The sequence below is a fragment of the Pipra filicauda genome, unplaced genomic scaffold (genome assembly GCF_003945595.2).
Source record: "Pipra filicauda isolate LSUMZ 115617 unplaced genomic scaffold, ASM394559v2 scaffold81_size6448238_pilon, whole genome shotgun sequence".
In the NCBI taxonomy this organism is placed as follows: domain Eukaryota; kingdom Metazoa; phylum Chordata; class Aves; order Passeriformes; family Pipridae; genus Pipra; species Pipra filicauda.
The window spans coordinates 6,232,195-6,302,823 of NW_024104998.1; the positions used below are offsets into that span (position 1 = coordinate 6,232,195).

The 70,629-nt window shown below is 47.4% G+C and overlaps 1 protein-coding gene across 1 annotated transcript; it reads left to right on the top strand.

The window, feature by feature from the left end:
• The first annotated feature begins 6,750 nt into the window (after window positions 1–6,750).
• On the top strand, window positions 6,751–52,856 carry HUNK (hormonally up-regulated Neu-associated kinase). The gene is made up of 10 exons (XM_027715403.2): window positions 6,751–7,248; window positions 23,691–23,983; window positions 30,363–30,418; window positions 34,601–34,736; window positions 34,971–35,098; window positions 38,869–39,004; window positions 42,676–42,844; window positions 43,612–43,695; window positions 47,894–47,957; window positions 50,220–52,856. The coding sequence occupies exons 1-10, from the start codon at window positions 7,000–7,002 to the stop codon at window positions 50,867–50,869; spliced, it is 1,965 nt and encodes a 654-aa protein (XP_027571204.1). The 5' UTR covers window positions 6,751–6,999; the 3' UTR covers window positions 50,870–52,856.
• Window positions 52,857–70,629: the final 17,773 nt, after the last annotated feature.

The window sequence follows — 70,629 nt, forward strand, 5'->3', positions numbered from 1 at the left end:
GTGCCACCAAAGGTGAGAAACCCATGTGAAATAAAAACCTTAGGGACAGTAAACAGGCAATTCCAACAGCAAAACTTTCTCTGGATTCTCCCAGGAGAATCTGGCTCGTTACAGGGCAATAATTCAAGCTGGTGGCTTGTGCTGCCAGATGGGCCACTGTGATGCTCTGGCCCGCCTTCCTGCCTGACACCCAGCTCCAAGCTTCTTCCTGCCTGGAATACAGCGGCCTCTAGAAAAAACATCTGACTTTGATTTAGAGAATTCCAAAGAAGGAGACTTTGCCATAATGCCTCGCTGGGTTGCTGTGCTGGTTAATTACCCTCACTGTTAAAAATATGTGTCGTATTTTATAGCTTGAATTTGTCTGGATTCAGCTCCCAACCCCTGGATCTCATTATAGCCTTGTCTGCAAGCCTGTGTTCATACTCAGACACACAGACTGGGAGCAGCCGCCCCCCTCCCTTTGCTAGGCTTTAAAGGACCAAGTTCCTCCACTATAAAGTGTATTATTTAGGTCTTTCTTCACCTTCATAGCTCTTTTCTGAACTTTCTTCATTTTCCCAACTTACTCCTTGAACTGGGGAGGTGCAGTTTTCCAGCCAGGGTTACAGGAGTGAGGAATACTCCGATTGTTTAGCAGCTTTTTTCTTCAGGGCTCCTTGCTTTTCCTTCGTGTGGGCTCTGTTTTAAACGGACTAAGATGTTATTTTTGATAGACAGAAATCCCCACCCAGTGCCTGACTCATGTTATCTCTTTTGGCCATTTCAGAGCAGACAGGGAGTAGCAGGGTCTGAAAGTGCTGTCAAAGCCAGAGTTTTCATGAGTAATTCCTCATCCCTGCCAAATATTTCATGGTACTTAGTGTTCATCAGCCAGGTGGATCAGTGCTGATTCAAGGGAGAAAGTATGTGTTTGCTACAGAAACAGGTGCAGAAATAAATAACCTACTGGGTTTTGTAGTAATCAACCTGATATTCAAACACGTCTTTGAGTGATTCTGTAATCACGTAAATATGCAAATCCAGAACTAGATTTTTAGCTGGGTGGTTTTTTCTTCCTTTTTTTTGCTCCATTTCTCTAGAAAGTCTACCACTGAAATATTTAAAAACTGTATTTGGATCCAGCAGGAACTGTCTTCCAGTTTTCCACCGAAGGATTTACAAGGATGTATTGACTGGAACCTCTCTCTCCCTGAGTGTTTGAAGCAAATCCTCCCCTGGCATCACTAGGACCAGGGCCCACAGTGGGACCTGGGGGCAACAAATCCATCTCTGTATGGAGGGCACCAGTAAGAGAAAGAGCAACAAAATCTTGTGGAAAACAGTATCTCACCATCCTTTTTTCTTTTCTTTTCTTTTCCCTTTTCTTTTTTCTTTCTTTTTTCTTTTCTTTTCTTTTCTTTTCTTTTCCCTTTTCTTTCTTTTTTCTTTTTTCTTTTTTCTTTTTTCTTTTTTCTCTTTTCTTTTCTTTTCTTTTCTTTTCTTTTCTTTTCTTTTCTTTTCTTTTCTTTTCTTTTCTTTTCTTTTCTTTTCTTTTCTTTTCTTTTCTTTTCTTTTCTTTTCTTTTCTTTTCTTTTCTTTTCTTTTCTTTTCTTTTCTTTTTTCTTTTCTTTTCTTTTCTTTTCTTTTCTTTTCTTTTCTTTTCTTTTCTTTTCTTTTCTTTTCTTTTCTTTTATTTTCTTTTCTTTTCTTTTCTTTTCTTTTCTTTTCTTTTCTTTTCTTTTCTTTTCTTTTCTTTTCTTTTCTTTTCTTTTCTTTTCTTTTCTTTTCTTTTTTTCTTCCGGCCCTCTTTTTTTTTTTCCTTCCTTTTCCTTCCCCCCTTCACCTTCCCCTTCCCTTTTTCCTTCCCTTCCCTTCCCTTCCCTTTTTCCTTCCCTTCCCTTCCCTTCCCTTCCCTTCCCTTCCCTTCCCTTCCCTTCCCTTCCCTTCCCTTTCCTTCCCTTCCCTTTCCTTTCCTTTCCTTCAGGGAAGTTGGAGTCAAGGGCAAATGGTCTAAACCATCACTTCTCCCAGAGCTCCTCCTCCTTTGTGCTCTTTGAACCAATGTGATAGGGGACTCGAGCTTGTTGATAATATTTCTGAGACTGAAAAATAAGCAAGAAAGACGAATAACGTGGAAAGAAACAAAAAATAAATGAGAGCAAACATCCCTTTGAGCATGCAGCAAGTACTGCTGAGCTAGTCTGGTTTGGGCCAAGTATCCCAAGGGAGCTTGGGGAGGGAGTTGAGGGCAGCTTCTGGAGTTGCTGCTCAGCACCCAAGGCAGGAGCAGGGATTTGAGGGTGTAGCACTTTGGAAAGGGAACGGTACAATGGTGAGAGATTCTGTTGTGGACTAAAACACAGTGGGAAACAAAGGAGCTGTGGGAGGAAGGCTCTGCACAGTGCATCCCCAAGCTTTGGGAAGGAAAACAAAACCAGTACAGAGTGAAAAATCAGTTCATCCTGTAGGAAACTTTGAGGTAATTTACGAAAGAATTACCCAAGAATACAGTGTATGAGGTGCACTGTTGACAGAGAGGCTCCCTATGAAATGCACAGCCAGTGCATTCCAGGTGGGTGGGTGGTTCCCCCTTAGATTCTGACGCTGTGAGTCCAAGCCCACCAGTCTGGACCAGTGTAACAGCACAGTGCAGACTGAGGCTGCCTGAGGAATTTCCTCTTCCCCTCCTCTAAGCACTATCTTGACAGCTGAGTCCAGCCAGAGAGCTCTTGCTGACACACCCTCAATTGGAACATCTGGAGAGTGTAAGCTCTGCTTTCTCCGTGAAACATCCTCAGCTCAGGAATTTACTTCTCCCAGTGGCCTCGCAGAGCTGACGTCCACTGACCTTCAGGGCACAGTGGAAGGCCCATCTGCTTTCTCAAACCTTTGCCTGGGGGTCTGGAAGGGGGACTCACGGATAACTCATCCCATGGGAGTCTGTGAGAGGAACAGGGGCCAGCCTGGTATGTCTCAGGTTTTTAAACCATGTACATGTGTCCAGGCTATTAAACAAGCTAAACAAAATCATTTTACCTTCCAGGCATTTTACAATAAATACATTTATTGAAATGAATAAACCTCTCAGATTTTGGTAGCTGTGCCATGAGAGTTCTTTGTGCTTGAGTGAGAAAGTGGCCTCTCCCAGGCCACCCTGGGAAGTTCTTGATCCTGCAAAGGAAGTGTATCCCAAGTGCTTCTGTGACAGCAGACTGGCACATGTGACGTGCTCAGGATTAAACCAACACATCCTGTGCAGCACCATCACATCCTTCCGGACGCTGTTCCTGCTTCCACACCTGCCTCTGCCTCCCTTCCCAGCAAAGCCCTGGGAGCAGGGATCAAAAACCAGATCTTTGCCTTCTCCCTTGTGTGAGCTGTGCTATTAAACAAATAAACCTCATAAATAAGGAGAATGGGAGCTGGTCCCGCAATTATTTTCATGTTGGCAGAGCATCCTTTTCCTTTTACACCCCTTTCTTTTTGCAAGTTAAGAATAGCCCCATCTAGATTTTTATGCTAACACAAACAGGTTCTCACTTCAAAAAAATCTCCTTTAAATAACAGCCCTGTAGTATCTGAAACCCAAATATTACTAAAATAAAACTATAAAAAACAAATCAAAAAAATATAAAACCCCAACAAAATCCCACCAAAACAAACAAAAAAACCCCCAAACAAAACAAAACCCCAAATGAAACAAACAAAAAAACAAACACACAAAAAAAACCCCAAAACCAAAAAAAAAAAAACCCTGCAAAATCCCCAGTTATTTTAAAACGGGATGAAATACCAAGGAAAGCATATGCAATAACAGGCTGACTTTTTCTTTTTTTAGCCTATCAGCACTAAGTCAGGCTTTCTCCTATGACCTGACTGAAGTCAGCAGTTAACCATGGACCTGCTGATGTGGCAGGTAAACGTTAAATGCCACCAGCAGCTGCACCAGAAGAGGCACCAGCACGGGAAGGTGAAACGTTTTGCTGATGGGCTCCGTTCTGAAAGCCAATAACACATTTTACTGCAATATTTTAAAGGGCTGGAGGTGGCAAAGGACAATACTGTCAGGGTAACTCTGAATTTCTTTGCTTTTGTGGGTTTAAATAGAGTTCTAAATTATTTTTAGTGTCTTGTTGTTACAGCTTTTGCAACCTGAAGACAGACCACTGCCTTTAATTCATTAGTAATTTCAACAGTTAATCAGCAAATGTCATTACCTAGAAAGGCTGCAGCTCAAAGTAAAGCACACTGGAGTTAAATTCAAATTAGAGCACGGACAGAAATGAATGCAGCCTTTGATCCCCTTTCCATCCAGACTGCACCCTGATGGGCACAGCTGGACAGGATAGAAATCGTGAGAAGGCAGCAGTCTAGGGCGGGTAAAAGGATACTGTCAACTCATTAAGTCCTCAAGTTGAGTCAATTAAAAATAAAATTGACTGGGTTCTTTCAGAACTCTCATAATGTTTGCTGCAATGGATGTTTCTTGCCAGTTTTATTTTTAAAAGAGGCTGATTTTCAGGTGTTGGACCGGAAAACATACCATTAACATCTGTTTAATCCTCGCAGTGGCCAAACCCGTGTTTCTGTCAGGGGAGTAGGAGCTGTGAGCCCAAACAAAGGCACAGAGCTCTGCCTGCCTGTCTCTCTGAAGGAATGTTCCTTTGGGCAGGGGAAGGGTCCAGTTCCAAACCCCCTCAGTACAGTCATATATTTCAGTAAGACAGGATGCAGCCTCTTTCCAACTTGAAAACAGTATGTACTTTTTACTCTTCCAATATAACTATCTGCAGAACAGAGGGGAGGGGGGTTGCCCCCTTTTTTCCCTCGTTCCCATACAGCAATGTTGTTAGGCCCCTCATATATGTCACACTGACTGGAGAATCCGTGGCACAGACCAGACTGACCACGGAATGATCCTGCCTTGCCACTTTCCTGAGCTGTGCATGGGCTGGGTCACCTTCCCTGCAAACACAGGGACACTCCTGGCACCTTCCCACTTCAGCTTCGATTTAGGAAACCTCAATCCAGTTCTCTCCAGGACCATTTGGACTAGTTGGAACCAGATTTACCAGTCCCAGTTGACTCAGGAAGGCCTGATGACCGTGGCGGTTTGTCTGAGGGTGAGATCTGCGTGCCACAGGGAGGTACCAGGTCACCTGCACTGCCTCACCGTGTGCTTACACTGCAATTTCTCTGGTGGCCAGGTCAGGAGGGGACTTGTCCTAAACTTCGTGGCACTTTTAAACATTCTGGGTTCCCTCCCAGCCCCCGTTCATAGCACAGCAGCACAACCACGCTGCCATGGCATCGCACAGGGGAAGGGAAGGGAGGCAGCTCCAGTTTAGCTCTTAGGGATGTGTCATGCCAAAGTCACCCCAGTTCCATCAGTTCAGGCAGTGGGACATGGTCCTGTGTCCCCACACCTTCCCACAGAGGACCAAACTGCTCCTGGGATAGTGTTTGGTCAGAGGACATGCACACTTTTGTCTTAGGAGGCTGTGTGCTGTAATACTTGTAAGTGAATCCAGTGCATGCAATGAGTGGAAATTTTCAATCCAAACTATTATTTATGGGCTTTGAAGCTTTCCCTTCTCCAGTTTCTGCCTACTGGAGCAGTGTTGGATTTCTGTTTTGTCTGAAAGTTCGTCTGAAAACATATATTTCACTGAGCGTGGTGGTGTGGAGCCAGTCCCAGGGTTCTCAGCCTTGGAACCACGCTTAGCCACCAGGAGTACATTTTGGAGGGGCTAGTGGGAAACTAAGGGAGTCAAAGAAGAGCTTAAAAAGCAGAGAGAAGTGTGTTTGCCAGCCCTCTGGTGGGAACAGCGGCTCTGCCTGGGGCGGGATGGGAGCACAACCCTAGGCCGGCTGGTGTCAGGTACAGCTGCGTCTCGAGGGAAGGTTTTGCTGACACAGCTCACATCTGCTAAGGGTGCACCTGGCTCATTTTTTATTACAAAGTATTCCCTAACGCAACTACACGCGGGCAAAACTTGAAAATCCTTGCTCTCCTCCGCTGCCGTTTGCCAGTGCAGCCTCCAGCTGGGTGGGACGGGGCTGCGAGGTGACAATGGCAATGTACTCTTTCCTTCTCCCTCCCCACGAGGTGGGAAGATCGGTCGGGAAAGGGAAGATCGGTCGGGAAAGGACAGTCCCATGGACGCGGATGGGAGCCCAGGTCGCCTCCTCGCTGCCGGGGGGAGCATTTGGGGGACGCAGGCTGCGGGATGGGGTGGGTGCTCAGCCGGGATCCCGGCTCTGCAGGACAGAAGGAAGACGAAGCCAGCGGCGGGAGAGAGGAGCTGAGAGCCAGGAGGGAGAAGATGGAGAAGCGGGCAGGGAGGACGCGGAGCGGAGCCACCGGAGCAGCGGGAGCGGTCGCGCCTTTCCCCGAGGAGGACTCGGACGTGCTCGGGGAAGGGAGGTGGGGAAAAGCAACACAAAAGATACTCCCGGGCAGCAGAGCCACATGCAGAGCGAAACCACGGCCGTGCCCGGGGGCGGGAAGCCCCGAGTTAATTCCTGGGGGCGGGGAGCCCCGGGTTAATTCTCGGGAGAGCGATGCTCCGCAGCCCCGCGCTGGGATGCCGGGGGCGGGCAAGGAGGAGGGGGCAGCCGGGTTTGCAAACACCCAGATGCGCCGGGTCTGGGTCGCAGCTGCTCCCGCCGCGTGCGAGCGCATTAAATTACCTCAAAATTCAAACTGAATGAGAGACCCTTTCCCCTCCCTCCCTCCCTCCCTCCGCCGGTCCCTCCCTCTCCTTTTCCCGGTCCCTCCTCCACGCGGGCAGCGGGGCAGCAGCAGCAGGAGAAGGAGGAGGGACGGACGGACGGAGGGAGGACGGAGGGAAGGAGGGAGGGGCGGCAGCAGCAGCAGCAGCAGCCTCAGCCCGGGGCACCTCAGCCCCTCCGCCGGAGCCTCCGCCGCTCTGCCCGGAGCAACTCGGGTGACCGCCCCGCGGGCCGGGGGCAGCGGCAGGGGAAGGGGCCGGGGGACAAGGGACAGAGCCGGGCATGCCGGCGGCGGCGGGCGATGGGCTCCTGGGCGAGCCGGCGGCGGTGGCGGCGGGCGCGGAGGGGCGGCGGGCGGCGGCGGACGGGGGCTCCTTCCTGGCCGCCTGGCTGAGCGCGGCGGCGCCCCGGGAGCGGCTCCGCGACTTCCAGCACACCAAGAGGGTCGGCAACTACCTGATCGGCAGGAAGCTGGGCGAGGGATCCTTCGCCAAGGTCCGCGAGGGGCTGCATGTGCTCACCGGAGAGAAGGTACCGCGCCCTCCCGGGAGACCCTCCGGGGGGATGCTGGGGGGGAAAAGGGGATGGGAGTGGGGGTGCTGGGTCCCTGCCGGCCGGGGGGATGGATGAGCCCCCCCCGGGACAATGAGCTCCCTGGGGAGCACGGAGGAGCCCCCTGGGGAGGAGGAGACCCCCCGGAGGATGGAGGAGCACTCCTGGGAGAATAGAGGAGCTTTCTCCGAAGGTGAGCCCCCGGAGGACGGAGGGACCCCTCCGGAGGATGGAGGAGCTTCCTTGGAGGGTGAGCCCTCCAGGAGGAGGTTGGAGGAGCTTCCTTGGAGGGTGAGCCCCCCAGGAGGAGGTTGGAGAATGGAGAAGCCCCCCCCGGGCTCCCCTTGGCGCCGTCCCCCAACTTCCCGCTGCTCCGGGAGGATGGAGGAGCTTCCTTGGAGGGTGAGCCCCCCAGGAGGAGGTTGGAGGAGCCCCCGGAGGATGGAGAAGCCCCCCCCGGGCTCCCCTTGGCGCCGTCCCCCAACTTCCCGCTGCCGGCGGGAACCGGCGCTTCCCCCCGCGCCTGCAACCTCGCCTTCCCCTTGGAATAATACTTCGCTTGCCTTGACCCGTCTTCCTTTTTTTTTATTTATTTTTTAATTTTTAAATTTTAATTTTATCTTCTTCTCCCTCTCCACACCCTCTCCCTCTCCACACCCACCCCCCCTCGCTTGTTTAGGTTTTTTTTTTGTTTGGTTGGTTTGGTTTTGGGGTTGGGTTTTTTTGGGTGAGAAATGTGTTTTCCGTGGTGAGGCTCGTGCTGCTGAGGACCCGTCGCTGTGTTTAGTTTAGTCGCGACATGTCACGTGTGGGTACATGCACACGGGTGCTCGTCGGGCACCGGGGCGATGGGATGTGCTGCGGTGCCCGCAGGAGGGGGCACGGTCTGGCCGTCGCAAGTTGCTGGCACAATGCACGGCAAATCTCTCTGACGATGGGATGCACCCCGGATGGGTTTTTCCCGGAGTGCTGGTTAGAAAAGTCTGCTCAGAGTCTCCGCGTTTAGTTTGTTGTACAGAGCCCTTCCACGGAGGGTTTTGCCCATCAGTCAGGACGTGTCGCAGCGTTATAAGGAGTAGAAGGAGCTTGGCTGGAACAGTAAACAGAGCAAGGACAAGCCCCCCGGGGTCCTCTCGTGAAGAGTTGTGCTGCTCTTGTTTAGCAGCACAACTTGTAAGTCCTGTAGGAGCACCTGGGGGGGCTCAGCCTGGAGGAAGGGAGGCTCAGGGGGGACCTTCTTGCTCTCTGCAACTCCCTGACAGGAGTTTTTAGTGAAATGGGAGGCAGGCTCTTCTCCCAGGGAACAAGTGAAGATGAGAGGTCATAACCTCAAGCTGTGCCAGGGAGGTCCAGGTTGGACATCAGGAGGAATGGAAAGGGTTGCTAAACATTGGCAGGGCTGCCCTGGGAGGTTTGGAGTCCCCATCCCTGGAGGTGTCCAAGCAATGACTGGATGTGGCACTCAGTGCTCTGGGCTGGGGATCAAGGTGGGGATCGGGCACAGGCTGGACTCAGTGACCTCGGGAGGGCTTTTCCAACCTCAGTGATTCTGTGAGCTATTGAATGCTGCTTCTCCTGTATCAGCCCCTGAACAGACTGTCCCCAAAGCAGGTTGTTACTGAAAGCTCCCTGGACCAGTGGGGCTGTGCACATGTAACTCCCTCCAGCTCCAGCAGCCCTGGCACTGTGCTGCTGCCAAGATTGCACCTTGGCAATCGCATTCTTGTATTCTCGGGTAGTTATTTCCTTCTTCTTTTTTTTTTTTTTTTTCATTCCAGTAAATTTGTCACGGAGTGGGAATTAATATAGAGCTCTGAATCTCATCTTGAGAAAAATGATAAGGTTGGTGAATGTTATCATATAGGAATGCAAAAAAAAAAATGTTGCTGTCCTCTGTTACCAAGCGTGTGCTTCTCCTTGGCAACAGAAACATCCAATGATCCGCCAGTTGATAAAAGGCACATGCACACACACGTCCTCCCCACCTCCACGTTTTGGGATTGCTACATTTATCTCAGTCTGTTAAGAGGGGAAAAAAAAAAAAGACCCACCACACGCCCCTCTGTCTCAGCTCCCAGGCCTGCTGCAAGGATTGGGGTTTTTTTTGCCTTCCATCTCTTGAATAACACACACTGTGACAAAGTGACAAGCAGAAACTCAGACGAGTCACGCTTCCTTCCTGCTGAGCTGCCGTGTCCATCTCTGGACAGGCAGGATGATCCCAGAGCTGTGTCTGACCTGAGCATCAAAGGGAGCTCTTGCTGTCAGTGGGTGAAAGATCACTCACATAGTTTCAAATTCACCAATCAAAGGTCCGTCTTCCCAGAAAATTTAATTTGAGATAATGGGTAGGAGATAAGGGTTATCAATGATTTGCTTGGGGTGAGGTCCTCCCTCAGTGATGATCCTCCCTCTCAGTGGAGGGGTGAATGCTTTCCATCCCACATGGGGATTTCACCCCTGATGGACATTGGGCTCTCCTGGGCACGTTCCTGTGCCGAGCTTCCACGTTGCCCCCAGCCAAAGGCAGCTGAAACGTGCCCAGACTGGCTCTGCCTCGCAGCTGCCGGCAGCTCTGCCCACATGGAGCCCACCACAGGCGACGGGGCTCTGCCTGGGAGATGGGGGAGAGAGGGAAAACATCTGCTCACCCGGGCTCCTTCCTGCTGGAAGGAGAGGAGGCTGGGACTGGAAGGGTGTAGCAATGGGATTGGGAGCAAAAGTGCCAGGCGGTGTGAGAGTGGGGACTGTCTGTCGGCAGCAGGTTCTGTGGGAACAGGACCTTGTACATAAGAAATGTTTTGTCTCCAGCATAGCATCCTGGTGCGTGCAGGGCCACATCCATTACTAAGCTGTGTTTGTGGCCTCTGAGAAATCTCGATGTAAAGCAGCCAGGGTGCTGGGGAGATGGGTCTGACAGTGCCAGGTCGGAGCCTGAGTGACAGCGATGCTCAGCACAGACACCTCCTCCTCCAGACGTCAGGTGACTGGAGTCAGCCTGGAGTTAAGGGAGCTGTCTGAGACATGGCAGCAGCAGCTGCAGGTGACAGTTCTGTCATCCCTCCATCCCTAAACTTGTGTTGTACCAGGAGGGAAAATCCCCCCCCTTGCTCCTCCCGAGGCTGGGAATATCACTCCATAAGGGCTGGTGCTGTCCCCCATTCCATACCCTGAGTCACAAGTTGGCTGTGTGCAGTCTCCCAGTCGCTTGCTGAGGGAAAGTTGATCAGCAGGAGTGTGCACTCACTGCTCTCCCAAGTGGAGTTCAGCACAGCAGAGGGTGGAAGCACAGCCGTGTCCCACCGACAGCTCCCTGGATCAGCGGGATCGCTGCATTTTTCTAAGCTGATGCTTTATGAGCCTGTTATTCCAGGATTAGTGCCTGCATGTGTTTTGAAAGGGAAAAAAAAGAACCAATCGACATCTGATTTTTTTACCTTGTAAAGCCACTGTTGAGCCAAGGACATTGCCTAAATTCAATAAAATTGCCCTAAGAATGTGAAGTAGAGTCTTACTGCTGATGTTTGGTAGCTGTTCTGGCAGAGCCTGGGCCCTTATGGTCACTGAAATGTCTGACTTTAGCGAGGGGAGCCCAAACAGGTTTTGATTTGCAGCAGACTTTAGCAACTCCACAGGAGTTAATGTGCATTGTTGTTTCAGAAAATGGTGTGTTTAGGAATGAAATCCGTGGATTAATGAGTCCCCAGCTAGGCTTGGATCCACTGCACCGACACAATGCATTGTACAGAATCGAGGCAGCGTGGGGTGGGTGCCAAAAATCTGCCATTACCTCACCCTGACATTACTAGAAGCTAAAAGGGTCTTGGAGAGAGCATGGGACGGTGCATTCTGTGGGCCAAACGCTGGTTGCTTTAGCGGGGCAGCTGATGGATGATGCCCTTTGAGTGACCTGTGTGGGACGGGACTCGGCAGCTCCCGCAAGCTCAGGGGGGTGAGCTGAGGTGAGATGTTTAAACCTTCCCCGTGAAGGTTTTTATCAGTGGGCTTTAAAGCACGTCCCTCCCAGTGCTGCTTGTGGTTTGTGCTGCCACAGTGCCAGGCATGTTATTATTTTCTGGGCTTGCAGAACTGATGCAATTAAGTGTACTTTAGCTGAGCGCACGGGAATGTTGAACAGATTACTCTTTCCATGGCTTTTGAATAGAATATCGCAGCCTATAATCTGACATTTTGGGGTAAAGGGCTGATTTGTCAGCTTGGCTCAGGCAGTCTTTATTGCTAATCCTAAGGAAACATCGTTCCTCTGCGAAGAGCAAGCCAATTTAGCTTTAAATTGTGGCTCTGGAGCCCTGCTGAGTGAGCTGTATTCGGGTAACTTTGGGAGCCTGTGCACAATATGCCCTTGGATTGTTCCAAGCCTTCTGCTGATGGCTCAGGAGGGTCAGTCACTGGGCAGAGGGAATGAGGCAAAGGCAGATATCGCAATATACTGATTTTTTGCACTCTTAGGCAGCTGAGAGTATGCTGCCATCCCTGTGGTGGGGTGAGGGGGGGGTCTGTCAGCAGAATGATTAATTGTGTTATCTATTATGTTATTTCCTGTGGATCCCAATAGCTGTGCAGCACTGCGGAGTGACAATGTATTGACAATATATTGAGCCCAAGTTCCTGTAAACAAACCCGAGCCAAGATTATACTCAACTCCCTTTTTGGTGTAATCTTTGGCACTAGAAAAAAAGAGTCCCTAAGGAGAATTGGATCGTTTGATTTCTCATCCACCGAAAGCTTTGTTTATCACTTTTTTTAGCACTATTGTTAAGCTGGAACAAGGTACATTTTTAGTCACAGTTAATCAAGTGGCTTTCTGCAACAGTGGGAAGCAGTGGCTAAAAATACAATTTTACCAGTTTCTTCTATGAAGGCAAAGCAATTAATATTAAAAGTGGCCTTTTCACAGAAGAGTTCGCATTCAGAATGTGTTCCTGTATTAAAAAGCGAAGAAAAACTAAAAAGAAGAGGTGTGTTTGGGCCCCCTGGAGGAGCTGGGGTGGGTGGGTGGGCAGAGCAGCCTCCCTGCAGAGAGCTGGAAATGCCTCTTTGCGTCACAGTGTTAATTTTGCCTTGATAAATTCACTGGGACTTCAGGGAATGGAGACTTGGTCGCCAAAGGCCTTTGGGTGTGTTGGTAGGGGAGATGTTGCCCTGCTGATGCCCTGGGTAACCCTTCTTCCCTTGGGGGCATAGGGGAAACCAACTCTGGTGGGGGCTTCCTATTAAGGGCTTCTGGGCTGGGGCTGTCAGCCCTGTGTGTATCCCAAAATCCAGCAGTAGTCCTGGCTTAAAACCTGGGAAAATGGGTTCAGACTCATGTACAGTTCTAGGTTTTTTTACCTTTGTCAGAGATCTGAGTTTTGGGGGCCCTGTATGTGTGTGTGGTGTCCCTTTCAACCCCCAAGTCACTTCATTGCAAACAAAAGCTGAGTTTCTAAGGTGCCTGCTGTTTTTTCACTTCGAGCCTTTTTTTTTTCTCCCACAGGTATTGTGGGGTTGCAGGTAAAACTGAGAGACCTGGAATTCCTTCATTGTTTTCAGGGGCTCTGAGGGTGAAGCTGTAGGATTTTAATTTGAAATTTGATCTGTTATTTGTGTTCTTCCCCCAGTGATGCTTGTACATCAGTTTCCTGGCTGTGTTTGTTCTGTCACTCTTAAATGTTTAGTTAGTAGTTCTCTCCTTACCTGTTTCTCTACATACTTTCAAATATTTATCTCTATCAAACAAACAAAAAAAAAAAATCCTGTTTTGAAAAGCTCTGCAAATCCACAGGGTGGCTTTTCCCCAGAATGCTGTTCACCTTCATTAACAGCTGCCAACTGTTGCACCTGGATGCTGTGCCACTCTTAATTACACACACCAAGGAAAGAAAAGGAGGGTGTTTCTTGCAGCCTGAATTTTGCCATTTTCTTGCTGCCCAGCATCTGCTCTCACAGCTTTGGCACTGTTCTTTTCCCAGAGGTTTGTGTCTGTGTGTGCAGATACATGATTTGTACTGAACCTACACATATGTTGTGAACATATAATGCTCCAGGAAATGATTTGGAGAGTCATGGTTGCAATGGCAGCACTGAGGACTCGTCTGGGAGTGGGACCAGGAGATAGGTTGCTGTGTCAGCTTAGCATTCCCTGAGAAGTTATGGAGCTTGCAGGAGTTTGGCATAAGGCAGAGTGAAGCCAAACTGCTGGCGTGCTCCCACCTGCTCAGTTCAGCTGCTCATGGTTCACCTGGAGAATAACCAATTCACTGGTTGTAAAGCCACACACTTCCCCCGTCCTGTCCTGTGTTGCACACTGGGTGTAAGCAGGAATGAGCTTGGGAAGGCCAGAGAGCCTCTTCATTAATGCAGTCTGGCTTCCAGGAAGATTGCCTTAATGTTTTCCAGCTGTGGCTTGCAACTTGTTCTGGGATGAGCTGAATGGATGCACATGTGGCAGTTCCTTATCCTCTTGAGATAATCTGCTTTCAAGTCTACATTCAGCAGTTTTAAGGATGTTGGTAACAGTGTGTGTCAGCAATGTGCTTCTTTTCCTACAGACTCCCAGCTTCAGTGGCATATGCAGGGTGGAAGGAGTGTTTAGGTTGAATTGATACCAGGTGTGGTTCTTCCATCTGGGTCCGTGTGTTTGTTCTTGCAAGTTTTGTATTTTTACCGTGTTTAATGATATGTAAAGCTTTATGCCTGTTCTTGTAGGCATGTGTTACCCATAAATGTCCTGGTAATTAAGGATTGCAGTGTCTCCTCTCACACCAGTGACCCGGAGAACGCCACTGCAGCCTCTTGGTTTCGGCAGATGCAGCACGTCTGTGCCCCTCTGCCCTCCTGAGCTGCTTGTTTGCCTGCAGTGGGGAAGATGCAGGGTATTAATGAGCAGCACTTGCTCTTCACAAGGATATAACCCCAGCAGGGAAGCAGTCGTGAGATGGTGTGACAAACCTTCTGGTGACTGAAGTGTAGCAGTCTGCCTCAAACCCAAGCTGTTGTGTTGTATGAACAGTGGCATAAAAATGAGATGAGAGTTTATGTGCTGACTGCGCTGTTCTTCAAGGTTATGGGGAAGCATCTAAAGCTGTCCAAAGCCAGGAACTGGGGAGTTACCAGCCAGAAGCTGAATTAGGTGGATTGCAGTGTTGGTGCTCACCTGGCAGCACGGGATACAACTGCACCAAAGTGAACTGGCTGGGCTCAGGCTGTCCTGGCAGTGCTGTTCTGCTTGCAGGGCTGCTGCACTTTGCCTTCCTTCAGCTCCACATTGGCTCAGCTATTATTTTCTGGTAAGCTAAAGAGCAAAAAAACCCAAACCTCCCAAATCTGTGGCTCTAAAACAGGTCCTGCTGTGTTTCCCCACTGGGTTCTCTGATCTCCTTGAGGGTATGAACCTGGTGCTGTGGGTGGTTTTGGTGAGCTGATGGAGGTCATGATGATGGAGAGAGACAGGATGGCTCTTCTGGAGTGAGAGAGGCCAACATCACAAACACAGTTCTGGGGCCCACACTGCAACAGAGGTCCCCCTTTCTAAGCTGGTGCAGTGAATCCCTGCAAAACCTGTGTGCTGATCTGTGCTCGGTGCTGTCAGAGAACAGGATCAAACCTCACCTTCATGGAAAGAGCCTGGGAGGAGTTTCCGTGGTCCCCCAGGGAAACCACCTGCAAAAAATTAACAGGAAGCTGGTGCTGCCCTGACCAAAGTCCCCTTTGCTGTCAGTGCTTTGCCCTGCTGAGCTCTGGGGTCAGACACCTTTGATGCTACACCTGGTGTGGCTTCTTCTCATTTGCAGGATCAGAGCTACTGGCACAGTGAGAGAATCACTGCAACAAAGAGAACTAAAAAAAGCTAAGTTATATAAAATAAAGTTCCTTTGCTCTCTGTCTGTTGTGGAAGATTGTCATGGAAACATTTTTTTCAGAGAATAAATTTATTTTCTGTGAATAATGTCCACAGAGCTGAGGGAGAGAACATATTATTTATATATATATATATATAAAAACTTCATTGGAGACACGTTTTCCTTGGCTCCCAGCAGTTGTAAATGTTTCATCTACTGTGTTTTAAATCACTACAAAGGAGGGTATTACCTGAGCCTCAAAAGCAGTGGCTCTGGGGTTTCTGGCTGTTGTTTTTTCTCTTCCTTAAAGCCAGAAAGCTGCTGTTGGTATTAAATCAGGGACACTTAGCCTTCCATAAGTCCAGTTCTGCATTAGATCACTAAAATGTGAAACAGGGGCTGTTTAATATGAAACACATCCCGAGTCCCTGATCAGGAAAACGGGAAGCCACGTTAGCTGCCAGGTTTCTCCTGTAGGGATTGGTGCTGGAGCAGTGTCATTGGGTATCAGTCCTCTGATTCTGCTTCCCCGCTTGTAACCTGAGATCTTCATCCGTCTCCCTGTGACAGGAGAAGTTTTCAGCCTTGGGAAGGCAAGTTGTGGTTTATCAGAAGCAGCTGGATGGGACACGGCTCGCTTGCATCATCTGTGCCCTTCCAAGCCTCAGCTCCTGTGGCTGCCTCTTGACCCAACAGCCTGTTAGGGACACATCTGGGTGGAAGGGACCTCCCCTTCCCAGCAGTTGTCCCACTGGGTGGAGGGAGCCTCCTGTTCCCAGCAGTTGCCACACTGGCCGCCTCCAGGAGTGGTTGTGAGTAGCCATGGATTTCCATGGATGTGAGGTGAAGACCTTGCTGGTCTGAAGGGGTTTTCCATCTGCTTTCCGTGTGCCTGTGTGACAGGCCCTGAAGAATGTCTTCCCTGTTGGCTCATCATACCTTGAGTTCAAAGAGTTTTCCTCTGCAGAGCTGGGCATGCCAGTCCTACCTTATGAATGGGGGTCAGAAAGCCCTTTTCTGGAAAACACTGAGAATCTGGAAAGTGACACTTGATGGATATTTTCCATGTCAGTGGCAAGGCAAACCCATCTGTCCAGGGATTCAAGAGACACACTTTCTCCTTGCAGGGGATGTCTCCGGCCCGGAGGCTGGTTTGACAAGCTCCTAAGTATTTCTTTTGGAACCTCTTCGGTGCATCCTCGTGCATCTCTGTGTCTGGCTTTCTGCCACCTCTACTTTCATCAGTCTCTGCATAATCTCTCTTGACTTGTGCAGATATCTTTGGAGGCCAGGGAGGTAAAAATGTGCTCCTCTCCCTCGGGGATGCAGTTATAGCTCCCCCATTAATTAGCTGACCAAGAGAGCACTGAGGGGTTGCTGGAATTGATTTCTTTCTGCCGAAGGCGAGACAGTTCCCCGCCGTGACCCACTCAAGACAAGCCATGTGTTCCTTCCCAGGGATGGGGCTGTTCTGTATTCCTGCTTCCCAGGCTGTGCTCTGACCCTGTGGCATCCGTGCCTTGAACAAAATCCTGCTGCTTTGGACATGCAGGGCCAAGGAAAAAATGTGGGGTTTGGAGGTTTCTTTTCAGGGTGGCTGGGTGGGGGCAGGATTGTGGCACCCCCCTTGCCCCAAAACCATCTCCCACTGGTCCCTGAGCTCTAAAGGTCCAGCTGTTCCAGGTGGCACAGACACTGGCAGGTCAGGATGTGTCTGGCACTTCACGTTAGCATTCTCCTAATTAAATACTTTGAGCTTCAGTCAGCTACTGCAACAAACAGTTCCTGGACCTCAGACTGTTCTGAAGCTCTTTTCATAACTCTTCCCAAAATTTGAACATTGTTTTGGAATTACTGGCACCAGAACTGGATGCAGTAATCTAATAATAGTCCCCAGTGCCTTGGACAGGTGTAATTAATACCTTTTCTTGCTTTAACGAATACATCCTGCTTATGGTTGTAGGGATTATGTTTAAGTTGGCTGTGGCATCAAGAGGATTTATGATCGTTTGCTTATCTCAAGTGCTCCTGAATACCTTTCTGCACTGCTGGATACTGTCATTTTCAGGCTGTAGGGAATGGGAAGATGTTCTTTTTATCCCCTGGCCATTTGATTCATTCTGTTCAGGCTGCCGTGGATGTGAAGTATGTGAGGGAGTGTACTCAGAGCTGCTTTCTGGTTTGGAAGAGTTTGTTTCATCAGGGGCTGATTTCAGGCTTTCCTGACTGTCTGGTGTGCCAGCAGAGAGAGTGGCCTTCTGCCTGCTGAGACATTTATCCTGTACTTGTCTCTACAGCTGGTTTTGTGTATTGCTAAGCCCAAAACTCTTGGCTTGCACTGTCAGAGGCTCAGAAGAAAAGAGAATACCTTAACAGAAGTGCTACCTTTTCTGATTGCTGATTTTACTAAATATCAGAGCAAATGCCAAAATAAACCTGTATATTCAGCTGCCCTGCAAATAGCAGATACAAATCTATGAAAGACTGAATCTTGCCACTCAAGTGATGATATTATATATCAAACTATTACATATATATTATATTTTATGTGTTATTTCACAATATAATATATTACAATATTATAATATGTAATTATATTACATTATATATATTTGATATATCAAGAGATTATGTTCCTTGTTTAACATAAAACCTCAACACTTCTCTGTGTAGCTGCTGAGCATCCTTTTCACACTGTGTGCACATGTTTAACTCAACCTCTGTCCCCCTGCTCCATTCGTGGCAAGCAGACAAGGCAGATGTATAAAAGTCTCACAGAACTGGATGGTACAGGCTGCAAGGTAATTTAGCAAAGGCCTAACATGGAGCATGTTACCTTTTTTTATGGTTTCAATGTGTTCAGTCTCATGGGGAGAGTTAAGTTTGTGTTCCTGTCATGTTGTCTTGTGTCACCTGTGCCTGACAGTCCTGAGGGAAGAGCTGTGATTTCTCTCTGTCCTTGCTGAAGGGCACAGTTTGTCAAGTTCTGGTGTGCATTTGCTTGGATGATCCTTTTCTTTACTGCTTTGTTCCTTAAGATACTGGAACTTGCTATATAAGTTCCTTTACTGCACTGTAAAATTTGCTAAGCTGTAGCAGTTGAAGGAAAGAATAAACGCTACCCAGAGAATGAAGTTGGCATTTTCCAACCCTTGGATTCAGTTGTGAAAAGTAACTTGTTACATGCCTGGCTGGTTGGTTGCCCAAATTGAGATGCCCTTGAAGGGACTGCTGACAATTGTGCAGGCTTCAAAGTTAGGTCTGTGTAATATGATTTGAGTTGGCCACCCAAAATCACCAGCTGGTTTTGAAAACGAAGCTCAGATTTTTGTGGTGAGAACAGTGGTAAATTCAAAGCAAGCTGCAAATGATGCCAGACAGCTATCACTGGGAGTGAGGGAAAAAAGGAACTCAATTCATTGCCTTCTTGGGCACATTAAAAAAAAAACACAAAAAAACACAAAAAAACACAAAAAACTGGAGATGGTCTTGCAGTACTAATGGCTGTAAAATATCTCCGTGGTCTGGCTCTTTGTCTCATTCTCCTGGCAAAGCTTAAACTGAACAATAAAAGTTTGTGGGTTTAGGTGCACAAGTCCATATCTCAGGCCTTCCAGTTGCTTGTCCCCTGAGCTGTGCCCTGTAGCCCGTGACTCTGAACTTCCTTGGCATGGTCAGGGTGCCATCTCCAGCAAGTCTGCCAAAATAGACCCTAGCAGGGAAAAAAAAAGGGGGAGAAAAAGACAGAAAAAAAGGCTGGGTGGTTGTCCCTCCAACAGCTGAATACTCCTTTCGACAGTTGAGGTTCCTTCTCTTGTGCTCTGTGGTCTCCTGGCCAAATCCCACAGCGCCTGCTGGATTCCTTTTCAAACCAGTTTCCCCTCCATTCAGCCAGAGCTCCCTTTGGCAGCAGCCAGCAGGAACTGCCTCCCTCTCAGTCGGACTTAGGAGGGAATTTGCAGAAGGAAACAATCCGAGTGGTCGGGTAAGTGGAGAAAGCTCTTTAAAAGTCCCCAAGATGTCATACCCTGGCTCTGCAAGGTCACGTGCCATCCTCTGTTCCCTGCAAAGTTAAACATGTTCTAACATTATTTGCCAAGCTGGGGCCACCGCTGTGAAACTGTTCCTCTGGTTGTTATCGCAGGCGTGTGACGTGAGCATTGTTCGGGGCCTCTTGGCCTCGGCTCCTCAGATGGGTCCTTGAGAAAACCTGTTTTCTGGCAAACAGGAAGGCAAGTGCTGAGGGGCGTCTCACAGGCCAAGAGACAGCCTGTGCAGAGACCTGGCAAACCAGGAACCCGAGGCTGAACTCACCCCTGGGCGCTCCGAGTGCCGAAGTCCCTGCTGGTCACGGGCTTGTCACTGGGGTTTGATTCAGGTGGAATCATGATGTGTCAACAAGGCAAAGATTGAGATTCACCAGGGAAAGTCAGGCAGGGGGATTGATGTTTTTACAGTAGTGGCTTGAATAAAGCTCTTTGCATCTTGGGGAGGGAACAACCAACCAAAAAAACAGGAATTCAGTTGGCCTTCCACCAGTTTTGTGTGTTGGTGAGCTTGGATCTCCCCTCCTGCCCCGGCAGTACTCTGGTTTTGTGTTCAGCTTCATCCTGGCACCCAGCATGTGGTTTCCCAGCAGCAGCACACAGCAGGCATGCCATGCCTTGAATCTCTTACTGAAGCACAGCAGAAGTTGAAAAATGGGAGCTTTCAAAGCAGAATTCCAGCACCGAGGAGTATTTATGGAGGGTCAGCTCACAGAAACAAGCTGTCTTGGTAGGACTGAGCAGCAGCCTGAGGAAGCAGCCTCAGGCTGGGACATGCCTGAGGTGTGTGTGAGCCACCTTCCCTGCTTTGTGGCAATTCCATGTGTCAAGGCACGAGTGCTCACAGAGGGGATGCAAAATGAGTTTTCTCAGGGTGCAGCAGTGATCCAGCAACCAAAGGCTCCCGGGTTTCTCCTGGCAACGTTTGGTCCTTTAAACTGTTCCTTCTTGCTTTCCCTCGGGGCCGTGCTGTGAGTGTTTTCGTGCAGTTTGGTGCCAGTGAGCTTCACCCTCCTCCGCCTCTCTGCTGCGGATTCACAGGCCCTCCCAAAGCAGAGCTGGCAGGAATCCTCCCCCCGCCCCTGTGTGTCCAACACGTGCCTCTGTTTGGGTGATGACACGTGCCCGTGTTTGCTGGTGGTGATGTAGCTGCTTGGTTCTCCAAGAGGATCTGTGGAGAAGGAGTGGTGCTTGCACTTGCCTCACCTCCACTTCTGGGTGCTTTAGCCCAACCTGAACTATTTTAGTGCGACGATCGAGAGAAGCAGCAATTGCTCATATGATGTGTCACACCATAAACTTCAGGAAAGTAATTCATTCCAACAGTGTAATTCTAGGACTCAGGAACCAAAAATATGGGCTATTACTCATCTTTGTATCTCATAAAACAGAATAACCTAAACCATTTATCTGTTTACACAGCAGAGGTTTAGGGAAAAGCAAAGTGTTGAATGTCAAGAGCCACTGTTGCTACATACTCAGAGTGATTACTTGCTTTATCATTTATTTTTTTTATCTCTGTGCCAATATTGGCCAAGAATTCGAGTCAGGAGATAGGCATGATGCAGAAACAAAGAGCCCCTACTTGAAACTTGGGAGAGCAGAGCTGAATCACTGGCATGTCTTGAGTAGGCTGTGAGAGCTCGAATGTGTTTGTTTTATGATTACCCAACATCTACAGTATTTTCTCTGCTGAATGCTTTTTCCTTCTGCATGAATGAAGTTTCCAGGTGCATGCACACACATCTACCCTGCACAGGAGGCCGTGTGTGTTAAATGTGTCGGGGCACATTTGGTCTTCAATTGCCTCGGTCTAACTCAGGATGAACTTGAAATCAGGGATATTTAGCTAAGTCAGCTCCAGAGTAACTGCCTGCAGAGTTTGATCCCTGGATCAAGCTGTTGCTGGAACAAATCTGTGGTTTCTGCCTTTGTTAGCTGTGCTGGGGGGTCTCTTGTACCTGATGCAGAGAGTCTTGAAGGGGGAAAGATAGCTCGGAGTCGGGGTGAGTCTGAAAGTAGCTTTGCTTGTTGGCTGGGATGGGTGGGGTGCCTGCCCAAGTGTCTGTCAAAATCAAGGAGAAAATTTGTCCTTAAGGCATAGAAAGTTAATTCTTTGTGATGGTGAAAAGGTCCTCAAGTAGTCACATAGTTGGCTCTGTCTTCTGGGTTCAGATGGTTGCCCTGAACCAGCTGAGCTCAGCCTGGGCAGCAGATGTGGACATGTGTCATGATGTGCCTTTTTTTATTTTGATCCATGAATTGGGGGTGACTTACCAATATGAATAACAGGTTGTTGCTCCATATTGCTAACATTCCATGTTTTGTACCCCGTGGAAAATATTTTTTAAATATTATTTATTTTTGCAGAGATGGTGGTGTGCTGCCAGTGTACAGTGTGGTATTTCATGTTTCTGTAACCCATGAAATTGTCTGTCCTCACCAGAGTAACTTGTGTGGTTTGCTGTCAAAATAACCCTTGCCAGCCTCTGTGCTCTGTTTCATCTTATTAGATGAAATAATGTACTAATTTAAGTCTGTTTCCTTGGTGAATCCACCTGAGGGCTTCAAAAATGGTGAAGTTGAGCTCTGATTTACCTGCTGTTTTATCTGATGACTAAATGATCTTTCTTTAATATGACTAGTCAGGAGTGTGGCTTCCAGGTGTTTGTGGTCCTGATGGTGCTCCGAGCTTCACCCAGGCAGTTGTCTGTGTGTGGTGTTCAGCCTTATCTCTTTATCAGGGGTTTGTCATCAGAGTGATCTTTCCATAGCAGAAATGTATCCAGCTCATAACATGCTCGGCAATATTGGCTTCTGGCTCTTAGGACAGACTATGAAGCCCTAATTCCTGTAGTTTTACTCTTCAGTTCCTCTGCTGATAAAACTTGACTTTGATTCAAGGCGTTCGCGTCAAAGGGTTGGGGTCTGTTTTTGTTGTCATGTTTCCAGACCGTGCTTTTTGTGGCTTTTGTTCTCGACAGGAAAACCAAAATGTTCACTAATTTACCCTTTGCTTTGCTTGCAGAAAAAAAAAAGGTAAGGCCAGTCAGAGAGGGAGCTGTTATGTCCTTGATGTGTGCTTGGCACTTTCTCAGGCTGGGAAGGAGGCCAGATAAATTATTCCAAACCTGTCTCCCTATGGTAAAACCCACCAGGCTGCAGTGCTGTGGGTTGTCAGGATGTAGTTGGCCAGGGTGGGAGGAGAGTTTGCTGGGAGTAGTTGGTCTGTTGGCTGTGAGGAGGGATGTTGTGCAAGCTGGAGATAAAACCCAAGCCCCAGAGGCTTCTCTCTAAGTTGAGGGTAAATAAAACTGAAGTTTTCCCCATATTTGTTATTCCTGCTCATTGTAGGACTGCTAAGGTAATGCAGGAACTCCTCCAAGGCCAAATCCAGGCAGACAGCAAAGATCTGGGTGCAGCATCTTTGTGCCTCCCTCTGAGGAGGCAGATGTGGCATTTTCTGTTTGTTTTATTGGACCTGTACCCGTGCAAACAAGACTCCCTTCACATCATGTAAAAATCAGTATCCTGCAGGAATACCTGGCAGTGTTTCCCCCCTCTCATCCAGATGAACAGACAGCTGTCACTTGGGTGACAACAGGCAGAGCTCCGAGGAAATGAGGAGCCCAGGAGGATTTTGTGGTGCATTTTGTTGCTGAGCCTGGCAAAAGCTGTTCAGGTTTTTTTCTGGTGCAAATGACCTGGAAGATGACCTGCAGCACCCAATTGAAATAAGAAATCTCAATGAATAAATATCTATCTATAAACACCTTCCTCTGGACCAGGTTACTCCAATCTGCCCTTGGACACTTCCAGGGAAGGGGCAGCCACAGCTTCTCTGGGCAACCTGTGCCAGGGCCTGCCCACCCTCACAGGGAAGAGTTTCTTCCTAATCTCTAATTTGAATTTACACTCTCAGTCTGAAGCCATTCCCCCTTGCTCTTGTCCAAAGTCCCTCTCCAGCTCTCTTGAGAGAGAGAGAGAGAAAAAGAGGGAAAAAGAAACATACCATGAGAGTGGTTACCAAAATTATTTTGTTTTTTGTAGTATGTTTTTCTCCTGCTTAATCATGCAAAGCTAATGCTTGACTATAGTCTAAGAAAATTGTCATGGAAGCACATCATCTCAAGTTGCATATTCAAAGGCAGGAGAAGCTAAAAATGGCACTTAAAACCTGTAAACACCAGCCTGGAGGCTTTCTGAGTAAACAGCTAAAAGAAATGCCCAGTGTTTGGTGTGCAAAGTGCTTGTGTGTAGATAGTGGGATTGTTTCCTCTGCTTTGTTACTTGTTTCCTTACTGTAATTTTTGACTGTCATTGCACAAGGAAATAAAGAAAGGTCTGGTCAGTGGGGTTGGAAAAACATCTCTCTCTCTGACCTGTGCAGTTGTGCTTGAAACCGTGGTGTGTCAGCCGAGATGGACATCCTTTAAATTTCATTATTTTGAGGTTGTTTATACAAGGTTAAAGCAATAAATCACCCATGTGACTGCTAACAGCCCCCCCACCCCCCTGTTTTTTTTTCCCTTAGGTGGCAGTGAAAGTCATTGACAAGAAAAGAGCCAAAAAGGACACCTATGTCACCAAGAACCTGCGACGGGAAGGGCAGATCCAGCAGATGATCCGCCACCCAAACATTGCTCAGCTGCTGGATATCCTGGAGACCGAAAACAGCTACTACCTTGTCATGGAGCTGTGCCCTGGGGGCAACTTGATGCACAAGATCTACGAGAAGAAGAGGCTCGAGGAGCACGAGGCGCGCAAATACATCCGGCAGCTCATCCTGGCGGTGGAACATCTCCACCGGGCAGGGGTGGTCCACAGGTAACCCTAAAGACCCTCCCTGGTGAAGTTTATATCAGGGAGCGGTATTTTGGCCTTTTTTTTTTGTGTTGTAAGGAGGCTTCCTCATGCAAACGTATTCCTGAGAGCTTTTTGGCTGCTCTTCATGGGGTTGTTTAGATGCTTGTGTTTTAGGCGTGAGAAGGTATCTGCAGAAAGCACCTTAGCAAGTGTGTGGCTTCGAGTGGGCACACAGGAGACCTGCTGACTCCATGTCCAGGAGATGATCCTTGTGGGTCCCTTCCAGCTCAGGATATTCTGTGGTTCTGTGTCCATAGAGATAACCTGTGCACCCCGAAAGTAAAGGCCCTTTCCCTGCAAGCACTTGTTTTGCCTATTCAAAGCTCTGGACCAACGTGAGCTGGTGAATCATTTTGCTGTTTCTTTGAGAAGGTGGTTGTGGCTGTTGTTTTCCTGGTTGGAAATACAGCGGTGTGGGGAGTTGGAAGATCATCTGGGCTCCAGGGGAAACAGGACTCATCCAAGAGGAGCCTGTGGAGGGCTCATGAGTCAGGAGTAGCTGCCTCTGAAGTTCCTGAGCAAGCAGCAAGTGGAAGAGGCTGGAGAGTGCAGGTGCAGGTATCACACGTGGTGCCTTTCTTCACTTAGTGCTCTTGGCTGCTATGGAGACAGGAGGGTGGTGGGCTGGATGGACCTTTGGTCCGAGCCAGTATATCTCCTCTCCTGTTCTTAGGTGTATTTATAGGGCACTGTGCTAAGAAGGAGGCTCTGCTTTCTAAATTTGGGCCAGCTGGTGTTAAGTCTGGACTCCCACACAGTTCCCATATGATGCTGAGCAAGTTGTGTAGGCCCCATCCTCTTAGGTTATGTAGGCAGGTTGTAGGAGCCAGACATCTGAATGCTTTTGAGGATCTGGGTCTTCATTTCCTTGGCTTTGCTGGCTGTGTGGAGGATGGAGGGCTGTGCCCAGGGCCACTGTGCAGGCAGCTCCTCCAGCTGTGCCCAGCTGTGTGCTGAGCTGTGCAGCATGGGTGCATCTGGCTTGGTGGAACTCCACGTGCTCTGAAACCTGCTTTTTTTTGTCTGGAGTCTTTGTCTATATTCCCTGTGATCCATCAGGGATAAGGTGCTATGTGCACATGTGAGCCCAGGAGTGCTGAGGTCTTATCTCGAGCTAAATTTCAGGTACCACTGTAATATAAATATTTGAGCAGCCACCAGGTCCATTCTGAGCCACAAAACTGCTGATCTCTTTAAATTATTAACCCCACAGTTTGGGGCATGGACAAGGAAGGAAGTCTGTTTATTGCTTTAAGGGATCAATTGCTATCTGGTATTGAGAGAAAGAGATGAAGGAAACGAAGTTTCTGAGATGAGCAGAGGAAAACACATCAGGAGCAGATGAACATGTTCAGCTTTTAACAGCAGGACTGAGTTCAGCAGCAGCAGTTCCTCTCCCTGAAAAATTTGTAGTGGCCAAGGCACTTAAAGGGGGTTGGTAGGCTTGGCTTTGATCCCTTTCTCTTTCAGAGAGGATTCAAACCCACATTTTGTACAGAAATAGCTTGTTCCCTAAGTACAGGCTGGAATCAACAGGCTGTTGTGGTGGGAAGGAAGGCAAGGCTTTGGGGCCCGAGGAGCCCGAGTTCCCATGTGGATGCTGCAGGTTTGGCCCTCACCCCTTCCCTCCCTGCTGTCTCTGAACATCAGCACAGCTCCCGGACCCTGGAGGGTGAGGGATATGAGTGAGCAGGGGGAGGAAGCAGCTCTGAGAGCTCTGCCATGCTCTGCTGTGTCTGGCAGCTGAGCTCTGCCCGCCCAGCCCTGTGGCGTTGAATTAATCCTTGCCCCAAAGGCAGCCGCTCCATCCACTCTGGTTCTCAGCTCACAGCACAGAGCTGCTTCTTGGGAGCCTTCCACACGGTGAATGAGCAGGTCTAATTCTGCCTAAACTGATAAAATTTGACAGAATCACAGGCAACGTATCTGCAAGTATTTTCTCTGGCTTAACCCATTCGATGTCTTGACCTGTTCTGCAAACCAAGCCTGTAGAGCAGTGTAGAGATGCAGGAAAAGCTCTGGTGGCATGATCCAGATTTATTCTCCTGGCTCTCTGCGAGCAAGAGAGGGAGAAAGAATAATAATTACCCCAGGAGTTGTCCTTCAGCATCTCAGGCTTCCGACTGTGGCAGCTCTAAAAACAAACCACTCAACTGGCTACTGAAGAGTGGGGGGGAAAAAACAGTGATTCATTCTGTCCCTGGATGAAATGGCAGTGTTGTTGTTGATATTTTTAAAGCAGGTAAAAATACCAACACTTTCATGTGCTTGGTGATCTGTGGGTGTTTGCATTCGCTGCGTGGGGAACAAACCTGGGCCAGAACTCGAGGCTGGTGTTTGTCTCTCCATATGATTTCACCATTCACATTTTCACACTGAAAAGTGTTCCCTGGCTGTTCTGTTGCAAAAAAGTCATTAGGTTTGTCTGCATGATTCAGGGAATAATAGAGACGACTTACCGTGTTCTATAACTTAGGATGGAAAAAACACCCAGATGAAATAAGTTGCATAATTTGCTTACATTATTCCATGAATATTACTCAGAAAGCTTCATGGCTTGCAGTCTTGGCATGGCAGAAAAGCACCCTGATCTCTGGTCTTTGGACAAGTCCAGGGATCCAGAATTCAGTGGAAATGCTTCTGTTAAGAGGCACTGATGTGCGAAAAGCCTAAAATTAAAGAACTTTATGAAACCTCATTTTATTTAGAGATTTAAAAGTACCTCCAAACTCATGTTTGGCCATACAGATGTGTTTAAAATTATAAATATTCATGTGCTAAGATGGATGAAGAAGTTCCTGAGTGCAGAAGCTGCATCTTTGGTGAGGGCTGTCCAGAGCTGAGAACTCCTTGGCTGCTTGCTGAAAGCAAAATGCCACAAGTCTATATATAATTTCATGTAATCATTTGTGTTTCGTTCCCTCTATCAGGAGGGTTGGCTGGTTGCTAAAAATATACTTGCAACAAGCTCAGCTGTGAATCAGGTAGGAATATTTATCTTTCCCTCTGACAGAGGAAAACAAACCCAAATGGCAGGATCTGGTAAAGCTTTCTCTTGGCAGAGGGTGTTTACACAGCCCTTCACGCTGTCAAAAAGCAGGATGAACAATAAGCCCTTAGGGAGCATAAGGACAGCAGAGAAAACGAAGTGAAAGCCTTGGTGCTTGCCATTGCATCCCACAGGAAATTCTCAACAACCCTTTTAAAGTCACTTTAACAAAACTCAGTCCCATTCAGTGCAATTACTGTCAGGATGTCAAAGAAAGGAATTTAATGATGTATTGGTGGCAAAGATAGCTTTCTGTGTTCCCCCTTTTTTCTGTCCTCCTGGCAGCGTATTTGTACCTTCCACTGCCATTTGGTGATTAAAAGCAGATCAGGAGCTTGGAAGACACAAAAAAGGCCCTGAGGTTTTGAGCAGAGTAAGGTGATGCCGTACAATCCAGATGCTCAGGGTGGCACAGGATTCCTGCTCTGGTACCTGCTGCTTTGACATGTTGGCTTTGATAACTTCCATCCTATTAATTTTAAGTGCCAGATGCTGATGCAATATTTATGACAGATCCTGCACCACAGAACAAACTCCTCTTTTGAAGTGCAGAGCTGGTTTCTCTTTCTATTTTATGTCAGATTTCAAAATTACCTTGGGGCATTCTCTTGGAGTGCTCTGATGTAAACAAACTAAACATCATTTTAGTGAAGACAATAGACAGAATCCCTCTTTTACAGAGGCAGACACATGGAATTCAGGGATGTTACTGACAGAAGAATCGGGTTCAATAAGTGGTATTTTGATAACAAACCCTTTGAAATGTATATTGACATATAAATGTGATGATGAACCCAAATCTCACCTCTGGCTCCTGCACAGGGCTGCAGAATGGGCTTGTGGGTTGGTAGTTAAGGAGTGATTTTTTTTATTTTTTTTTTGTGGTGCTGTTGTGATTAAAAATAAGATGCAGGAGACAGCAGCCAACAACTTCTGCTTTGCAGCTGCTTGCTGGTAAAACCTTCCTTCTCATCCTTCCTCCCCCAGACAAGAAATAAAGTGTGAAATGTAAAACTTCCATTTGCAGCCTGCTGCCTGCCATGGCATGGAATATAAACTGCTTTTGGGAGTACACTTGTGTTCCTCACTGCAGGCACTGACTGGAGTTAAGGTTTCCAAAGTGGTCTGAGAAGCTCTAAGCAAAGCCAGGGATGAATCAGCCCCATCAACAAACTCCCAAATGAACTTATCCCATAAAGATGGTGTATTTTCAGACCCAGGGAATGTTACCTCTTTGCTGCCAGCTTCACAGGCTGCAAAGGCATAAATATCTGCTGATTCTCCACACTGTGGGAACACCTTGAGTGTCTTCATTATTCCTAGATTTCACTAACTTGTGCCATAGTGAGACATTCTCAGCATCATGGAACTAACCCCTCAGGAAAAGGTAACATTTTTTTGGTCCTTTCATATTTAATTACTGAGGGTATTTTTAAGTTTTTCAGCAATGAATGCTGAAAGTTTGCTTAAGGGGGAAAACAAATAAATAATCCTTTAGTCCTTTTTTTTTTTTTTTTTGAGGAGCTGTGGCAGCAAGGAACAAGATCAGATTTACTTCAAGGAGGGAACTTGAAAGTGTCCAGAGTTGCTGCTTTGTTTGGATGTTAACATGATCTCATTGCAATGGACAAAGTCCCAAAAATGGAGCCCTGAATTTCAGGCCCTGTATTACAAAGGGTTTAAAAAATAAAAGCAAACTAAGACAGCCAATGAAGGGTCTGGAGCACAAGTCTTATGAGCAACTCAGATAAGCCTCTCTTTGTAAAAGATAAATAAAATTTTCTCTTTAGGTTGTATCAAGGAGTAAAAGCCTCCTGTCCTGGCTCCCGATGTCACTCCAAAAAACAGTGCTTTCATATTGGGATTGACAAAAAATGTGGGGCATATGGACTATTAGATCAGTTACCACTCACTGGCAAATCCGCTGAGAATAGACAGATGGGTAAACATCTTTAACCAGGGCTGGCTGCACTCTATACCAGGCTGATATTTACATTGCTATTTTTTCCTCTAATAGCTTTAAAATGCCCTGTAATATTTACCTTTTTTTTTTTATATTTTTAACCTTGAATACTTTTTTGAATATCTTGTCTTGTGTTCCTGGCTAGTCGTCCTGTCTATCAGTTGTTACTCTGATTGCCTGCATGTCTTTTCTCCTCAACTTACAGCTTTCATCTTTCCATTCCCTTGCCTTTAAAGTCTTCTTGGCTGATGTTTAATATACTCAGAGCTTCCAAATGGTCTTTCTCCTTGCTTGTGTGACCCAAAGCTCCACGTGCTTCTCTTGATTTCAGTTTTAAGTTTGGAGAAGGTCCTTGTGATCACGCTGGTTAAGTGAGTGTCATCCTACCTGCAAGTCCTCTTCTGCCTCAGTTTTATTTGAAACACAGCATGAGCATGAAATGCAGTGGAGAGGAGCAGTTCAGGAAAGGCTTGGAGTAGGTCATGGCTATTTTTCTTTCCTTCACAGATCCCTCCTTGTGGAAGTACTTAGCTGGGCTTGGTTGGTTTACTTGTCTTATTTTATTAAGCCTTATATCTTCATCTGGAGTACAGGCATCCTTCATCACTCCCTTTGCCTCACAGAGGCAAAATACCATGGATGTCACTGACTTCCCATCATTACAGCTGATGGCTTTATCATCCAGGTTTTTCCGGAGTGTGCCAGGAGAAGCATCACTGCTGTGGGTATCCCAGAAATATTTCATGTCTGGAAGGGGGGAAAAACTCTTGTGACGGAGATATAGACTCTGTTTTTACCAGTACCATGTGCTGACCACCCCTGTGAAGAGTTTGGATGCTTCACCCTCAGAGCAGGCTGATTCTTCTCTCCCATGCAGGCAACAGCAAGGGACAGACATTTGACCCCTCACATCCCTGCAGGGGAAGGTTCGTTCCTTCCAGTGGCCTTTGGTTGTGAAGAGCAAGGAGAAAGTGACCTCCCATTCCAAAAACACGTGTTTGAAATGTTTCCAGTTTGTGAGCTTTCTGCAAACTTTCTCAGTGTGTGAGAAATCTGAAGAGCCTGCTTAATTGCAGGATGTACTGACAAATGTTTCTAAATGTTTCTGAAGTCGTTTTTGTGCCTGAAGAATAGGTGTGAAGCCGTGTGTGAAAGCTCTGTTAATTCTGGAGAGGGTGCACGGGGCTTTCTGCTTTGAATGTGGAACTGTGTGTGCTGCTTTCATTATGCAAGTTATTATACATGAGCCTTGTAAATACACTGATGAGAGCGAGGGAAAGCTGCTTCATTATTTTGGAGACTCACTCAAAATATTTTCTTTCTTTCAGAGACTTGAAGATAGAAAATCTGTTGCTGGATGAAGACAACAATATCAAGCTCATTGGTATGAAACCACTTTGGCAATTCCAGTAATTAAAATTGTTAGTTTTATAAAGAGAGGTTTTTTTGAGACTTCATAATCCTCCATGTGACAATTGCTAATGTTGCTGCAGAGAGGAGCTGGGAGAGTATAGATAGCAATCAAGCTGTTCCTGACAGCATCTCCTGAAAAAAATGATCCAAATAATTCAGCTTTAACTGGGTATGGGCATAATCTTGCATCTTTAAACCACAGCTTTCATATTCAGCTTGGGAACTTTGTAGAGAATTCAAGAATTGACACCACAGAAGTAATTTATTTTATTATCCTGATCATTTCATATTTGCTGAGGGCTGGATCCTGCCCCCGTATGCAAATGCTTCCTCTGAAGTCAGTGGGAGTTGAGCACATTTTTAGCAGCTGGCAAAATTCGGTCCTATATTTATATTTGTTAAATTTGCTTCCAGCACCCAGTGCGAAATTGGTTTGGAGGGCTGTTAAAAAATAAAAAAGATCAGTGATAGAGTCTTGGTTTGTGTTTAGGTATCAGCTGTACGTGGGGCTCGATTCATTCAAGCTGTGCAGACATTTTAGATTAATCATTGGTGGGTACAGTCTCTCACTGCCTTGCATAACTCCCATTAATGTTAATGTGGGCATTGAAAAGAAAATCTTCCCTTCATAAAATAAGCGCCCAACATCTGTTTATATTTATTTCCATGCCTACACTTTTACCTGCAGCAAAGTCTGTGGCTGCAGACTTCAAAACTCAACCCACTTCCTTCAAAAGATTTCGTGGACTGAAAAGTGATGAAAAACACTTGGCATTCGGGTCAAGTGGACACTCACTGACATATAAAGCACGTGCATCTCCAGACAAACGAGAGGAGGATGGTTGATGAAATCTGAAATATTCAAATTTTACTGGGAGAATTCGGTTTTTGAAAATGCTGCTCTGACTTTCAGTGATTATCCTGTAGCAAATCAGCCGAATCTGGGAAAATAACGGCAGAGAGAACTCTGCATTACCTCAGCCATGGGTCAAGAGGAGACTGAGATGCTGCTGAGATCATTCACCAGTAATGGTGGATACCACCCATTATCTTGATTTAGCAGATAAGTGAGACCAGATGGCTTGCAACAGTGCTGTGTGAGCATCTGATGGATTTAAAGAACTTCTGCAGCTTCCCTGTTATTGGGTGTTTGGTTACACAACAATATGTGAACTTGACATCCAGAGCAAGACCTAATCAGATGATACGTGCACAATTAAAACTCCTGTGCCAAAAAGAATGTACTTCACAACTGTTCCTGCAGTTTCATTGGCTTTGGTTGCATGGAACGGTCTCCCTGCAGTGGGTGGTGTGGGAAGAATAGAGAAAAGAGACAGTTTGATCTTCTGTGGCCTCACTGGAGCTGAAATAGATTGTCCTCAGGTCTGCAGCCTGATGTTTTTAAGCAAAGCAGATTGCACACAGTATGTATTTTAAAACAAAGCAATTAAATCCCACCATCCAACTGGGTATGTTGTAGCAAAACAAAGGTAGTAGTAAATCTGCTGTAAGTAAAACCAGCTTTAACACCGCAGCCAGCTCGTGCCTTATCTCACCAGCAACGCTGGTTCTTGTAATAGCTGCAAAATGAAGAAAACCCACTATAAAGAGAGAAGAAAAGGTGAAATGAAGGTTTGAAAGGTGCCAGGGGATGACATTCAAAGTCCCTGCTTTTTCATGCGTTTCAGTGGGAACTGAATGCCTCGAGTCCCTTTCTTCACCCAGCTGCTCAATGGCACCTGGATTTTGTTACTCTTCTTAGCTGTGTGACAAGGTGGTTTATGATGTGCTCTTACATATTCTTCTTAGAAAAGTTCCCTTTACGAGGACTTATTCTTAGCAGTCTGTTAATCAGACTGAAGAACATCAGGACTGGGAATGTTGGAAATGATTCACTTCTCTTCATCTCCCACCTCGTGCTGTGAAAAGCCACTCGCAGGCCACGCAAAGTCCTTGGTGTCCTGCTGGGGCACCTGTGACACTCACCTCTGCCGGTCCAGCTTGTCGAGGAGCTTCTGTCTAACAGCTCTTTCCCTGTTCTGGCTGCCATAGCTCCAGAGATGGCTGTATATCCATGGATTACTGCCGGTTTCCTGGAGGCGTTGCAGAGGAGTCGTGCGACGCGATACTCCGATAGCACGAACAGTGGGGGCGGGGGAGTTTCCATGTCATAATATTTACTTTGGAAAACCAAGGGTGGCCTTTGATCTGAATTCTGTAATTAGCTGGGCTTATTGAAAGGGAGCCCAAGGCAGAGGCAGGAATGGCAGTGGAATTACCAACGCTGGTGGTCACACCGTCCTTACCAAGCTCAGCAGCGCATCCTCAATAAAAACCACACTGTGCTCACGATGTGCTGCCACAGTGTTAATAACAATATTCTCATTTCCAGGGCTATGAAATCCCTGTCCTCAAGATGCATTTGTTTGCACACATTCTGCATTTCAGCAGGCACTAGGGGGAAAAAAAAGGTATGGCAGCTCAGATGAATGAGCTGTAGGGAGTGAATAAGATGTTTATAATTGAAGAGAAGGTGTTTATAAAAGAAGAGAATGAAAACTTCCACTGCCACTGATGAAGAGATGCTGATTTACACCATTTCAGAATGCAGCCCTTATGTACATTGATTGCAAGACATTATAGTATAGAGAAATAATTTGGAGGGGGTATGACACTCTAGGGTAAAGACCAGCAATGGTGCTGTGTGGAGATATCATTTCTAGGAGTCTTTAAATGTATTTTACAGTTGACATAACTCATCTCGGGCCACAGCTAATGAATATGTTAATTAAGTTAATGGAGCCTCGGTAGTATTTGTAAAAGCCCCAGGGATAATACATATCTAACAGGGATGATTAAGCAGTGTCCAGGGACAATTGTTTTCCATCAGAGGCAAGGAAATTGTCTTGATTCCCCCTTCAGTGTTGACAGTGTTCTCCAGGAAAGCCCCCTTGAGCCTCTTTACATGTGAAATATGGTGATTCCTGTGTTCCCTGTGCTTGTCTGGCTCTCAGAGATGCAGCCAGTCGAGTGGAAAGTGCTGTGCCATCATTTGGGCACTCCAGCTCACACAGGCAGCCTGATAATTGCCTTTTTTTTTTTTTTTTTTTTGGTAAGCATTTTTATATTTTTGCCTGGTTTTGTAAGGGAATAAGGCTTATGTGTCTGTCCTTTAATACCTTGAGGATTCCTGGCTGATTTCCCCTTCTCTGCCAGCTCTCCTAATTGCTTTCTCCCAAGCCAACCATGGCTACCCTTGGACAGGGTGGGTTTGCCCTCCCCTGGCTGCACGTTGCCACCATCCACATCTGCCACCAGTGTGACCCTGCCTTCCTTTCCTTGCTTAGTGGTTTAATTTTTAAGATCCTTCCCTAAGCCCAGCTCAGCCTGCAGAGCAGACAAGGGGAGATTTTGGGAACACCCTTCCTGGCGCCAGCCTGGTCTTGGGCTGCCTGAGAGCACTTGGGAAGCCTCAGCCTCCTCCTGCTGAGAGGCTCCCTCTGGTCTCTGGTGCCAGCCTGTGCCAGTCCCTTGTTGTTATTGCCAGAAAAAGAGTGGCAGATACTCCCAGAAATGCAACAATTCAAGGCAGAAGTCAGGGAGGGGGCAGCCAAGTCAAGACATTCCCCTTCTTGCTCCAGGACCTCCCTGTTATCTCAGAGCTGGAGCGCTGCCTCTCCACCCCTCGGAGCTTGTGCATTGCCCAGAAAGTCATCCCCCCCTTGCATCTGATGGCTCATGGACACGATTTAGAGGGAATGTTGAGGGAGTCCCACTTAAACTTGGCCTCTGCATAACATCCTGCAGCAGTGTGGAAGCCACAGCAGCCCTTGGTGGCCCCTCAGTGCCTGGGCCAAGCTCAACTCTGGCTGTTGCCATCCAGTTCCCAGTGAAATGGAGTTGCTTTATGTCTGAAGTTGATGATTGTGCATATTCTAAGACTTTTTTTTATTGTTTGTGGAAATCTCTGGTTATTTAGCACCTTGTAGAAACCAATTACATGACATTTTTGCATGTGGATGAATTTTTTTTTCCCTCGGGCAGTCCATTGCTTGACTTTTGGAAAGAAAAAATGTTCTTTCTTTTTCACTTGTGTTCTAGGGCGGTCTGACTGTGTCTGTCTTTCATAACTCTGTCTCTCTGCCTTTCACAGACTTTGGATTGAGCAACTGTGCAGGCATCCTGGGTTATTCTGATCCCTTCAGCACCCAGTGTGGGAGCCCAGCATATGCAGCCCCTGAACTTCTGGCAAGGAAGAAATACGGGCCCAAAATAGACGTTTGGTCCATGTGAGTTACTTCTCTACTTTATAATTGTCACTGCAGTGAGCAGGGACACCTTCAACTCCATCAGGGTGCTCAGAGCCCCATCCAACCTCACCTTGAGCGTTTCCAGAGGTGGGGCATCAATAACGTAATAGTGTCAGGCCTTAAAGATGAAGTACGGTCTCTAAACACTAAGAATAAGGTTTTTTTCGTTGTTCCTGATCGCTTTGGTTTCCTTTTCTCCCTGTTTTCTCCTAGTGGGGTGAACATGTATGCCATGTTGACTGGAACGCTGCCCTTTACCGTGGAGCCGTTCAGCTTGAGAGCCTTATACCAGAAGATGGTGGACAAAGAGATGAACCCTTTTCCCACCCAGCTCTCTTCAGGTAATCAAAGGAGTGTGTGGGACCTGGTCAGATCCAGCTGGTCAGAGACATTGCATGGAATGATCATGGCTCCTGCTGCCAGTGTGTTGTGCTAATTGGGAAAAACACTTCCTTTCATTTTAGCCTCCGAAAGAACTGCAGGAGTTGCTGTAGCAGAACTCATTTTTGCTCTGACTTCTGTGTGTCAGCTGAAGAAACACCGAGTTGTGCTGAGTGTGAGAGAAGGGACAAACCTGTGGAATTCTGTGAAACTGCTTTTGTAGAGTAGTCGGTCAGTTTTGCACTCTCAGTTTTTAGTGTATGGATGGACAAACAGATTATTTTGGAGTAACAGATTCCTGGGCATTATCATGACTAGGTTTGAGTGATAAACTGCCTCAAATGACCTCACATTAATTATGGAGTAGTGATGACATGTGCTCAGAAGCTATTTTGGGACAGTGACCTGGGACAACCTTTATGTGTTCACAAAATGCAAAATTGTTGATGTATTAGTATTAGAAATATTAATTCCTGCTTCAGAGCTGTGTCACTAGGCAACAGAATAATTTTTCAGCTTGTAGCAAGACCACTGTCAGCATTTGGAACGAGCTCTGTTTGGCAGTTGGGTTTTATTTTCGTGTGCCAAATTGGTGGTTCATGGAGAGCTTCTGTCTCCTTCCCTGGCAGTCTGTTTGCAAAGGACGTTCAGTAAAATGAAAAGATTGCAAGTGCAAAAAGGGCAGCTGAGGAAGGAAACCATTGTTACAGGGTGTGAGAGAAAGCCCTTGGGAGTCGTGTCACGAGATGAATTCTCCAAGCACAGATTTACCTGTGGAAGAAGTGGGTAGGGAAGTGTTTTGTCACCTGGGTTTTATTGCTGCATAACCTGTTGTTCCTTGTTCACTCAACTCCTGTATGAAGGACCCTTTTCCTGCCAGCAGTTCGTATTGTGGCATGTTGTAAAGTGGAGGGTTTACAAGTGAGCTGGGATGCTGCAGGTTTCTGTTTGGGGTTTTCTGTTTGGTTTTGTTTGGTTGGTTTTTGTTGGTGTTGGTTTTGTTTGGTTGCTTTTTGCTGTCTGTTTGACACAGTTAGGGTGTTTGGAATTTCCACTCCGGACACTTCCCGTTAGGATTCAGTTGCACAAAATGGCTGTTTTAATGCTCTAGCACATGCTTTAAAGCCCCACTGAGTAAATTAAAAGAAAGATTACACTGACTGCTTCCTGCTGCACTTGTCTAGATGCCAAGTCCCACATCATTTGCAAAATTACCTTTGAATTCAGGGACTTGCATGGCATAGTCAACATTTTCCAAGTTTGGCAAAAGAATTACCTCCTAGACTGAGGTAAATTATTTTACCAATAAAGAGCAATTACATGATGGCTGTGGAGTGTCTTTGAACCAATGGACTGTTCTCCCAATCATTGTTTTCTTCCCATTCTCTTTTAAGTGGGACATTTCACTGACTTCACTGGGACAACTCAAGGCTGAACCACCCAGGAAAAGGCCTGTGGAAGGCAAGCAGTTGGTAGCAAAAAAGATAACATTACTTTTGACAGGCTTCATTTTACTGTTTCGTTCACCCTCCCATTTTTAATGGACGTGAGATTTTCTCACCAATGCCCCTCTGTAGCATTTGTGGAGCTCACTGGACACTGGTCTCCAGGGAAAGCAGTATTTTGTCTACCCTGTGAGAACTTGGAGAGATGATGGCAAATTAATGGACTAGATTTAAGCATGTTAACCTTTCCTCGCTGGGAACAAAGGTACACATCAGTTCCTGATCTGAGCCAGTGGCCTCGCATGTTCACTGACATGGCACACTCTGATTTAAGATGACATTTGTTCCTGCCACCATTAAGCTTTGGGTCAGTGGGTAGAAACTCTGCTCCTCTGCTCTGCGAATTGTAGTGGTCGTTAACCTCTTGGGTTTATGGACCTTTTGCTTTAATCAGGTTTTATTTTTCCATAAAATTCATATACAGAGAGTTTTTGCAGGAGTCTGTTTGGCTTGTCCAGTACATCGTCTTTCAGTGTTTCTTTTCACAGTTACTGAACATGCAGACCCATCATGTAATAGTCAGTCTTATCACTAAGCAATAAAACACTTTTTTGTGTAAGTTAGAGTATTGGGTGACCGTGAGCACCCAAAGCAACCTGTGTAGCAACAGGGGAAGTTTGGAGTTACTGTTTGATTTTTCCCACTTAGGAAACCATTTTTCATTTAAGCTTCCTCAACAACACAGCCACCTGGTTACTGATTTTAGGTGAGCAGAGGTCAGTTACTCAGGAGGTTGGTATTCACCCTGCACACATTCCTTTCCTTCCCTTCCCTCTTCCACATGCTCATGTTCTTCCTTCTGGAACAGAGGAATTAAGTGGAGATGAGAAGAAAAGCCCGTTGTTTATTCATGCCCGTGGTTTGGAGGAAGGATTTCATTAGGTGGGGCTTGTGGAATGACCTTGCTGCATTTTCTCCAGAGGTATTTTTAGGCCATACCTGCATACCCAGTTACAACCAGGCACAGCCTCCCAGAGGGAACGAGACACTGAGCTGGTTTCACTCATGACAGGGAACATGTTTGCTCACGTTTGCTCCCTGGGGCACTAATTTCGTCCCACAGCTGTGTGGCTGACCTGGGCAAGGCTTCTCTCCTCCTGGTACCATCTGACAGCTCAAATCAGCCAAATCCAGCACGGTTACTCATCTCCACCATGTTTCCTGGGTCCAGGGAGCCTCCAGGGGGAATCTTCTCTCCAGAATTAGTTTCTCCCAGTCTGAATCTGTTATCTGTGGTGCTTCACAAACTTCATTTAATTAGCCTGCCTGTTGGCAGGGGTGGGAGTGGTGGTGAAGTAAGACATTTAAGGAGACATCAGGTGATTTGGGGGCTGAGCATGGTGGTGATGAAGGAGGAGAGTGTTGGCTTGGGAAGGGGTGATTTGTTTTGCTCTGAGCCCATGGGATGTGTGTGGTTTCTAACACAGAGATAAGGGAACTACTGGAGCAAGAGGAGATGAAGTGGAAGAACAAGGGATTTGTTGTTTGCTGTAATGGGGATTTCTGTGCCCAGGAGGATGAGGAGAGGGCACTCCCCGGGCACGCAGGGAACAGCTTCCAGCAAGTTTATGGACTTGGATGTAGACTTTTCCTGCTGCTTTTCTACCACATTGTTGTTGTAGGAAAATAGCAGAAATGTCGAGTAGTATTCAAATGCCCCTGAAAGCTGAAGGTTCAGCACCCGAAACCAAAATGAAAATGAATTTTGCTGTACTGTTTTAATTGGGCTAAAACCTTCTGCAACTGATTGTGGGCTGGATGGAAGCCAGGAGAGAATTTCTCCTCATAATGTCAAAGGGAGCCAAATTTGCCATGTCTTCCTTCCCAACTCTGCATCCTTTCCACTGCCCCCGGTCCATCTCCTCCTGCTTTAGACACAGTGATTTCTCTCTGACCTTGCTCCAGCCTCTTGCTCTCACGAGGAAATCAAGTGTTGTCTCACCTGCTCCGAAACTTCAAACGAGCTCTGAGACAAAAAACCTCTTTTTCTCCTCTCCTTTATGACTCCATAAATCATTGTGACTATAAATCACTGTTTATTTTACTTAGTAATCCCTTATCAGTACTTCCATTTTCCCAAGGACATCAGAGCACACCGTAAGGAAAACATTGCTTTTTAGTACACTCTTGGCCAGGCTACCCACCTGTAGTAACTGCACTACTGTGTAAGTCATAAAGCGGATGGCATAGCTATTATTTGGGGTTTTTCCTTGCTTTCTTCACAGCTGCCATAAACTTCTTACGATCTCTGCTGGAGCCAGACCCTGCAAAGAGACCAAACATCCAGCAGGCCCTGGCAAATCGATGGCTCAACGAGAATTACCCCGGAAGAGCACCACCAAATGTCACCTATCCAAACAGGTACTGCCTGGAAGGGAGGAGAAAGCCTGCCAGGGTGTCTGTAAATCATGTGTGTGAAAATGTGAACAGCTCTGGAGCTTCAGTTCCACTCCTGTGACACCATCCCAGTGCTTTTTCTGGGATTGCTTTTGTGACTCCATCATGAAAGTTGTTAGGATTGAGTTAGTGTTGCTTGGAATGGTCAAAAGCAATACCTTAAATTAGAAGCTGGCATACAGTGTATTATTTGCAGGGTGGTCTGGGATGCAGATCATGGGATTAATTGGCTCCAGACATGGGAATGGGGATGTGTCATGGGCAGCTTCTGATCTTCTTGTAATTCAGTAAAATCTAAGCTACTTTCCCCACAGAGGCTCTGCCTATTTGTGCTATATCCATGAGGCTCTGTGGTTTAAGTGAAAAGAAAGGTCAGAGTTAAGTGATCTTGCCTTGTTGTTCATCTTGAACCTTGCTGAATACATGAGTAAATGCAAGAAGAGAACAGATCTCATGGTCAGTGAAACATCCATCCAGGGAAAAAGAAGGAAAGATACTTGTGGTCCACTTTGGTGTTAGAAATAATCTTGCTTGACTTTAAACATGTGCAGAGCTGCCACATGAGCCAGCCAGGCAAGGCTCTCCTTGCAGTCAGTGCAGAGAAACAAGGGCACTCTTTACATAAGGATTCATCTGCCTTCTCTTTGATTCTGCCTTAGGATGACTCTGTGCCCAGGAGACACCAGTTCCTCTCCAGTGACTGTAAATGGAGCCTCAGGCAACTCACTTGGAAATACAAGTCTGTGTTTGATCAGATAAAACCTCCTTGCTCTATCAAAGCCCTCCAGCTGTGCCTCATACACAGCCCAGTACCTGCAGCAGGTCAGGCAACGCTGAGGCAAAGACAGCAAATTAAAGCCTAAATTTGGTGTTTAAAATTTGATAGTGCTCCAAAATTTCTGTCCTGACTTCAGTAAGCGGAGAGTCCCTCCGTGAAGGTCATAATTTCTCCACACACAGTTGTTACAAACCAGATGTAGTGTGTGCCTGGAGGTGTGATGACTTTTATCTGAACATGCGACCCACTGTCCTCCGCCCAGAAAGGATTTGGTGTTCACCAGCCAGGCCACCTCTTTGTGTCTTTGACCTGAGGAGAATCACGGGTTTTGCACCCTCAAAGTTTGTGTTGGATGGGTGTTGAGCAGCTTGGATGCCAGGGGGCATCACCAGGGCCATCCACTGAAACAGGGAGGGCACATGTGGGGCCTGCGATGCCCAGGCGTGGACAGAATGTAAAGGTGGCCCCCACAAAGAATTGTTTCACGAGGAATGAGAGCAGGCAGAGCCCTTCTCTTGACATTCCTGCTGCAAATTTAAGGGCAGTTGGGTTAATTTGCCCAGGGTGGTGTTCAGCAAAAGGAGATCTGAGTGTCTGTGGTGCATTGGACTGTGCTGAGTGTGGTACATGTGAACGTTGTGTGGTAAAGAAAGGGAAAACAAGTGTAAACTGAATGAGTCATTAAGCTAATGAAATCACTGTCATAATGAGCCCAATCAATCCACTAAATGTGGCATCTGTTAAGTCAATGTAAGTGTAACAGAGACCTGGAGGGGTAATTTAATTCTCTGTCTGTTTGAGTCTTAGCTGCAGAAAAGAGGAAAAAATACAGAAGTAAGGCTTGAATGTGCTTTCACAATTCTTTTGCATTTGTAGGTGTGTTTTCATGCCTCTGTTTTTAATTCCTGGCTTGCAGTTGTCAGGCTTTTGTGAGGTTGTGGGTCCCTTCCAGAGTTTACTTATTGGTGCAGTGAGGTGGGCAACTTCTCCCCTTCTTTCTTTCTCATTGCACTGATTTTCCCATCCATTTGTCAGAAATTAAGAGGGAAGTAGATACTCCTTCTGTCTGAACCCAGATTTCATTTGAAGCTGTAAAGGATAAAAGCCACAGAGATTCTTTTACTTCATTTTTTTGGTAATAATATTGCTTTAGTTTCATTAATTGATGCCCCAAGCTTGACCTACCTAGACTTTGTTGTACTGGAGCTTTATGGGGGAAATAATCTGTAAAGTTTGAAATACTTAAATATGTGGCCTGACTCCTTTTGAGTTTGCCTCAGGAAGTACCAATGGAGTCAGCTTCGATGGAATTTCTCCAAGTTTTCCTTAGTGTGCAGATATGGATAAGGTGTGTTGAAACAGTGTGTGAAAAATCCACTGCTGAATTTGCAAAGAATCAGTTCCTCTTAATCAACACAGAAGAAGCTGTGTTATGTTCTTGCACTATTCTGGGCATAACACCCATTGTTGCAAAGACAGGAACGTGGTAGGAAAGGGAAGAACATGGAGATAAGGTGGAAGAACGGCAAAAACTGCAATTTCAGGAGAATATTCTCCCAGGCTTTTTATAAGCTTGCTTTTGTTAAAGAAATTCCCTGGAGGCAAGCAAAAATTTCCCGTTTTGCTGAGCACTTCAAGTGGAAATTGCTTGAATTTCTTTTGCTGTACAGATGTCTCAACGTGCAATGGCCAAGATAAGTTTTGCTTTTGAACTTGAAAAAAACCCAACCCCAAGCATTTCTTTGGGGCAGAAAGACTCTTAATAAGCAACGGGAACAAAGGGAAAGAGTTGTTTGAGATTTTCCAGACTGGGTTTTTTTTCTGTTAAACGCTGTTTTACATCTTGTCTAAGTGCTGTAGATCAGACCCAGGCTGCTGTCTGGGCATTCCTCACAGCACAGGTGCAACAGGGCAGGAGTGGGAAAGGTGGGAGTGATCCTTTGGAAGGGGGAAGGCAGCTGGCAAAAATGCCCACAGCCTAAGCTCCCCCACCGTGCCTTAGCCAGATACTACTAGGCTTGATATTAGGAGCAAGGAATATCCTTTAGAAACCAAGTGAAACCCAGCATTTCTTTGGAGATGGATGGGAGTTGACAGGTACATCTGGGAATCTGGCCAGCACACTTAGAGGCCTAAATAGGAGCAGTGTTCTTTGGAAAATCTGGTTTTAACTTAGACCGAGATGATGCTTTGCCATTTCCACTCCATGTCTCGCCTTGGCTGAGCCTGTTACAGACTCTATAGAAGAGCAGATACATAAACATGGCTTGGATGCGTGCTTTTAACTGACAGGGGTATAACAGCAGTGTTACCACTCTGAGAGCTGCTGCAATAGCCCTGCACATCTCCCTTTTCTAGCAGGAAATTCCCTCTCTTACACAGAGCACGGATATTGTGCGACAGGTAAGGCGTGAAGCTGAATGCCAGGGGTGTTTGATTGCAAGGAGAGGGACTTTTCAGGGAGCCATCTGGGTTGGATTTGACCTCTTTTCCTTCAAACCCAGATGTATACTGTGATAATCTTGATGGTCCTCACTGGTCGGGTGTAGGGTAACAAACGGCACATCCTGAGCACCACGGTGCCATTTCATACCAGGGATGGACACGGTGGGCAGAGTCCTGTTTGTTCAGCTATCACAGCTTCCTACAGTGCCAGTGGTTCCCAAAAAGCCTGTCCTTTTAATGGGAAGAGAGAGATAATCACTCCCACGTCCCTGAGCCCTTCAGGCTGTGCCTGGTCCCCCCTCGAGGCTCCATCGCCTCTGAGGCTCCGTCACCGGCAGGATGGTTCCAATGCCAGGATGGTCCCAACGCCAGGACGGCTCCAGCTCAGTGCTCTGCCTCTCTCCCCGTGCAGGATTCACCTGGAGGACCTCAGCCAGAGTGTGCTGCTCCACATGACTGAGAAGCTGGGCTACAAGAACAGCGATGTCATCAACACCGTGCTCTCCAACAGGGCCAGCCACACGCTCGCCATCTACTTCCTGCTCAATAAGAAGCTGGAGCGTTACCTGGCCAGCCTGAGGGTGAGCCCTGCTTCTTTCTGGTTCTCTGCACGAGTGGCTGAGCAGGGGGGAAAAAAGGCCTGAAAGTTTCCCAGCTTGCTGGGAAACCCAAGACTTCACCCGAGTTTTGGGTTGGGTTTTTCTTCCTAATTTTGTAGCACAAAGTTAATAATTCCCCAAATTATTATTAACATTATTCCAAGTAAAAATTCCCCAGGTTGCGAAGGTAATTGCTGATAGGCTTTGTGTCTCCCTGTTTCCATAGGAGATCCCCTCCTGCAGGGCAGTTACCCTGCAGGAAGCAAACTGTTGCCATGCAGAGCCTTATGTGTCCATTGTGATTCTGTGATTGTGATGTGCTGTGTCCCTGTGTCGACATAGTTCTGTTGCTTGAGATATCAATAACACCGTGTAACTTGATTCAGGAGAACAAGAGAAAGCTTAAGAGCTTATTAAGGTTTTATTTAGCTTTTAAGTGAAAACTTAGCTGAAAGTTTGATGTGATCTGACCTTCTGCTGACCTTCCTGGTCCCTGAGTGTGTCCTGGGCCTTCCAAATTGGCAACAGCTTCTTAATTTTTTATCTTTCTCAGTTTTTTTCATGAGAATGTTTTCTTGATGATGCCACCAGTGGCATTTAAAATGTAGTGGACCAAAATCATCAGCTCTGTAAGTTGATGCTCCTCCACTGAATGCCAAGAGTGGATACAGTACATTAAGCAATAATTGAACATTAGTTTTCTCTAATTGTCCCACATATTTTACTTTTCTGTGCTTTTCTCTCCACAGAAGGCCGAAGGCCAGGACAGTGTTTTCCACAAGAACCAGCTCTACCAGATAGAAAAATACAAGGCAAATAAAGACTCCTATGAGGTAAAGCTCATCAAAGCTCGTTAAAGTGCTTTGAAAACATATTGAATTTGAGGATCCTCGGTGATTGTGATCAAGGTGATGGATTTGTGGACCTGTGGAGAAAAATAAAGACCCGTGGTCATTCCTGTGCAGGACAAATAATTCCCTCAATTCCTTTTCAAAGGAACAAATAGCAACCCCCTAGAGTAGAAGTGTAAAGGTGACTTTGAGGTTTTTTTGAAGAAATTAAAAGGTTTTAAGGCTCTGTTCAGCAAAATAATGTGAACTTAATCGTAGGGCTCCATAGTTTCATTCTGAGGTGCAAGTTGCTGGTGTTATAACATCAAAACTGAGTGTTCTTGAGACTCTCCTTGAGTCTTTAGACCTTGGTGGTGTAGGGCAGAGAACTCTGGTCTCCAGCCTTTCTGCCTGTGAGTAGAGAAGGTATTTTTTATTAAACCATGGCTGGATTTTTCTTCCCTGGCTGATTCTTTGCCAAGCACTAAAATTACAAGAGTAATCTGAGCTGTGCAAGTCTTCCCTGCCAACACAAAGAGCAGCATTCTTGAGGAGTCTGCCTGCTTCAAAAGCTGCTCCTCAGCTCTGGATTGATGATCTAATTGCAGGGGCAGATTTGTGTCGTGGCTGGGTTTGTTTGTCACAAAGACTTCTTGCAAGACTAGCTGAGCTGCAAGCCATGGAAATAGCAGGGCAAAGTACTTACTCTTTTCTTACATCAATCAAAACCATCTTATTTAAAATGTATCAGTAGTGGGTAGACTCAATGAATATAATATTTCACAATGCTCTGACAGCTTATTCAAGCTGTTGCAGAGCAGCCTTTCCCTGGAAACACAAGCAGGTACCGGGATGCTGCATGGAGCATCTCGCTGCTCCCTGGACCAGCTTCCTCCTGCTGCTGCTGCCACTTCTCTGTGCCAGGGATGGCTCTGCCAGCCATCCAGGAATGAGCTCAGAGCTTCTGTGCACCGACCCTGTGCAGGGGAGGCTGCAGCAGGGCCTGCCTGGAGCCGATGTTTGAGTTCCCTAAGGATAACTGGAAACCAATGGCAGTGCTGGTATTTGGCCCCAGTTTGGTTTGTGGGCATGCTTAGGGATAAAACTCCTTCCAAAGCCTCTCCTGCACCCAGAGTTACTCCCAGGGTAGCTATTTAGAGGATGAGGGGGTGTCATGTCTTTCTTGAAATAGTCAGCAGGATGTACTCACAGTGCAGACACTGCAATAATAATAACACAGTCTGTTCTCTTTCTGCATGGGCACAGCTGAGGATAGAAGTGTTCAGGGCCAGCTTGGACAGGGCTTGGAGCAACCTGGTCTAGTGGAAGGTGTCCCTTCCCATGGCAGGGGGTGGCACTGGATGATCTTTAAGGTCCCTTCCAACCCAAACCAGTTATTGTACAATGTTTTCTATTGCTTCAGCTGTATTCAAGGGGATTATGTGATTCTTACTGTACCAGGACAGGTGGAGCTGCACAGGGAGGGGAATGCAGGTGCTGGGGCGCTACTGCCATTTGTATCTAAGGTAAAAACTCCCCTAGAATGCCTTCATGTGGGTGGGAACACAGCCCTGGCAGTGCCCAGCTCAGTGCCACTGGGATCAGTGGGTGCCACCGGCACTCAGGGGCAGGGGATTTGTAAGCTCAGGAAGTTTCCTGAGCTGGAGAGAGTCCCTTTATCCCTCCCTGCCATTGCCAGAGTGGGAACAGGGAGGCACTGGTCCCCTGGCAGGCACTGCACAAGAGCAGAGCTGTGTGTTGCCATGGGAATAGCAGGGAGAGGGATGGGAGGGATGGTCAGCGGCAGCTCCAGCTGAGGACTCTTTCATCCACCTCACTCCCGGGGTGTGAAATAAGGACTTGGCCTCAGGCAGGGGCTGCCAGCAGCTGGGGCAGGCAGGGGGCATGGGGGCCTTGGTCATGCCAAGCCCCTGTTCTCCATTAGGGTTTTTTTGGGGTGCTGGGAGCTGCTGGCAGTGCCAAGGAACCAGGCTGTTGCAGGCTGGTTTCACTGGAGCACTCAGCATGGACAGGGAGGAGGGAGGCAGGCACGAGTCTGTGTCTCTCTTTCCATCTCTCTTTTAGTGGGAGGGGTCTCAGGGGATGAGTGGCTGTCTTTCCAGAGCACCCAGGGGAGCAGGCAGGGGGTACCTGCCTCCCCCAGGGCAGCTGGGGGGCTCAGACCCAGGGAATGTGCAGTTTTTAGGAGCTTGTGTCACTGCCCTATCACCATTTCAGACATGGCCAAGGCAAACACCCTTTATCTGTCTTTCAAATCCGTTGCTGGGACTAAGGGTAGGTTTGAGGGTCGAGGTCAGGACAGGAAATAGCAGAGGATGATGTAATTCCCAACCTATCAAGTATAAAGTACCGGTACAAGTCCTGCATTGTGGGGCAGCACGACATGGCCAGGCAAACTTTTGTAACTCCCCCGAATGAAATCTTCCTTCCCTTTTAAAATAGAACAGTGTGTGGCACTTTGGGAGTTTGGGATTCGGTCATTTCCCCCCTCACAACCTTGGTCATTAAGGAGCAACGTTAATAGTTTTAAAAACACTTCCAAGACCATTTGCAGTGTTCATCCAGCGTGAACTAATTAACTGCTAACACCGGATATGTGAGTTTTCTTTGCTGTGGGTGCTTTAATTGTGTGGGGTGGCTGAGAAAACACACCAGCAGGGTGAAGGCCACTGACTGTATTGTGGCAGGAGGTTATTCACACAGCAATATTATTATTATTAATATTAATATCATCATCGTCATTGCTGTTGCTACTCCTTTATCCTCATCAGGAGTGACTGTGCAATGCCTAGGCCTGATCAACACTGTGTTGCTCCAAGCACAGCGTGGCCAGGCAGGAATAAATGCTTGGTGCCAGAGGTGTTTACAGCCTCTAAAGGCACCAAAGGCATCGGGTGGATGAAGGTGTCATGCAGAGTGACAACAGTTCTGTGATGTGCTCATGGCTGTGGAGGGGTCAGCCAGCTTTAGCTTTAGCTGGCCAAAGGGAAGGGAACTGGAGGAGATAAAGGATGGAAACACATAACTGGGGGAAGGAACTTTCCTGCATTTTTTAAAAAAGACTTGCACTCACAGTGACTTTTTAATAAGACGCAGCAAAACATGTTGCTTAAATGAGAATTATGACCACAGGAAAAAACCCAAACCAACCCAAACAAAAGCCCCTCTTCTTTGAGAGGGACGTCTCAAACCACACCACACTGCTCTGTCCCAGAAAGACAAGAAATCCTTGAAGCTTTTCAGGGGTAGCAAAATAAAGCCACAAATTCGATGCCTGATTTTTTGGACGTGAAATAAGACTTTTGGCTCCCCCAGAAATCTGTGGCAGATAAGGGGTGTTGTGCTGAATCCAGGGATGGAAAGAAGAGGCAGTGAATTTTCATTGTAAAACTGTGCTTTGAAAATTGGATTCCTCTTCAGAGTCCTACTCCCAGGTTCTGTTTTTCCTCTGTCATGACTGGAGATCAAACCTATCTAGGATATGTGCTCTTGCAGTCCCACCTTCAGCTCTTCTCCTTCATGATTAGGAGGTAGGGCTCAGGGAAGGCTTGGGCCAGGAATTTTCTCCCCCTCCATGTCTTGTGCAGTTGCAGAGATGCTGTAAAATCAAGGGCCGTATTCCTCCAGATCTTGTCTGGACAGAAAATAAATTATTTAAAGAGTTTAAACTTATTTAAAGCTCAGCAGCTCACCTTTTTAAATGTCAGAGGAAGTGGAATAAGGAGAAATCAAAGACCTTTTTTGGTGCTTAAATAGGGTATTTCAGATATGGAGGAGCACACACCTGTATCTGCTTCCTCCAGTGAGGACAAATGTCCTCTGAAGAGAAAACTTCCCTTTTCCTTTAATTTTCCAAAGCCGTCTTTCTCACTGCCCGGATGTCAGAGCAGATGGGAGCCATGAAATCGTGTCAGAGAAAAATGAGACGTGGAAGATTTAGTTATTCTGAGTAGTCAGGATAAGTTGCTTGTAAATGTGAAGTTCTTAATCCAGCTTGGGTAAGCGGAGTGCTTGTGCCTCACTGAATAAACCCAACTGTTCTTGTTTGTTTTACAACTTAAAGGACAAAAAACCCAAAGAACGAGAAAAGAAAGGGGAGATTCTTCACCATCAGCCCCCAAAGAAAACTGAGAAAAGTCCAGTTTCATATAGACAGCCTTCTTCCTGTCTTGTCTCACAGATCCAGAACACCAAGGCTCTGCTGAAGGACCGGAAAGGCGCCAAGGTCGGGGCTCCCGAGAAAGGTCGGTGGCAGAAACGCCTGTGGTTCGTCCCTGTGAGCATGTTAATGAGTGTTAATGAGCGTTAATGAGCCTGTCCTGTGTGTGTTGTGTGTTTGTGAGTAAAAATGGGCTTGCGCTGCTGTCAGCTCAGGAGCTGGTGTGGGAAAGGACTGGATAATGTCGTCAAACGTGGAGCAAAACGTCCTGAACAGTGCTCAGCAGTCATGAGCCCTCACTTTTGCTTCTCCTCGTGTTTGACAGAGTTCCTGCAGTGCTTTAAAAAAAGCTTTCTTTTTTACACCAAATCATCTGCACTCACACTGGTGTTTTGAAAGCATCAACACCCACCCCAGATCACTGACAAACCAGAGCTGGTAGACAAGCTTCTTCCTACCAGAGAATGTGTTTTCCTCAGAGGGGGCTGAGGAGCAGCACGGGAGAATCCCTGACCCTGAGGATGTGCCAGTAGCAGTGGCATCCCTGGGAGAAGCAGTGGGCAGCAGCTGATGATGGAGAAAGGGGAAAGGCAGGTGGGACTGGCAAGCTCAGCACATTTCAGGCAGCAAAAGGAGGGGAAAAAACATGAGCAGGGAAAGGAGAAAACGTGATAGCCAGAGGAGACCATTAATCACACAGGGTGGGAGGCATGGGTGAGAGCTCCTGACAGGAGGAGAAAGGAGCAGAGGGAAAGGGGAGTGTTGGTAGTGCACACATGGATGGGAGACCTTGAGGAGCAGGAAGGGGATGTGGCTGGTTGTTAAATAAGGAACTAAATAAGGGGTGATCACTACAGAGCAGTGCGGGGAAATAGAGTGATGTAAAGCGTTTGCTGTGGTGTTAGGGGGTTATTTAGAGTGGTGGCTCATGGTGGTTTCATGCTCGTCCTCATGACTTCATAATTCATCATTTGGTGCTGTCAACCTGAAAAAAAAAATAGGTCCAAATGGTGTTTTTGTGGCAGCAGAGGCACCTCTGCTGCAAGGTAGGAGGAGTCCAGAGAGCTGGTCAGAAATGGGACATACTTCCTGTGAAAAATGTAAAAAAAAAAAAAAAAAAAAAAAAAGCCCATTTTGCTCCCATTTGTTGTCCCTTTTGGGAGGAAGGCACAGAGGGAAGTCAACTTATTAGGTTTTGTTCCTCTTTAGGTTTCTCCCTGCTTTTTTGATCTGAAACCCGAAAATCATTCAGATCTCAGCTAAAGCATTTCTTTTATAGAAACCATATTTTGACACATCTTAAATGAAGTGGTCAAATAACTTTGACCGGTTTTAGAAAGAGACTGGTCAGATTAACCTTGGTCTGCTTTTGCCAGACAACTCTTGAGTGTGAGATTCCATCTTGTTCATCCATTCAGGTCTCAACCCCTGATGAGACCATCCCTTCACAGGAAATACATGTGAGATTTGTGGCTGTGACCTGAGGGCTGGCAGACTTAAATTATTTGAGGTACCTTTTAGGTGGTTTGAGGGAACTCACAGACAGTGATTAACTGCTGGTTAATTCAATTAGGGGGACCTGGCAATCAGGCTCCTTGGACAGCTTTCCATAAAGGCAGCAAAATGTGCTTGGCATGAGCCAGTGCCAGCATCCTGTAGAAACTGGGCAGATCTTCTCCACAAGCTGCTTTGTTTTACTGGGCCAAATCCTGCAAAGATTGTTCCATTTATTTTCGGTCCTTGCTAGAGGAAGGTTCTTGCTGAAGTCGTTGCAGCAAATCTGCTCCAACTCTAGCAGCCTGAATCTGGCCAGTGCAGCTACTCCATATTTACATGTGTGAAACCAAGAGCAGATTCTGTTCCAAAATGCAAGGAAAGACACCAGGGATTAACTCACTGTGTCTCTAGGTATGGCAGCGAATACAGGACACAGATCCAGTAAGAGCCAGGCAAAGTTTTGTGCTAAGAGAGGAGAAACGTGAGGTTTGTCAGGCGTGGCCTTAGAGGATATAATTAATACAAACAGCTGAAGACACCTGTGGTTTTCCTTTTCAAGTCCTTGTCCCACTCAGTTTAAGCTCTCCTGCTGCCTTTGAGGGAGGTGGCAGATGAATTTCCCATGGAACAACAGCGTAAGTATTGAGTGAGGGTCAGGGACTTGGGTTCTGAGTGTGTCCCTAAGTCAGGCAATGAGGTTCTGAGTGTGTGTCCCCAAGAGCTTGTGGTGGCTGGTGCATGTCAGGCTCCTGTGCAGTGTGTCCCAGGGGATGTGAGACCTGCCTGTCAGGGAAGGCAGTGCCAGTAACTCCAACCCACTCTCCTGGTTCCCTCTCCGATTGCTTTGCAGACTCCAGCGGGGGGGTGAGCCCTTTCCACGAACCTCTGGCGACCAAGACAGGCTGTGTCACTTCCAGCTCCCTGGAGTACCTCGAGGTCCAGCAGCCGCCCCCCAGGACCCCTCGGCTCCTCAAGAGGCAGGAATCTCCCCCGCAGCAGGAGCCGGCCCGGAGCGGGGGCCGAGCCAAGGACTCCCCCCTCATCCTCAACATTGTGCACTCCTTCGAGTCAGTTGACAGAGAGGACCAAATAGACCAGGTTTCCCCCTCTCACCAGTACAGAATTTTAGGCTCCCCAATGAATTTCCCCTACAAAAGCTCCAGTGAAAGGACACTGTCCCCGCTTTTCCCCCCAGGGAGCACGTCCCCCATCCACCCCACCCAGGTCTCTTTCACCTACGAGGAAAAAGCGTATCCGGCGAAGGAAGAAGCCGTGTCCCCCACCCAGCTGGTGTCCAACAACCCCCTGGGCAGCCCCAACTGTGTGAAAAGCAGGGGCAGGTTCCCCATGATGGGGATCGGACAGATGCTGAGGAAGAGGAGCCAGACGATGCAGTCGGCCAGCGAGAAGCCGCTGGAGGCCAGGATGCCTCAGCTGCAGCAGATGAGCCCCACCCAGATCTCCTTCAACGCAGCAGATGCTGTCAGCGGCCAGTGCTAGCCTGACATCCCGGGATTTGCTCTGCTCTGCTCTGGGATCTCACCTTTTTCCACTTTAAACAAGAAGGGAAAGCCACAGGCATGTTACTGTCGCTGCGGAACACACCCCAGTGCTCCAGCAGGAAACCAGAGGTTTGCTCGTAAGGAAGGCGTTGTCCTACATATTGAAGTTGAAAGAAAAGGGCTCTGCTCGTGCTGTTAAGAAATATTAGCATTTGGCACCCGACTGTACAGTAACACATGTCCTGAAAGAGCCACGTGAGTGTGTATTTTCACAGCTCTCACCTGGTGTTGGAGGCGCCGAGGGTTTGGTTCCTCAAGGTGATCTGTGTGGTGCCAGGAATGCCAGTCCCGTCCAGGATCTGTGGTAAGACTGTCCCTGCTCCTCCTGCCTGTGGCACTGCTCCAGGCATTGGTCACGGGGTGGGCAAGGGGAGAAACTGCAGGTACTCTGTCCAAAGTCAGCTCGCTGACGAGCACTGCCGAGGAGATGAAGGTGCTTTGAGCTTGAATGAAGACACAAGTGATCTGAACGTTCAGAAGAAGTGGGAATGTTGGAAGTCAAAGCAGATTTTACTGTTGGTTACATAAAGGAGCTAAAAACAGAGTAATTTTTTTTCCCTGAAAAACCCCACTGATTTAATCCCCTCACTTGCAAGAAAGAGGATTATTTAAAAACAAGTGTCGTCGTGTGGAAATTCACCTCACTAAAGGCCTGTTCCTTTCATATGATGAGTTTGCAAAAAGATGCTTCAAACAGAAATCCAGATTGCAGAAGGCTGTGTTTGAACAACCCAGCCCACACCTGCAGTAGCCCCTGTTACAGCAAGGCAGCTTTGGACACACCTGAAGGCTTCTCTGAGAGACTGCAATGAATTAAAATGACTAATAAAGGACACATGAACCTGTACCAAGGTTGTTTTATACTCCAGGATTGGTAATGCAGTGGTTACCAAAAATTGGGTGTTGTCATGAGCAGTGAAGATAAACTTTCTTAAGAGACACCATGTCCTTGTGTACTGGTCATGTTTTTCTAAGTAAACAATATATCTGAGAGGTTGGCAACATTTTTTTTTGGTTCTGTTTTTGTCTTCAGCCCCATTTCCTATAAATTAGAAGGTTTAGCCCTATTTACAACCATATTTTTGCAAACAATTTTGTTGTCCCCTTGGTTTGGTGTCCAGGCAGATGCTGAGAGTGAGAGTTACCCCTCTTTGAGGTGTTTTCCTTCCAGTTTCAAGAGTAAGATGTTCAGGGGCTGGGGCAGAGGCAGGGGAGGAGGTCCCCAGCAGATCCCACAGCTGAGCACGTGTTCCTGGTTTGCAGCATAACACGGGCCTTGCACCAAAATCTGCATCCCAAAAGGATGAGAAAGACAGCCCTGAAATAATCATATTCATTTTCACATCAAAAAATGTTGTATTCTGTTTGTACAGAGCACCTGTGCATCCCAGGGGGGTCCGTTTTAGCTCTTTTCATTTAGAAACGTCAAAGCATTGTCATTTCCTTCGTGCTAAGAACATGTCTGTGCTGCAAAGGCAGCGAGCAGAGACCACTGAGATCAGGGACCACTGAGATCAGAGACCACTGGGATCAGGGACCACTGAAATCCCACCTTTTTTGTGTGCCAGACTCACGTACCTGAACAGATGGCAGATGCTGACTTGAATTGCAAACTCAGGTTTATTTGGAACCCAATAAAAAGGTTGGGGGAGGCAGGAAAGAGACCTGTATTTTTTGTGAAGACCCAGTAAATATGTGTAAGAATCAGAATGAAAGCAAATGTTAAATCTTTTATTATATTTATAGAGAATATATGAGTACTACACTGCTAAAACATAACCATGTATCCAGCATAGACAGTAGTTCTGTACAGTCCAACTGCAGTGACCACAGAAGGGACTTCCTGAAATGCCGTGGTGGAAATTCCAGGGGGGAAAAAACTGTATTTGGTATCATTATTAAATACATGTACTTTTTGGACAAGATTGCCATGGACTGCTGACTCTGTTTGCCAGGTCACTGTGTAGAAAAGGATAATCTCAGCACAAAAAACCTCCAGGCCAGGTTGGATGGGGCTTGGAGCAACCTGGTGTAGTGGAAGGTGTCCCTGCCCACGGCAGGAGGGAGGAAACTGGAGCTTTAAGGTCCCTTCCAACCCAAATCATGTGTGATTCCATGAAAACAAGCAGCAGAAGGGTGAGGCGAGGAGAGGATTGGCAGCACCTGTCCCTTCACCCATCAAGGTGTATCCTTTGCACCTGGCTGCTGCCCACCCTCTGCAGCTTGTGCAGCCACTCTGGGCATTATCCAACCTCTGTGAGCAGTGGAGGCTGGTAGGAATGTCCAGCTCTTCCTGCCTTGAAGCAGAGATCCAAAAGGACGGCACTGAATTGCTCCTGAGTGCTGCCTCGCCGTGTCCAGAGGGGAGGGAGCGAAGCTGTTCCTGTAAGTACCGTTTTTTTCCTCCTCCTGCCTTTGTGCAAATCTGTTTCCAGAACGACTGATCCAGACACCTCCACAATCAGCTGAGCTCTTTTTGTGGTGTTTGCCAGAGGTTTGGCACCGAGCCCATAACAGACCTGTTTGATAGAGCTGAAAATACACCTTTACACTTCAGACTGTGCATCAGGGAAGGAGCAGTGCTGAGCTTTGGGTGCGAGAGGGAAGCGCCTCTGCGGGGCCTCTCTGAGTGCAGAACCCAGTGGAGTTAATGGAGCAGCTGTGAAACACTTAGAAGAGGGTTTTGCAAACTAACTGATGGCTGGGCAGCAGTTCAGGATCTGTAGTGGTAGAAGTGTTTTTGTTCAAGCTCTTCTGCCTGGAAAAACAGGTGTTGAATTTATTCAGGGAGAAGGAACAGAAATCAGCATCTGTTCCTAAAGGTGTTGGTCTTTGTGTCTTTGTACTTCTCCTGTAAATGGGCTGCTGAGTATTAAAATTCCTGAGCGTAGAGGTTTACAAATCCTAAAAGTAAATAACAATTACTTTCTTGCTTTTGCACTTGACATCACTTGATCTTTGCAATAAAATCCCTTGGTGTGCAGCTGAAACAGGCTGGGTCGGGTTTGCAGGAGACTTTTCAGTCCCCAGTGCACCAGGAAAATGGTTTGTCAGCAAGTCCCCAGAAAAATGGGATGGAGAAAAACCTCCATCCCAAGGAGAACCTGGCCCTCTATTTGCTCCTTTGTAATGCAGCTTTAAACTTCGCTGTTTGAAGCACCCCAAGCTCATTATGTGCTGTGCTTATCACAAAGGGAGCAGGAACTTCAGGGACATTATTGCTGTGTGCAGGAGTTTGGTTTTTCCCTGGCTTTTCCCTGGTTTTTTAATCCTCCGTGGCCAAAAATGGACAATTTTCTCTTTTGTATCCCAGCCCCACATCGGTGTGGGGCGTGTTTGCATTGCCTTAACTGCCTCTCTCAGAGATGGCTTGATGATGTTTGTATGAGGGAGGTGAAAACATCCGGAGTCTTTTCAATATTTAATCTCAAAAGAAGCCCGGAATATGATGCTTTCTGTTGCTGAGGTACAGGCAATTAGCTGTTGTTAGGAACAAAGGGCATCAGGGTAGAGCCTGGAGTGGGATTTGGAGTTTTGTGGAGCATCTTGCCTGCTGATCCCAGGGCACTCAAAGCCCAAGAGAGGAAAAATGAGATGTTTATTGATTAAGAGTGAGGTTCTACACTTGTTTTAAATTTTTGGTTATTATCTAAGAATAGAATTACAGCATTTTTGACGTACAGATCATAAGTATATTTATTAATGTTTGTATTAGTAGCACTCTTCTTCCTTTACCTGTAGAGATCCTCCAGTTCCTCGTGTCTCCTACAACCAGAAAGGACAGGCTCAATCTAAAACAAAGAAAGGTCGCCAGAGGCTTTATTTCCAAATAGCTTCCCTCTTTCTGTTCCTCTGAAGGATGGAATGTTGTCCTGTGCTTGCAGCATAGGGACAGCTGTGGGACAGAAATGGGGTTTTTCCCTCCCATCACTGCCTGCCCCGGACAGCAGCAGCACGGCAGGAACCGTCCCAGCAAAGACAGCCGGGCTCGGCTTTCCCCGAGGGTCCCCACCGTGATTACGAACTCAGGCAAACGAAACCCGCGGGAAGACAAGGGGTAGGGGAGGGGCAGTTCTCCCACAGCCGGAGCCTCCCAAAACCAGGGCTGTGCCTGGACCACCCATCCCTTTCTTCTTGCGCCCGCCACCCTCCCCCAGCTCTGCTTGACCTGCTTCTGCCCTCTCCCACCCCGGGGCTGGTTTTTGCAACACTTCACGAGCAGGGACTGAGCTGGAAAATAAGTGACTTATTTGCCAGGCTGGTTTTCAGCTCCCCTGAGCCCCCCACGTGTTTTCCTGCGTCAGGGAGGGGACGGGAACAGCACAGATGGGGTGGGACTGCCAGTCCCCCCGCCAGTTCCAGGTCCCGCAGAACTGCACCCCCAGGTGCCTGTGGACAGGTATTTTAGTGTATTTGTTCTATCAAGAAGTTACTGGAAAATGGAAGGGGGCAATTATTCCGGGGCTGTGCCAGCTGCCTTTACTGTCCATCTGCAGAAATGGGCAAAGCAGAGCCCCGGAACAGAGCAAGTTGTCCTGTGCTTTGCAAGGACAACGTGTTACCACGTCCCTTTTACAGCCTTGCATTTCCATATTTCACCCACGGATGCGCCTGGATGTGACCCCCCCTGTCCTTTCCCAGTGACTGGGGTGCCTCAGGGTGCAGTTGTTCTGCTGCTGTTTCGCAGCGTGCCTGGTGGGGATTCAGCTCCTCCAAGGCTCCTGAATGCACGGGGTGTTGGATGCATAAATCCGTGCACTCCTTGGCCACAGCTGCCATCCCCCCTCTCCTCCCGGTCCGAAGAGGGGGCAGGGATGGGATAGCACTACCTGTGTGAATTCGAGGAGCTGCCAGTGCTTTAGAGCAGTTTGATCTGGCAAATCCCGTGGATGCTCCGAATTTTCTTCTTCTCAGAGCTGTGCTCTCTTTTCCAAGCAGAAAAGATGACACATTTAGGTCTGCTCTGCAGAAGGAAGCTTTTAACTGCCTACAGCTGAGTGCAGTCCCCCCTTTGCCTGCGCTGAGGCACCAGGAAAGGACTTGCATGGCTAAGATACATGCCAGTCTCAGCTCCAAGACGTGTTCCTGCAGGACTTGGCATCTGACCCCTGCACCATCCTGCTGGGTAGATCCAGGAGAGATGCTTGTGCTCCATCCTGTGAGTGAGGAGCTGGGCTGGCAGATGGCCTGGGGCTGGGACTAGAGCATGTAACACACCGTGTCTTTAAGTGTCAGCAGAATGCTCCCTTCCCCGCCCCCAACCCAGGTTTTTTTCCTGGGTTGTGATCCCACATTTCATTCCTGACTGTGCCAGGGCTGGGAAGGATGTGCTGCTCCCACAGACTTGCCTTTGGACCCTGCAGACTTGCAGCTCCCTCTGATTTCCCTGGCTTTGAGCTCAGCCCTGAGCCAGGGCTTTACACAGAGTACAGGGTTTTCTGTGATGTTAAACCCCTCCATTAGGGGAAGGACAGGAGACTCTTCAAACAGTCCAAATCCCACCATTCCTCTGACAAACCAGCCCTGACTCCCTCCATCTCTGCCCGTGACAGGGGCTTGATCCAGGTCATAGGGATTCTTCTGCTTCAGGAATTTCCCCCTAAGCACCTGGCCTGCACACTCAGTGTCAGTCCAGAGGGAAAAACCTCCCTTTGCCCTCAGGCACTGCACACCAGTGTGGAAAAACGCTCCTTCCAAAAAAACCATCTTATGAGCCTGATTTAAGGATGGCCAAACATTACAGGGAAGAAAGGATGTCATGGAACAACTATCCTCCACTTTTCCTCTCTTTGCAGAGGGGAGCCTAATGCTGTGTGCCCAGGCAGCTGCTTCTCTCCCCAGCCCATCCTTCCCTCGGGATATTTTCTCCTGCTTGAATTGTGGTTGCCAGGAGAGCAGCTGGCATGGACAGTGTCATCCTCGGGCAGCCCTGTCTCATCTTTATTCAGTTACCTGCAGTCCCCTTTGGATGAAGACACCAAATCCCTAGTTACAGCCAGGTTAGGAACCGATTAGTACCTGTGCATCCCAGGCTGGGAGGATGGGATTACCTGGCAATTAGAGAAGCTCAGGCTCAGCTTATTGAGAGGTTTGCTGACATCTCGGAAACAAGTCTGACAGGCCTTTCACACCGACCGTCCCCGCCCCAAATGCCTTTCAGGCACGTTAAATGAAATCTTTAAAGTCGGTTTCTTAAACCCGTTGTGGTTTGTGCTCGGGGGATGAGGGACAAGCAAGGCAAACTGCTGGCAATTCCCCTTGTCGCCGTGTGTCTGAGTGCCAGCAGCACCATGGTGACAGCCCTGCTCAGGCCCAGGTACTGACCTGGAAACGCGATATAGCTCTGTGGGGGTGTTTGAGCTTTGAAAGGAAAGGTAATTGATGCCTCGGAGCGGCTGCCGTGCCCTCAGAATCTTAAAGAGCTACTGACTCTGCGAGAGTTTTTAATAACTAGTCACGTAAACCTGGGGTGGCACTCATGCATTTTAATATCCATTAATATTATTGCTCATTAATATCCAACTCACAGGGGAGTGTCTGTTGGCTGATTCAGGTAAGGGTTTGCTGCATCACTGAATGCTGCAAACCAGGTAAGGGTTTGCAGCATCACTGAATGTTTTCTGTCCCTCAGTGTGTGTCTGTCTGCCCAGGCCGCTTCTGCGCTGTTGGCCAAGCTCAGCCACGTCTCACAGGGATTAAATGGTTGCAGAAATCACATTGCTCCTGGAAGTTCCATGGAAATACACAGGCAGGTAGAGGAGCCATTGCTTGTCTCCCCCAGGGGAGGCTCAATCACTCCCTCTGATCATGCAAGTGCTTTTTGTCCTGCAGTGATGCCCCCCTCCCTCCTCCTTTAAAATGCAAGGAGCTCCTCCCAGCTGGCTGTTAAGTTTGGCATCTCAATCCTTCTCAAATCCACAGCAAGTACCAAGGACTTTTTCTTTTTTTTCCATTCTTTTTTTCCATTCTTTTTCTTTAAACTCAGGTCTAAAAATCCTCATGCACACCTTCTCCATATTTCTCCCTAGTCTACATGTATTATATAAACGATTCTTCAGGGAGCAAGCAACTGTGAGGCTGTAAGATGTGTCCCAGAGAGGTGTTTTTCCCAGTGAGGGAGAGTCATGGAAAGCCCTGGAAAGGGAGATGAGACCCAATCTAACTAATTCCTGCTCTGTTGCCCATCAGGTGGGTCACTGGATGTGTGTGCTGATGTTGACCAGCACAGACATCCCTGACTCCTGCACTGCACTGGGCTCATTAAATTAGGCAGGGAAGATTCCTTCCTTTGGTTTTTTCCTCTCTCACTTCTCTGGGACACAGAGGAAGGGGAGAAAGTTTCCAGGAGCAGCAGCCTGCAGGGGCTGGGGGAAGCTGAAGTTGGGGGAATGGAACCTGACAGCCACCTGAGACACCAAAACCATCATTTCTTTCCACAAACGAGACCAGAGTACCTTTTAGAAAGAAACACACACAAAAAAACTTCACTCCAAAGCACAAACACTGTGGAAAAAGAAAGCAATTGTCCCAACGGAGTTTTCTCTCAAAGGAAGTCTAATGATGATGGATGTGCCAGCTCCATGGTCTGTGCTCCTCCTCACAGGCATCCTCTGAGGCAGAAAGGGGGGTTTCTCCCCCAGCACTGTCGCCCAGAAACATTTGAAAGCCGGGCTCCCTCCTACCCCTTCTCCTGGAAAGGAATTGGATCCCTCCATTCCAGCCGCGGGAGGGAACAGCACGGGGCGTGCTGGGCAATCAACGCCCCAGGCTGGCACATTGTCCTGCTGGGAAGTGTCAAACTGATGGCCCAGGGACAGTGCTGCTTTATAGCAGTCGTTCCCGAGGGGAGAAACCAAATCTCCCAGGTCTCTCACCCCCAAAGGGCACTGGGATGAAGTACCTTGCAGCGCAAGCACAACTGGTGCAGTCTCCTTGTTTTAAGGCTTTTTGGAGCAGCGTCCTCCTTCAAATCAGAGAGGTGGGAACTTCGGGAAGAGAGAGAGAGAAAGCAGGAGCATAACTGAAAGTGTTTTTATCCCAGATCCCCAGCTGAAGGAGATGGTGATGTTTTGCTGCACTCAGGGGAGGGGGAGGTGAACAGTGATGAACCAGCAGGGCTGACCTTGGACTCTGGTTCGGGCCCAGACTAAAGCACTGGAGATTCTGGTTCTGTTTTTCTGCTGTAAACTGCTTCCCCTAAGTAATGATATTAAAACTGCCTTAGACAAAAAAGGGGGTGTTAGGAATGGCTTTCTTTTCTTGGACAAGACAGGACAATGCATTTACTATCCTTATCTTTCCCTTTGATCCTCTCTCCAGCTTGTTGCTGATGCTGGTTTTAGTGGTTTAACTTGCTCTGTGTGCCACTTGAGGGGGGAAGGAGTGCTCCTGTCACGTGTCTAAAGGCATCATAGGACTAGGCAGGACTCCTGATCCTCAGTGGTCAGTGTTATTTACATATGTGCAACCTTGTCCTTAAAACTGATGCCTGGAATGTCTGGGAAAACGGTTGCTTTTGCAAAGTTTTACAAATTTTCCCGATTACCGCATTTTTCCCCCTGTAATTTGTGCACATCTGATAAATAGTTGCATTTCTAAGGTTACATGCGTACTAAGTTTGTACATATATTTAAAAGTTCGAAACCTCTGCCGGGGTGCCTTAGCTAAGAGAGGCAAATGCTGTTTGCTGTGTCAGCTGATGGTGACACTCTCACCACTCACGTGGACAGCGGGGCCAGGGAAGAGGTAAAAGGGGGGAGTGAAAGGGGGCAGGAGGACTTTGGGACACGGCAGATGTGCTTGTCTGCAGCAGGGAAAGGGAAGAACAGCCATGGGCTGTAAAACCTCTTGAAATGAAAAGCAGATTGCTAGAGAGCCAAAATTCAAGGAGAATCCGTGGCCAAGCAGAACGAGGAGAGTTGCTGCTCTGTTGCTAGGTGATAGATCTGTTATCATGCTAATAGCAATGAGGGATGATACTGGTACCAATAAAGCATCTTTCATCTCAGAATTACCCAGGGTTTTCCAGACAGCAAGGCTGTATTATTCCCATTTACTCGAGGCACAGACAGAGATGAATTGATTTGCCAAAGGTCACTGACGGATTTCAGAATAAGAAATTGCCCTATTTCAGTTTTATTAGGCCGGGGATTGCCATAAAACCTTTCTTTGCAATCAATCCCTTCCCCTCCGCTCATCAATCACCCCACATCCCCTTCTCCTGAGGGGACATGCTCCTGTCTTGTTTGTCATTCTGGGCCTGTTTGGCTTTACAAGATCCCCTGGCCCCAGAGTGTGGCTTAGCAGGGCTTGTGAAGGGCAGAGCAAACGCCTGGACCGGGCTCAGCTCTTCTGGGGCTGCGGGAACGAGAGGAAAATTTCGAGCTCCAGCTGGACAGGGGGGCTGTGTGGGGAGAAATGCAAACCTTACTAAACCCACCCATAACATCTCTCCCTGAGTGTCTGCTCAGCTCTTCCCAGCGCTGGAGCTCTCAGGTGTGAATCACTGAAGGCATGAGTCAGGCACAGCTTTTTCTGTCATTGTTTCCCGCTGGAGATCGTGAGGGAAACACGGGCAAGCCTCAATTCTGGCACTTGGATGAAAACAGCAATTTGGTTTCCCCTGAAGAACAGAGTTTCCATGCTGAGGAGGAGCAGCCTGCGGTGTCTTGATGAGCTGCTGTATCTGTGGAGGGGAGCAGGGTGGGAACACAGCGGGGATGCCGCGGGAGAGGTTTTACTCTGAGTCATCGTTCCCTCGGGGGTCCAGGCTGGATGTGTATCCCACCAGGTGCTTCCTACTGTGCTTCCAAAGGCACAAACTCAGCAGCTCCCGCTATCTCTAAGAGGAGTGCTGGGACTAGGCACCAAAACAGGGCTTTTATTCTTTATTTTAATCTTTATTTCCTTTTCTTTGTGTGTGTAATGGGGGCGCATCTCATTTGTATCTGACTGTCACTGTGAGAAATTACCCGGTCCTTCTACAATGCAAGTGGGATGCAAATTGCATTCACGGGAGGTGTTAAGTGTTTTGATGACTCTCCTCGCCTGTTTTTCGTACTTCTCAGACTCTTGGCAAGTTTTTCCTCAGTCTCACATATTTCAGTGCTGGAGGACGCAGTCCCAGAATAACTGAAGTACAGGAGCCACACGGCAGCTTTGTGGGTTTTGTTCAAATTGTGTAAAAGACCAAGACAATTTAAAACCTCAGGGCATGTCTGTCAGATAGATCCTACTGGACTGCTACATCCTCCTAATTGGCGTAGGGCTGCTAAGAAAAAGTCTGTGGTAGCCCCGGTCCTGAAAAACATGTGTTTTAGACATGAATTTAAGGTTGGCGTGCGCTTTGCTGGATTGGGACCGGTTTCCTTTGCCATGGGAAAAGCAAAACAAATCAAAAAAGAGAAAACCCAAACCACCAAAATGCGAACTGTTGCTTTTTTTAGGTGAAAAGCACACCCTGGGCAAGCAGGGATGTTGGGAGAAGTGGAGAGCAGGGTAACGTGATCCGAGCAAAAGCTCAGTGCGTCAGCGCTGCTCTGAGACTTCAGGTTAAGTCTGACTTGCAGGAGAGCCTGGAAGCTCTGCACAGGATTAATTCCTCCCAAAAAGCGGAGGTGCCAGGTGGCTGGGCAGAGCAGGCTCTCTGAAACCCGCCTGCACTGCTCCCCTGCAGCAGCTGCAAACAGCTGCAAACATCTGCCCTGTCTGTGCTGAGCTGTGTCCCCTCCCTCCCCTCAGCCCCGGGGACTCGTCCCCACGGGGGGGTGCTGGCAGCCAGGCTGAAGTAGGGAGTGTATTAATCAATTATTTGGTGGGACACAGCAGTCACTTCTCCCAGCAACTTTCCTGACTCTCTGGAGCTTCCACTTGTATGGAAATACTCTTCACACAGCCCAGGGACTGGGATGGGGAAGACGCCATCTCCCAGGCTGCAGCTGGGAAAATCCCTTCTTGCCAGGTTCCCTGGGCACTCTCTCCATCCAGCAAGGCTTGTCCCCAGCTGCAGTGCTGTGCTGGGACCCCCTGACCCTCTCCCATGGGCCAGACTCAGCCCCTGAGCTCTCCCAGGAGCTGTTGGAAGGGATAGGGAGCAGCAAGAGGGAGGCAGAACGAGCTGCTCTTAGAATTGTTTAGAGCTTGTCTTTGATAATAAAGCTCCCACAGCTTCACTCCCAAACCACAGCCGAGAGAAACAATGAGTAAATATATTCAAACCAGCCCTGCAACCCAGATAAGGGAACAAATCTATGTTTGGGACACTGGGAGGAGGTTAAACACAAAAAGTAACCTTCAACTGCGATTTTCTGTTATTCTCCTCATACGGACAAAAAAAAAAAAAGGACACAAACTGGCTCAGAGTTGCTCCAGGTTTGCACCAGTTGCTCAGTGTGGGGTCTGGGCTGTGCTGCAGGAGCACCTGAACCTGAGCTGTCTGCCTTTGACTTGCAGCCAAGACTTTCCTGAGGTGGCCCCTTTCCAGAAGCACCACTGGGCCTTCTGTCTCAGCTGCAGCCCTGATGGAACTGCTGCTGGACAAGGTCCTGCTGATATATCCCAGATAGATCTGCTTCACAGCCAAGCTCTCTCCCCAGCCCAGCCCTCCCTTGGGCACTCCCTCTCCAACAGCTCACTCCCAACCCTGAGCCTAATCCTGTCCTCAACTGAGCGGGAATGGGTGGCCAACCTTTGGATGCTAACCAGGGTCACCAGGATTTGGGAATCCTGGTACTTTTCACTGGGAAGATCCCACAAGGTGTGGGAAAGAGTTAAGGAGCCTGAAATGAAAATAGTGATTGTTTCGATATTTGGAAGGAAAGGAAGAGAGCAGGATTTCAGGAGCAGTGCATGCCTGTCCCTGTGAGGGAGCAACTTGTTGCTTTAATATAGTATGTGGGTAGCTGGAATGCCTGGAAGACTTCCTCAAGGAGCAGTGAGGAATTTGTGCCAAGTACTGTGCCCGTGATCAGGATGGTTGCTCTCCCAAGGATACTGCAGCAAACAAATGGAGAAGAGCAGGGTAACAGGGAGATAATTTTGGTCAGTGTGATAAACTGTCTGCTCCTCATCCAGAAGTGATGCCTGTTTTCTGCAGGCCCTGCAAAAAAAAAAAAAAAAAAGGAGCATTTATGTGGGGGTTAGGAGGGAAAGTCTAAATTACTTTTACAGATGCTTAGAGGGAAATTTCTCCCTCCCCGGGTTCCATGGGGAAATCAGGCAGGGGCTGTTTGCTGATGGAGCTCTCCTGGTGGGAGATGCCCCACAGGCACTGAGGGGAGACAGGAGGCTGGTGAGGGCCACCAGGAACCTGGGGTGTGACAGGGGGAGGACAGGCAGCCACAGCGTGAGCTGGATCCTGCCCTGATCCCCACAGGGAACAGATCAGTCTGCTCTGCATCAGGCAGCTGTCTGACAACAGCCTTCCTGAAACAAGCAGGGGAAGAAAGCAGAGAGTCCTTAGAATTCAGGCACCGGCTCTTGCTTTTGTCACTCGCTCTTGTCAAAGCCCATTTGTCAGAGGCTCTGCAGGCACAGCACCCAGGGCTCCTCTGCACATGAAGGGCTGAGCCCCTCTTCCCCCCCACCTCCTCCTGCCTTTTCCTTATCCACCAACATTCATTTAATAGACAGGAACTCATACACCCAAAATGTGACTGTACAGGCTTTGTAAATGATGATGCAGTAGGTCCAGATCCACCCCAGCATCAGAGAGATCACTGCAATGATACAGCCACAAAAGAAGCTGGAAAAATCATTTCAGTGACTGTATGGATTGTAAACCACGCTTGTTTCAGTAACTGGTGGCCTTGCACAGCCACACACAAGTGCCAGGCTGCCTTGGAAGAGAATGGAAAGTCTTTGTGGTCTCAGCCTTCCCAGCAAGTGTTTCTGAATCCAAATATCTTCTGTCCTCAAAGCCTGAAAAATCCCTCCATGGTGCACTGTGTCTGCATGTGCCTCTGGCTGATTCCTCCAATCTGTTTATGATTTCTGCTTCAGATCCTCGTGTTCTCCTGAGTTGGATAGGGATAATACAGGCATGATTAAATACTTTGTTAATTCTGCCCTTGACAGGAGCACGCAGTATTGCTCTGTGTTGGCTGGGATTTTGTTATTTAGGATGGTAATTTTGCCTTGGGAGAGGAAGGGTGGCAATTCCAATGGCCTGTTATAATTAATTATTTGGGTTTTTTTTATATCATAAATGAAAGTGGGGGGTTCTGATACTGCACTCTCCTGGGTTTAGAGTTCCTATTAATTGCAGTTTTCTCCGTGGAGCAGCTCAGGCATCCCTGTTTGTCTGCCAAAGCCCTCAGAGCAAGGGCAGTGGGTTGGCTGCTGTGCCACTCCTTGGCCACTCACCTGCCCCAAAGGGAAGGGTCTCTGTGTTGTCCAAGGTGTCACCCTCATGACAGGGAGATGCCAAACTGCTGCACACAAGAGAGTTATTTTGGACAGCATGGTGTGGCAAGGAAAGAGGTCAGAAGCCTCTTCAAGGGCTGATTTTATGGTGTTCCCCCCTCTAAGCATCACATGTGGCAAAGCCATTCACTCCATGCTCAGCACAGGGATTTTCATGTAAAATGGATGCTCCACCATATGTAGCTGTGTCATGGTGCTTGTAGGACATGTTGGCATCACACATCCCACTTGACATGCCCTATGAACGTGGGCTGAGTAATTTTAGGTTGTATTTAAATAAAAGCGACTGTATTTTTTTTCCTGCAAGCACAAGTCAGTTAAAAATACCCTGTTGGTTACTGCTTTGAAAATGCCTTAACACCAACTTAACTCTCATCACAGAAACAGGGCAGTGGTGACAGTCACATTCAAATGTTCAGCTGCAGAGCAAGCCCACACAAAGATCAGTCAGTGGGAGCAGACCTTGTGTCAGGATCTGGTTATTATGATTTTGACAATGTTTAAGACACTACCAACATTTCAGTCCACCACCCCTTGCCATGAGGGCTGCCTTTCTCTGGCCACCACAGCCATCCCATTAACCCCAGCTGAACATGGTCCTGATTAATATTATTTTCCTTATGCTCAGAGCCAGTCTCGGTTAAAGCTTTCATTCACCAGCTAATTAGTGGCTGACATTAAGGGTTATCCATAAAAACTTGGTGGTTAAACCCCAGAGGAGTTTCCCAAAACCTGGGACACTCAGGTGAGGTTGGGACTGCAGCTGGACATGACTCTCTTTTAAGTGATTCCTTAAGAAACACAGATGTTCCCTTTTGTCCCTCTGTCCCAGGGGGAAGGAGCTCAGGGCACATCCTGTCCTTGCTGTGCTGAAGATTTGATTAACATCCTGCCAGGCCCTGAAACCTCCATGCAAGGAGGCATTTCCCAGTGCAGTTCATTTTGACATCGGTATATTTGTTTGATACAGATATATTTGTTTGATACAGATATGTGCACACATACATGTGTGTTTATATAAACACAGACATATGAAGGGGAAATGGAAATATGCCATGTCGGCCTCTTGCAAAAAGACGTGTTAATTCACATGTGAAAGTCTCCTGGCTGGTTAAACAGAGCCAGCACAATAACTGAGCAGCCCACCCCAAACTAGAGAGCCCTTAAAGAAATCACAGAAGTGGTCAAAGGCCCTCATGTCTTATTATTTCCACATTATTTTGCAGTTTCACTGGACAAATTGCTTTTGACTGATGGATTTCACTTTTCTGAGACACCCCACATATGGAATTATTCAGGACGTTACTGGATATAATACTGTGCTAGAATAATTTAGTTTTATTCCCCGTGCTTCCAAAATCCTAGAGGAACTTCAAATACTCTTTTAACATTTGTATGTGCACGTTGGCATGTTTGGTTTATCTGGATGACAGTGTAAAAAAATGCCATGAATGGAACACTAAACCAGAGGCTGAGTCCATACACAGAAACCAGGAGAACTCAGGCACTACTCTTGCAGCATTTTTTATTTGCTATTACTTGTTATTTACTTGCTGTAAATAAGGGCTACATCCCACTGAGCTTGTCTGTCAAAGAGGTTCAGGAAAACAGTGATGGTGTAATGGACAATGATGCAAAACTCAGCTTCTTTATAGAACAGGAAGAGGAAAATATACACAGACCATCCCTCCTGTGGCAATTTAGGCTTAATTTCTGTGTTAGGCAGAGTTCAAGCTGGACCAAAAGGAAGGAAGAGGGTGTTTGCTCTTGCTATAGATTTTGTGTGGTGAATGAGGATGATGTCAGGGTATTTGTTTGGAGTGTGTATTGAGGGAAGACAGATTTCTCATACCTTGCTGTTGTAATTGTTTGGATTCCCCAGTTTGTTTGCTCTTTCTGAGTGGCTCTTTGGAGGGCAGGGAAACCTGCCTGACCCCCAGCTTTCATCGTGGAGAGAGGAAAACTGGACTGGACAGACGCTTCAAAGAACAGTGTCCTGAATTTGTCAGAAAAGCCAGCAAACAAGATGAGGGAAAAGGTTCTCCATGAAAAAGTCCCTGGCTTTTTCAACACGGCATTCCCTGTCACTGCTGCATTTGACTCCTGCTCACTATGCCCCACTATCCCACCTCTAAAAACAGCTGAAGCCGAAATGCTGCGTTATTTATAGCTGCACAATAAAGGAGGAATGTCTATGAAGTCTCTCAGGAGATGTAAATTGTTACAGTTCCTCCAGCACTGCCAAGTGAGGATGTGCCAAAATGTTCAAGTTTTAGCTGTCCATCACCACTTGCAGTTCGGGTTCTTCGCTCTCTCAAAATTCACCCAGTCATTTTGAGAGTGAACACGTGTCTGTGGGAGAGAGGGATTCATAGAGGGCCAGGGAAGGTACCTGTTACCACCAGTCCCTCAGCCCTTCAGGCCAGTTCAGCTGCATCTGTGCTGGGGGCCACAGTAATGCCACTGTTTTGGCAAGAAGTGCACTTCTCATCCAAACCCCGTTGGCAGAACAGAAGCTGAGCACCATCAGCCTCCTTACAGCTGCTGGGCTCTCCCACTGCCATCTGATGAAGCACAGGAAAAGGAATTATCCCTCTTCTCTTGCTTCTATTTTGAAAGGATTTGATTACCATTTCAATAGCAAGTTTAGCAGTTGCCCTGTGTTGTGCATCATGCACATCTGCAGCCACCTCCTATGTAAGTCTGTTGAGTGTTCAACCTCTTGCCTTTCCTTTTATAGTTCTCTTGGTAGCTTCCCTACCTCATTAGGCTTTTGAATTCTGAAATAAAAACTCAATGCCTGACTCCTCTGTCCTGCATTTGTTTTTAAAGCCCCATTTGAGGACATTAAATCAAGATCAGAGCCCATAACATTCTGTTTTAGGAGCACGGAGTGACTATTTAAGGTGTTTGGGACCTCCATATGATCGTTCATCATAACATTATCCCAGTTCAAATGTTTAATCGTGGCATTTTTTCAAATCCCTTTCCAGAAGCTCTATAAATACCTCAGCAACATCTAAAGACCAATTCAGCTGCCAACACCTAAAACTATCTTTTCACACAGCCTGGCCTTTGCTTTCTCTGCTGCTGAAGGAGATTCTGTTTACATCCCTGGTTTTTATCTGGGAGCCCGTAAATGTTGGGTCCTTTCTCTGGCTCCTGTTTGGTTGGTGCCCCCAGGGGCTGAATATCTTGCTCTGCAGACGTGGCCCTGTGCTCTTGCTCTTCCAGAGGGGCAGATGAAGGTGTCACTTGAAGACTTCTCCCAAATTATGGTCCCCAGCAGTGGTTTCAAGCTGTCGTTCCCTGTAAATCAGTGCCACATTTTGGTGAGAGGCATTTTGGAGACAGTTTGGTGCTCAAAGCAGTGTGACTGCTAAATGCCTTCCCTCTCCCTCTCCATCCTCTATAAATGAAATTAAAACCTCAGGCAAAAAATAGAAAAGGGGGAAAGCTTTTACACTTTCCCAGCACACTGGGAAAGGAAACTGCAGGGAGGAAGCCTGAATGATTCGTGGCCTCAGGACATCTTACCCTCTTTGGTCCCTTTCAAGTGAGCTCCTGAGGAGGACATGTCTGCATCTGACCTCTCTGGTACCACTAAAAGTCTTCAGTGGATAAAGAAAGACATATAAACCCCAACTTCACAGGCACCAGTTTGGTTGGGCTTACTTGTTTTCACTGTTCAGAGTGTGGGAAAGCAACTTTAAAATAGACATTTAGCACATTGGATGAGTGATATTTAGAAGGTTCTGTGCTAGACTAGGGCAGAACTATGTATATATATATATATATATGTAGGCAAATAGTAAATTCATTGAAAAACGTGCCCTTAGTCTTCCTGGAGTCATCAGTGGCATTGAAACTGTCTGGGCTGGTACATTTATTTGGGGAAAATACATTTATTTGGGGAAAAGATTCATAAAACATCCTGGAGGTTGGGAGATGGGAGTCAAGTCTCCTTGAACAGAAGGAAAAGAACTAAATTTACCCACATCCCAGTGAGTCCTTTAAGACCTGAAATGGTTCAAAAAGAGGACAGTTCTTCCTGCAGGTTTTAATGCCTTTCTTTCCTTTTTGTTGGTTTTTCTTTCACAAGTCCAGAAATCCACGTTTTGTCCAAGCTGAAGGGGTTATTTTCTTATTTCTTCCAAAATGCTCTTTATCTAATGTCATTTATGATAAAATCATGGAATGGTTTGGGTTGGAAGGGATCTTAAAGCTCATCTTGTTCCAACTTCCCTGCCATGGGCAGGGTCACCTTCCACTAGCCCAGGTTGCTCCAACCTGGCCTTGGACACTCCCAGGGATGGGGCAGCCACAGCTTCTCTGGGCAACCTGTGCCAGGGCCTCCCCACCCTCCCAGCCAAGAATTCCTTCCCAGTATCTCATCTAAACCTACTCTCTTTCAGCTTGAAGCCATTCCCCCTCATCCTGTCTATATATATAATTATATGCTATAATTTAAAATCTTTAAAATGTGTTTGCAGCCCTGGGCAAAACTGAGCAGTGGGAGGCACACCTGGAAACCCATGGCCTGGTGATGTACATGGAGGGCACAGCTCAGCTCAGCTGCAGTCAGTTCCCAAGTGCTGCAAAACCTATAAGCACTTACCCAACCCCTACTGAAAAAAAAAAAAAAAGAAGAATACATAAAAATAAAATTAAAAAAATAAAAATAATTTTAAAAAATTCCCTCCTACTGCTAGGAAAATGTCAAGCTGCTCTGCTTAAAACTTTGGTGGCAGCTAAGGGGATGATACCAAAGCCTCACACCCACCTTACACCAGTCCTGCAAGCACTTTAAGGTAGGTTTGAGAGCTCAGTGTGTGGGCAGGTCCCACAGATGTCACGCTGCTTTATTTTGTAATTTTCAAGGTTCTTTTACACACCTTTCTGGGAGCCTGATGCCAAGTTTCCTCCTAGCCGGGTGGCTTGGCAGGTGTGATGCCTTCTCCTGGGCCTGCTCCTGCTCTGCTCCCTCTTTCTAGGAACTGGCTGCGATTTTTCTGCTCGGGCATGTTGCACCTGGCAGGTGGAACACGTCATCCCACAGATCTTAGAGAAGGGGAGAGATGTTTGTGTTGAACCGCAGAATAAAGGGGAAAAAATAACCCTTGCTGGAGATCCAAAGTACGAACGTGTCGGAGTCAAGGATGACACCGTCTCCTGGCCCTGTTTCCACTGGCTCTGCCCCAAGACCACCCACTTTCAATCCTTGGTCTGCAGGATTGGCCAGCACCCAGCTGACTGGCTTTAAATCTCTTGCCCCTTTTTCTGCCCCCAACCTCCACCTGACAAATAGTTTTAAAGTTCCCATCAATAACCCCGCAGTTAAGCACAACAGCAAAGGCGGGCTCCCTTTTCCCACGTGCATTAGCAGGCCTGGAAAGAGCACAGGTAATAATTCAAGCCCTGTCCATTGGGGTGGTCCATGCCAGCCTTGGAAGGGAGCCCCCAGTTCTGCTGGTTTCCAGAAATGCCACCTGATAAGCAGCAATTTTCCAAAAGACTCCCCCCTGGAGATGAGCATTGCAAAACTGCTCTGCCTGGGGGATAAAATCCTAAAGGAGGCTCTGCAGCAAAGGCTGTGAGGGGAGCTGTGGAATGTCCTCCGTGGCTGTAGCAGAGCTCTCCTGCATCTGAGATCTCCCCAGTTCAGCAGAGATCCAAGGGAAAGCTTCAGAGGGGCCACAGTTCCCAGGGCCTGGCTGCTCCATGGTAGGGCAGGGTGGGCAGACTGGGCGAGAACCCGGATTCCAAATTTCTACTGCCTTCAGGGAAGCCGAGAGTTTCATTATTGTGTTTGACATCCCACTCAAAAAGTCTTCCTCTCCATCTTGGTGTCCCTGCAGCAGCAGATGCAGGGGACATTAGCATATCATTAGCATACTGCAGTGACTTTGGGATGTACAGTCACCTGATTGCAATTAAAAGTAATTTCTATTCCTGCTCCAGCACATTCAATAGGTACAATCAGATAGGTACAATCAGGATTCCAAATCCTGTGATGACTTTCAAATAACTCTTGAATTATTTGACTGCTTGAGAGTTCCCAGGACTGAGATCTGCAAACACCTTGAAACTGCAAACACACACTTGAAACACTGCCTGGAAGTTTTATTGCTGGGGTTGGTATTATTTAGTGTATTCAGAGCACAGATGACTTTGTAGGATTAAACCTCCTGGAGCTGCTGACTGAAGAGGGAATTTCTCGTCCTCCTCCTGTTGTCTATTTGTTGAAGGTTTTAAGTTGTAGACAGACAAGATCTG

Excerpts from the sequence above, each read along its gene's own strand:
- HUNK (XM_027715403.2), top strand. The coding sequence starts at position 7,000 with ATGCCGGCGGCGGCGGGCGATGGGCTCCTGGGCGAGCCGGCGGCGGTG. Across the intron at positions 7,249-23,690 it reads ATGTGCTCACCGGAGAGAAG|GTGGCAGTGAAAGTCATTGA; the intron begins GTACCGCGCCCT and ends TTTTTCCCTTAG. Across the intron at positions 43,696-47,893 it reads CAAATAAAGACTCCTATGAG|ATCCAGAACACCAAGGCTCT; the intron begins GTAAAGCTCATC and ends CTTGTCTCACAG.